This window comes from Hydractinia symbiolongicarpus, chromosome 2, assembly GCF_029227915.1.
Source record: "Hydractinia symbiolongicarpus strain clone_291-10 chromosome 2, HSymV2.1, whole genome shotgun sequence".
In the NCBI taxonomy this organism is placed as follows: domain Eukaryota; kingdom Metazoa; phylum Cnidaria; class Hydrozoa; order Anthoathecata; family Hydractiniidae; genus Hydractinia; species Hydractinia symbiolongicarpus.
The window spans coordinates 10,821,032-10,893,120 of record NC_079876.1 but is presented as its reverse complement, the minus strand read 5'-3'; the positions used below and the strand labels follow the sequence as shown (position 1 = coordinate 10,893,120).

The window sequence follows — 72,089 nt, the reverse complement described above, 5'->3', positions numbered from 1 at the left end:
CAAAGAAGTCCATTAATAAATGTGCCTATGTATGATCAACAAGATGTGGCATGCCAAAATATATTTTTTTCTTTCTAAAACGATTTGTATTTTATAGGATGAGCCACAAACTTGACTTTGAAAGCGAAGAGAAAGCGAAAGATGCAAACATGAAGGGTGACGATTGGTGAGTCGAACTAACATTCCATTTTTGAAATACTAATGTTTCATTATTTGCCTGAAAGAATTTATTTTCTTATAACATGACTGCGCTGACTGAAACTCATCCCCTTTTTTGACGAAATGTATCACACAAAAAAGTATACTGAATATGATGGCGACATCAAAAATTATGACCTTTTTGTGATCCACAAGCCAAAATTAGTAACACTAGTCGTTAGCCCGTGGAAAATCCACGGGTTCGCCCTTGCTTTTTATACCGAATTGCGTGCTTCTCGTTGTTGCGCAGCTAAGCTACCATTTTGCGTGACAGACAGACAGACGTATACGGGTATTATAATATAGATATTTCTCCTTTTCACAACAAATACTATTATTGCTTCAAATTGGGCCAGTGTGTTTATTTTTCCAATTGTCGTTTCCTTATTTGGATATTCGGTAGAAATGTGCGTTGGGTTTCGTCGGTGTAACAAAATTGCGATTTTTCGTCTACCGGTGTATTTACAAATTTTAAATGGGGATTTTAGGCGGCGGTCACACTCGTTCGACTGATCACCAGCATAATCTCTTCTCTTTATCTACTCTTTTATTTTTCTAAAATTGACAAAAAAAATGGCAGACCAAAAAAAAAGAAATTAAAAAAAATATATTTAAAAAAAAGGGAAAAAATGTCAACCACATGGTTTAAACCTTTTTACCTTCTAAGCAAGAAAATAAACTACTCGACCACCAACCACTTCCACCGGAGTGGTAAAGTTGGAACTTTAAAGTGTTGTTTTTCCAATATTTATAACTTTTCATACACATAATTCTTTTTATATTTTAGGTATGACATTCACGATCCCCGCAACCCAATCAACAAAAGAAAGCGAGAAAAATCAAAAAAAGACCACAAGGAGAAGAGATAACATCTAAGAAGGGGCGTAAAAGTGTTAGCAGGTGAATTGACCACTGAAGATGATTAGCGACCTGGATAGAAGAAATAAACTTTCCCGCTGAAATGAAATGTCCCGATGCTTGGTTTCACGTATCACGCAAACTTCGCAGAGTTAATATTGTGACTGGACTGTATGGAGAACGTAATTCATAATCACCTGAGATCATGATATCATATAGATGACGCCTTGCGTGATGCATCTACCGACGGTGACGTTATTTTAAATTTCATGTAAATACGGTGACGATTTATACATATATGTCCTCTATTATCTTTGAAAAATATGCTGACGTAGCACAACGCAAGTAATATGTCTTTATCTATGATGAACAAAATCTTCAACTTTAACAAACAAACGATGAAACGCTACTTATTTCCATGTTTGCTTTTTAATAGCGCCCTGCTTTAATAAACGGCCTCCTTTAATAAACGCCCTATTTAGAAGAGATTTGAAACAAAAGGGGTTTTTCATAAAGATTATTCAATATGTCCGATGAAGATATTGTCAATGCTGCAGCAGCTTCTCTTAAATAAATAGTCGGAATCTACTCCATCTTTTTTTGAGATAAATTGCTCCTAAAAAATTAGACAAGCTACTATTTTGAAGTACGCCTGTGAAAATCATTTAGCCGAAACACGTGCACTCCTTCACAGTGCATGTGTTTGATTTGCGTGCTTGATTCGGCTCTGTTTTTGTTATTACTGGACTGGAAGTTTCAAAGAATACGTAAATGAATTCTGGTTATGTCATTTTTTGATGGGGTAGCATTACCTGGAGAAAAAAACGTCGCACGGATGCACGCAAAGCTCTTTTCCAGGATATACTGTAGCGGTTATAGTGTCACGAAGAAGAAGAAAATAGAGTTTTTAGTTTCGAAAAGTTTTTAACAATTTTTAACAATGTTTTTATTTTTTTGCCTCCTTCATCTTTCAGCATTCGTTTGCTTGCCTTAAACTACGTACTAACGATCATAATGTATCAATTGACAAGTGCACGAAAATCTCGTTCCAACACGTGTGATTTTCTCACCTTCGAGCAAGTTCTATACTTATCCAATTGATTTATCCAATCTCTATTCCCTCGTCCAAAAAGTCAATTAATAAAATAAAAACAATACAAGAGTTTCGGGACATACTTCATGTATAACCGATAAAAACATCCCTATACACAGTATATTCTCCATTGATACTATGTGAGAGAAATCCCTGAGATCAGCACCACCTTTGTGTTTTTAAATGTTTTCTCTATTCATTGCTGTTTTGACAGGTTATCAACAAATTACTTTTAGATTATGTGTCTGCATTTGCAATACTTTACCGTCGCGTATATATATATATATAAAAAACAATGCTAAGAAATAAATTAAAATTACCAAACGCAAAATTACGCCTAGGTAATTTTTCGTAAACAAAGAATAGTACAGATAGCGATTAAAAATGATATGGTTAATGTGAATAGGAGATAAATATTTAAAAGCAAAATTTGGCTGCGTTTAAACGCTTTTTTCTTTACTTGTTTACCAAGAAGTTATCAAATTTTATATCTTTTATATAATTTTATTTTTTCATGCAGTTTTAAATGTCCTATATCTTCGTGTCGCAATGATAAAGTTTGTTTGATGAATAAAAAACATCTTTTAAGAGTAGACTTAACCCTTAAAATGAGGCGCAATTTTTGGTACGACTAAAGAGCAAAAGAGCATTCCCTGGTCAGAATAACTCAATCTTATTAAAAAATTATTAGACGCAGTACCATAGATATGAGAGTAACTGGTTGGCGCTTTTACAGCTTTTGTTACAGCATACGTAAAGGAGATGCCAGAAGGGCATAGAACACGGATTTGTTATATTGTTTTCCTAAAGCGTTCAACCCGGTATCTCTCGTGAATAATCTATATTAAAATACCCGTATACGTCTGTGTGTCTGTCTGTCACGGAAAATGGTAGCTTGGCTGCGCAAGAAGCAAGACGCAAGCAATGCGGTATAAAAAGGACGGGCAAACCCGTGGATTTTTCCACGGGCTAACGACTAGTTTTTAAATATTTACGTTACTCTTTAGAACAAGAAAATGCTGTCCGAGTGTTTCTGCTTTGACTGTGCTTTTTATTTTAACTGAAGATGCGGAAAAGTTTTTTTAAATAAATTTGTTCCACCCGAAATGCTGTATCGCTGTGAGCGCTTCTTTGGATCTGCCACGTACTGTATACCCGCACTACAGCGTTCGACCTGGATGTGCGGTATGATTAACCTGTTTAAGCGCTCAACCTTGGGTTCAACGCCGGGTCACTCGGATATTTCTTAACAAGTAACCGTATATTATATTTTCAAAATGGCTACGATAGCTTTATTCCCCGGGTCTCCCGCAGAAAAGATAATTTGTGGGCGACCCCGTGAGTTTTTTCACGAGTGTAAATATGTACAGAATAGAATACATTTTTGTGTTAATAATATTGCATTGTTTAAGCACCAGGGAGTTGCCAAAGAAACGGTACTATTTAATGGTTGATAAGTTACTTCCGTATTATTTGCATGTTTACTCTTACTAACAAACCCAAAAAATATTGAATGTTGTGACGGTTTTTTCTTCAGTCATTTGCATTTGACATCTGTCGCCTCCTCATTTTCAAGCGAGTGAGCTTTCTGCGTTATAGCGAAAAATGCTGTCAAATGGAAACGAACTTTAGTGTGTCCACATACTTTGGGTAAAAAAGAAGGACACGAAATGACGTCCAATTACACAAATGCGTGTTGCTTTATATATGTGATGCAATATACCGGGAAACGTTTCTGACAAGCCCGTTTGTTGAAAAGGTATCAAAACGGAAAAAGTTTCAGCTCATGTTTTTTTTATTAATATCATGACACGATTTTTTATAGATTATTATTTTCGCAATTTCGAAAATCATTATGATATATGTACATTTTACAGATCACATCCCCTGGACAGCACACCATTAACTGTGTAAGCCCAGGTGGTTTTTTACAAAAACTCTTTTATTTTAAAAAATGCTAGCTATGCTATAATAAATATATACAAAGAAAAATAGAACTAGAAAAATAATTTATTTAGTCCTAAGATCTCTTTTTTTTGTTAGATTCAAACGAAAATATAAGCCGGTGTGGTTGATATGAAACAAACTGGTATCCAATTTAACAGAGACGTTTGCCTTGCTTGTATGTTTCTGCAAGTACTGAATAATCGGGGCAAAGTATCCTATGATGTAAAAAATGCTAGTCAAAAAATTAAATACTAAAAATATGCGAATAAGGATATAACAAACAAACGAACAATTCGTCACCAGGATCTCTTTTAAGGCCTGCAAACGAGACAGGGGTTAAATCTGCGCGTGCGCGTATAGACCTCTGTGATGCAAAATAGTGTAAAATAAATATGTTTATGAAAAAAATATATATGTGTGCAAGTAAACCGAACGACACACATGATTGGTTGTCAATCAGCCTTAGCAACCAATCAAATCTTACAAGAACAGCATATGAGAAAATGTAGTAAGTGAAAAGTATTCAACAGTTTGCCAAATGTCGTTTTGTGTGTAAAGATAAATGATCAGATCTTGAGAATGTTCTATGACAACGTAAACAACGAAAAGGTCTTTGACCAGTGTGTTTTCTGAAATGTCGAGTCAGCTCGTCTGAACGTGCAAATCTCCAGGAACAGCCAGTCCAAGAACATGCGTATGGTTTTTCACCTGCAGAGAAGGGGAAAAAGTTAGAAGAAAAATAGGGTTTAATGTGTTTGTCAGATATTAGGTTCGTTTGAAATACTCCCCAGCTCTGATTTCGAATTCCTCTTTTGGCAGGCATTTTGCATTGTTAAAAAGCTGGGGCTGGGGACTAAGGTGCTAATTAACATTTTCTTTTTTTCATGAAGTAAGTTTATCGTCAAAGAGAACTAAACATTTGTATTACAATAAATTTGAATTTGAATAAATGCTTTTGTTGAAATTTATTAAACGCGCAGAAATTTTAGCAGTAGTTAAAAATCTAAAAAACTGTATTCTCTTGTCCTCAACTTAAATGACGTCAGATTTTAGACCGAAATAATACTTTTAAAAGGATTGTGAAATAGATTGTACAGTTGTACCGCAAGTCATTTGTTGAGAAAGATGATCTTAATGTTTGGCGCAAACTCAAAAGCATTGACGATAAAACATATTTGCAGGGGAAGAAAACAAGTCAAGATACGCAGTCAGTGTAGATAAAAAAAATAATTGCGTAACAATTTCAACTCTATCTTCAATAATGTTTAACCGGATTACCTTATTGATAAACAGTTCACATTGTTTTGGCTTAATCACAATCGCTACCATTATTAAATTACAAATTTTTATCCGATTTGATAACGCTATACCTAGAGATTATTGGTTCAATTTGATCCAATCAGCAGGCGACAATGTTGAAATATTAAGAACGGACGTACATAGACAAAGTTAATCGCTGTTTGTAAACAAAACACAGACGTAAAAAAAACAACAACACAATACCATATAAGGAAATGTGTGTTATGATGTCATTATTAAAAACTTTACTTAAATTTTGTCTAAAACAGTCTTGGATGTAAAATCTGTATTCAATTTTTAAAATTCTACCCTCCAAAGTTTCGCTAATTATGAGGACAGCCTAATACGAACTTTTGCCTTGTTAGTAAATTTGATAGCAGCCGCGCCGTAATAACGGTTCAGGGGCCACATGACCCAGGAAGGCGAGGTTGCGCCTCATATTATCGAGCTTTTACCTATCTTGAAACGGTATTGCTTAGTAGAGTAAGAGGAAACCAATGAAACTACTCTTATGACATACCTGTATGAGTTCTTTGATGAGCTTTTAAGTGTGACGACTTCGTGTAACTTTTCGTACAGCCTTGATGCGTACATTTGTGAGTTCTCGCTGCTGCACGGCGCACTTGATTGTTCGTATTAGCCTGGGCAGTTGTACTTATTGTTCTAGGTTTGGTTGTGTATAAAGCGCTCAGTCTAGTTTGCTGAGGTGATCGTATTTGAGTTAAATGTCTGTCAATAAGATGCGGGTCAATATCAGTGGGGGAGATAATTAACGGTCTCGCATGATTTTCCTGAGTGACCTGCGTGACATGAGTAAACTCCGACAAGTTTAACGCCACGGGCCCACGGTTGGTCATGATACAATAATTCTTGGGTGGATAACTATCAAGGCGTACAGTACTTTGTGGCGTCACTATCTGATAGCACTCAGAGGGACCAACGCCAGGAGTAACGGTGGTTAATATCAGTTGGGGCGGCACGGCTGCTAATGAATTCGTGCACGTTGGATTTATGTTCAACAAAGTTTGTGAATCTTGAATCACTGTTGTTACGACTGGTCCTTCGTAGTTCATCGAAGAGGTGTTCACGTTAGTCCAATGATTAATACTGTCTAAAGCAGATGCAGTTTCTAACTTTGGTTCAACGTAATACGGTGTGGGTGAGGGTGGTAACCCGTCTACATTACTCTCCATCGTATTGCATCGATCGAAATCTTCGTCCAAGTTTTCCGTTTTTATCCGAAACGGTTTCATTTCATAGTCGTCAATAATATGAACCGTGGGCGGAGGGTCATCGATGACTTCTTGTTTGATTTTTGCATTCGGGAGAAACGTATCCTTCGAAAAAATTTCATCAATGTTGGCTGTAAAGTTATCTTCAACGCTATCTGGAAGAGATTCTTCACTAGAAGAACCGTCGAACTCATCCCAAAGCTGAAACAAAAATTAAAATTTATTTACATACACGTAATCTCTTTTCACGGTTGTATGGAAGTGGTTGTTTTGAGTAATAAATTATAGCGCTCTGAAAGCATGTCTGGTATTAGCGTATAGGTTGTTTAAAGAGCGTGTACCGAACATCATGTGCAAACCTCGTACTTATACTCCTTTTTCATTCGATCACCAAGTCAAGTCAACTATAACGAGGTGTGACTTAGTCAAAATTTATTTTCCGTATTAACAGCCCTCACAATTTTTTAAAACCAACATTAAGTTGATTTTTGAGACTGTATGTATTAAAAGTTATACAGTGCTGTATAAAGCCCGTAGTAACCAACGCAGCGAATTTTCCGTATAAACCGGTCAAACATAGCTATTAGTGTATAAAGCCTAATTTAGACTGTATAGCCTAATTGCCTAGTCATTTTTAACTGATTCTGTCAAAAATGCGACATAGGTTTATCACCATAGATTTTTCACTGGTTAACGATTTCAAATCACCAAGAAAACGTACATATGTTTTTCTACGCACACAAAAAACAACGTGCTAAACGAAACGTTTCCAACCGTACAACAAATGTATGACTTGCTTGGCGTGTAAAGAAACCGGAATAAAATATGGCAGTTGCATGTCTTGTGGCAACCGCAAATCGGAAATACGGATATTTATTACGGATACTTGAGAAGAAGATATTGCGTTTTGTAATCCCTTACTTAGCTGCATAGAGGAAATCGCCATTAACCGCATGCCCGAGGAATCACCAATACTTTGTAAACAAACTACAGTCAAGGCTACAGTATAAGTCATTTCTAAGGCTGTATATACACGGTGTTTTTTTAGAAACCTGACAAGGAGAGTTTAATCGCAGTTTTCTAATTTTTGAATGAAAAAATTTGGCTTGTGTTTTTTTAGTTCTGTTCAAAACTGTGTTATACCACACGTATATTCTATCCTTCTATTTTTTTAGCTGTTTTACACAAGTTATAAAATTTACTAAAGAGGTCATAAAATAGAGCTCGTTTCACATTGTCTAAACATCATTAAGTTCGAGGTGCACACTACGTCAATTTTTTTATAAAAGTCGAAACTTTGTGAAGTGTTTCTTTGCTCACATATTAGACAAGATAACACTTGGAAACATCTCCACGACAAATTGTATCCTTTTAATGCTGACGCGACTTAATGAATTTTTGTCAGTTGTTTCAAGCCTGCTAAATTAAAATTGCACTCCTCTCGGAAAACATTTTAAGAGCTTGCGATAACTTATTGGATATAGAATTTATATAGAGTTCAGAATCTTGTTTTTGTTTTAACGAGGGATGAACTACGATAAAGAGGATTTTTTTCTAATCAAGTTTAAGGTGTTCTATTGTGCTCTCCAAAATTACCATGTGACCACGTGCTTCTTAACTTCTTGACTTAATATCCAGAAATTCGAACAGGATATGTTCGCAAATAAATGGTCATGTGAACCTGGAAAGTGTCGAATATGTTCAAAATGTCTGTCCTGTTGAAGCCATCGTCTCTAATTATTTGTTTGTTTTAGAATAATAAAATGTGGTAAGTGCAACCAGGTATAGGTTAAGTCTTCGCTTTAACTCCAATAGATTATTATAAAAATTAACCATTTATTGTCATTAGCATCAACCAAAAGATTTCCTATCGGATGATATAATTTGGTCGTGTAGCAACCACTTAACATCGATAATTAAAACAAACATATCCTTAGCCATTTTGCAAAAATATTACCATATATGGGCATATTTGATCGTTGATAAGACAATCTGATTACAATTAATTGTTTTATTTATTTATCAGATATAAAGAAGGCTGCAGGATTACATTTACATGACCTGGTTTCCATATCAGCTGATCTCTCATAGCCTGGTTTCCACAATTACTAAGGCTTATGGAGTTTTCGTAGGAGCATGACCTTACCCTTTTCTAAGTAAATTTTCCCTTTCTACAACGAAAGTTAAAAACACACTTAACAACAAAATTGTGTCTTTTATTATTAATTGCTCTCTGTACGGAAATACAAATATATGAGCACGCTTAGGGCAATAATTACAGGTATATATCTCAAACTCAACACTTCCTCGCTTAGGTTAAAAATTTTGTTTTAATTACTGACAAATGAGCGTACATAAAGAGAGCATGTCATCTGAATAATCCAACATTCTGAATGCGCAACCTGTAAGCACCGATTCTATTAGATATAGTACAGCCCTAATTTTTTATTTCTACTTATTTCTTGTTAATTCTTTGTTAAGCAAGTAAGATAGAGCTTAACTGACATTTTTAATCTCCATCTCTTAATTTTTATGTAAACAAAACTCCCACCATTTGCATTTAGAAGAACATTATAACATTCTGAAAACAAAATTAAGTTTTAAGTTCTCTTTTAAAAACTATTAACAACTGAACGACTCTTAAAGCCAACCTCGTGCCCAGGTTAGGCTTGCTGTTACGTAACTGTGAAGATACTGCATGCAAAGGAGACAACCTGCTTTTTCACCTGTAAATATTTTTGAACAGCATTCTCCCGTTTTTTAAACAATATTCATATGTTTGCTGTGACGACTATGTGAAGGACTAACTACAAATTTCACAACGAAAATATTTTGTAGCATCATTGTGTTAAAAGGGTGTATCTTTATGATAAATAAACACTTTTTAGTAAAGCCGCCTTTCTTTTCTAACATATACATTTAATGTACATAATTTATCAATCGTATGTTTGACCACAGAAATTCCGAATTTCAATTTTTATACAAAAAGTCGGTTCTTAATGTAATGCTTTCTCCAGCGGGTGTCACCGGCATGGAGAAATGTCCACTTTCTAATCCATAGGCAAACAGGTTATTGAAAACGCCATGAACACCGGTTTATAAGGCACCAATCAAAAAAGCCAATTGTAGCTTGCTTGTGTTTTATGTTCAATTTTAAAATTGAAGTATTTATATTATAAATCGATGTAAACAAACAAAATGATTTTAAAATTTAAAATGCCACTAAACTTGAAAGACACCGCAACAAAGTTGTTCTAAGTTCTGTTCTAAAAAGAATATTTTTTTTCTCAGAGATATTCTTTTCACGAGTGCAATGTCTTCACAGGTGTGTCAAGATGAATGCGTGGAAAGATAAACACACTTAATGTTTTAACTTGTCGAAAATATTGTTGTGATACAGAAGCCATAACAAAAGGGAGTGATAAAGCTTGCTATCATCTGTTGTCAATATGTTGAAAATCTCCAAATGAAAACGAGGACACAAACCCTGACCGTTGGGAGATAATAAAAAAATCACTCACTCAAAAATCTCTCAAACTCATAGGTCACAAATAAAATAAACAAACAACCAAATTAAGATTCACTGATCTTGTTTATAAAATGATTTAAATCTTTCTTTCAAACGTCGAAATGGTTTCTTCTTTACTCCTCACTCTCCCCTTCAGTTATCTCTTCAAAATATTTATTCCAAGTCGATAGCAGAGAGGTAAACACAGGAGGGGATAGAAAAAAAACAAGATTCAAATCTGAACGTAGTGAATCGTACTGTATATAAACTTGCCGCTGTGAGTTTCTTAAGACAACTTAACAAAACACTAAAAAACAGATAGATACTTGTTTTAACAGCTTTGAAAGCTGCATATAACATTACATGGATTAGTGAGGGTTAAACAATGTTTTTATATCAAGGTTAGACATAAATTCCATTTCAAAACACGTGACTATATTGTGAATTAACAAAATATATAATCACATATTGAGAGAAAGGCTTTAAGAAAATTCCAAGAAATTTGAATTTTCTTGGAAATTAGTTTTTTGCGAAATTTATCTATCATATGATAATAAAAAAATACTTTAGCATTAATCTATGGCTTCATTTGCTAATCAAAACCAACAAAATATAAAGGGAGAAAACACAAGAGATGCGCGCAACCAAGGTTCGTATGTACAATTATTGTGACGTCACAACCCATTATAAATGTGGTCACGTAACAAGATCACTAAAATAGCACGTAGTTATAATAGGTGAGTTTTTTATTGCTTTGCTCATTTCACTAAACAATGTGACATAAGGCGGAAATGACTAGATAGGAGTATGTGCCTGAATACAAAAGTTATGTGCCCATACAAGTCGTTCACGGTAAAATTGCCATATCAAGCGTGAAATCTAACCTCTGCTGCTCGGGGGAGAATGCGAGAAATTATTAATAACACTAGACTGGTGGTTGTGTAATAAGGTTTTCCTGAAAGGCTAATTTTAGCATTAAATTGATCCGTACGAAGTTCAAAATTAGGTAAATTAAAAGTTGATGAGCAAATAAAAATTAGTTTCCGTTGTTATGGTGTAATTATTTTACACAAGAAAAGCGTTTGTTCACTGTTACACATTCTCGTGTGTGTTTTAATGTTTGTTATGATAAAACGTTGGCCTTAGTGACAGCGCGACAGGATAGCGCGACGGGATAACGCAACGTGACGCTACATTTTTCGTTTGCTCGGAGTTAAAAACTTTGTTGTAAACAAGAGAAAAGCAAAAACATAAACACCAAAGTAACACGTTGTTGAAATATTTTACAGAATGGTATTCAAACTCGACATAACTCTTTGTTTGTCGATTTCTATATTCATCATCGGAGCCTTGTGAAGTTTTTTTTCTTTATTTTTTCATATATAACTTCTAAGTTTTTCTTCACACACTTCTTAACAAACAAGACTTTTCAATTCTTGGGCTTTTGTTAAAAAAAATATTAAAGGAAAAAATAAAGTGAATATTCTAGCACCTGGAAAATTAAATGAAAACTTACAGCTTAAAATAAAAACACATTTTCTAGTAATGAATTTTTAAAGAGAAACTACACACTAACCTCCATCCCAGGAAAAAAGGTTAAACTTTGGATAACCTCTTGGGTTCATAACCGAGTCACCCATGTATTACAATGACACGAAGAATCCGAACGGATTAGATTGAAGTTTGATGGTGGATGTATTATCATATTTAACTTATTCGTACCCAGACTCTTTCGCACAGACGTGGAGTATGGAGAAAGAAACTTTATTTCAGATTTTTGATTTTGTGATTTACCGGCTGAGTATGGGAGCCAAGTTGGTTCAAAGATGTTTGTGTTTTTATTTGTTTTAATTTTTTAGCAAAAAAACAAAAAAAAAAACGGCGAAAAAGTCAGACATTAAAAAGTCAGACACGCTACTATGTAAACCGAGTCAAGAAGTTTACAAAGTTTAATTGAAGTTGATTTTAAATGTTGATTTTTTAGTCGCAATCTGCTAAAATAATCAATTTCGAAAACAACAATCCCTTTAAAAATGGAACAATAAAAACTGATATTTATAATTATTAAACAATTTTAATTAATAATAACATGTTTAATTGCTTATTATCCATTTTTTTATCGAATTATATATTTGATTCATAAAAAAAAGTTTAGCCAAAAACTATCGAAATTTTATTTGTTTTGATAATGTTGTAAAACTGCTAAAAAAATATTAGTTCATAGCTTTACTTTGCGTCATAGGGGGAGTGGTGTACAGAAAAGTTTGAAGCTATGTTTTCTGTTAAATTATCTTTCGCAAAAAATCAATCTTTCGAGTTTTGTTTAAAAGGTAACATGACTAATTAGTCAATTACCCCAATTTGGAAATGGGATCAAAAAAAATAAAAGTAAGAAAACAACAATAAACAAATCAAGAAAAAATATATACCGGAAATACAAAGAAACAATCAAACAACAAACAAACAAACAAACAAACATATAATCCAAAAAATATAAAAAATGTAAAAGAAATTCACGTTTAGTACATAGTAAACAAAAAAATTAAAACATAGATTTGACTCTTTCGGGAATACAATATAATTGATAGCTAAACTTAAAAAAAAAATTGATATAAGAACTGTACATACCGCTTGAAAATCATAACCCCATTCCGAATCTTCTACTGAATGTTTTCGTTTTGTAAAAACATTAGCTGTTGAAGCTAGAACTGGATCAGCTACGCTGTTCATTGTTCTCAATACTTTTCCAAAACAAGAAATTTCTTTAATCGATGATTACTTTGTTTACAAAAATATCTGTTGCAAAGATTATCCAATTTTTGTAAAATTATCTTGTTCTTGTTGATGTAAAATCTGTAACTTGCAATTATTCTTCCTCTGTTGAAATAAAGTTGAAGAAAGTTGTACAGAGATCTGTCTGTCCGACTAAGTTATGATGTAAAGTTAGATGAAAGAAAAGTCAAAGATAAAGAGAAGATTCGAAAAGGAAAATGTATAAGAATATATTATTAATGTTGAAAGAAATCTCCAAAAGCAGCTCTAACACAAAACGATGCCAAGTCCGACCATTAACAAGGCCTTGAGAAAGAGGAATGTCAAGAAAGATAGAATGTAGAAATTTTCTATACTATAGCGATTAACTGTGAATTGTTTTTAATGGGGGAATCACCATATCAAAACAATGAAACCCAAGCGTCTGAACTTCACCGCAGTGCTTTTTTACACTTAGCGTTTTATTTGTTATTTATTGTAGCAATTAATGAGAAGGAGGAGAGTTTAATGTTTTTCCGATAGCACAATAAAAAAGATAGAGAAATGAATGTTTTGTTGTGTGGCTGTCTGAGAAGTATTTTTTAAATTTTTTGTGTTGGATAAACACCCGAAATTCTACTTGTAACCATAAGAAAATAAATAAAAATGGCTACCCGAGAAGTAACATGCATATTTTGTAAACAAACTGTTGAATAATTAAAAAATATTTTAAAAAATCATTTATCTTAAAATTAGACAAATCCCCAGCATGAAAAGAACTTTAATTTAGATTGTGTTCTTCAAAATAGATTCTTTGTAAGATGTAATTGCTTTGCATGGAGATAGGACCTTGCATTGATGCACATGTATTTTTGTGCGTTGTTCTGATGCGTTTAACCATCAATAAATATCTGGTATCATGTTTGAAGTAACGTTTTTATGAATATGGACAAAAAGATAAAATAGAATAAATCTGACAAAACTAAAAAAAAGGTTCAAGCGTAAATACTTTTAAAACTTTTAATATATTATTTTTCTCTATTATTCTTTCACTACTCATTATTCTTTTTCTTTCTTTTCAGAATTTTTAATTCAAATTTGTTTTTATACGTTTTGTATACAAAACATCTTCAAAACACCTTCTTTGGGAAAATATCTAAAGTGTTCTGAATAATCGAGCAAACTGGTGTTACAAAGGTAATATATTTTACTCTCAGAAGAACTGTGAATTGCTTGACAATTATAAGATAATTATGACATTAAGTTAAAAACTTACACGAAATGACGTATGCCTTATATTGAAAATTTGAACAGTCTCTCCATGACCTCTGAAAATGGATTTTAGAACAGAAATAATTTCGCTTTTTGCGAAAGTGAAAACTTAGGAGCATGTTAATAGACGTATTGAGTGCCTACAAAAAAAGATGACAACATACAAGCAAACTAGGGTCCCTAGGGTTTTTTTTAGATAAAGCTGATGTTTATTTCAAAAAGAGGCTTAGGGTCGAGAATGGAAAAAATACAAAACTTAATCAAAATTGTTCCAACATTGTTCCAACATTGAAAAAATGAAACAACTATTGATACTATCATGGGCACACTTGTGTTGAATGTTATGGGTATTAACATAAATCGATAAAGAAACCGATGTGTAACCAAGCCTAGTCAAAAAATACGTCAAAAAAATGCATGGCACAATTTATTTGTTGTGGTGTACCAGCATTGAGACAGGGCAACCTCACCCGCTGTTTTGTTTGATTCTAATAATTGTCTTGGGGACGGGGTTGAACATACTGGAGAAGAATCACCTAAGGTAAGGTTTAAAAAGGAAATATGATATATTCAAGATACAAAAAAACTTTTTTTTAACGGTTTCTTTACTAAACTGAAACGTCTTGTGAGGTTAAGTTTCACAGGTCAAAGTTTGACATTTCGAAATTCGTCCACTATGTTTTTTATGGTCAATAAATTTGTCGTTATATTTTGTCGCTTAAATTTGTCGAGTATTCTATTTTCACTCATTAGTCAAATTGTGAGAAAGGTAAAAGTGATTTTGTGTATTACTTGTTGTACTAGTAGATTTAGCAGATAAAAAGTAGGCAGGCGCTTCGTACAGCGTTACCAGGTGTGCACGAATAAAACGTATTTTTTGTCAATATAGTATTTGCTTGATGCTAACTAATAGTCACTCCTGGAAACACTTTTAAAGGATAAACATTTAAAGAGGAAGATTATTTTAATAATATCTAAAAAGTAAACAAAAAATAAAGATTACGGAATTAGATGAACATAAAGCATGTATTTTGATATGCAGTCACTTCACATAAACAATAAATATAAATATTTGTTTGATCAATATAAACATGTAGACCTTTTATGTACAGTGTATTCGAGAAATCCAACACAGATTTAATATTTTTGCCAACCTTTGTCATTTGTCTGCCCTGTGTTAGTAAAAAACAGGTTTAGTAAATTTTAGACAGACAGCTAGGTAGATAGCTTAGCAAAATAAAAAATATGTTGTTTTAACTTTGTTCCCAAAACATTAGGTGTGATGTATGACTGACTGAATTACTTACTTCAGTAAAAGTTAATTTAGTCAGTATTATCGTCGTTTTCTATTGACACATTTTAACTTTCCTGGACACACTCACAATACCTGAAACAATCTAAATATTTAAAACTTAGAAACCATTAATAAGGTCTCAGACGAATACGGCTGATGCAAGCTAAACCAAAAAGAGAAGTAACACAACCTCACATAAATGAGCTAGCAGAGCTGAACGCTAAAATAAGTTGTAAGCAACAAGGTCAAAGAGATATCTTGTTCTTAGAGTTATGTAAAAGGTATGAATAAAATAAGATGCATTAGCTTTACTAAAAGTAGATAACCACGTGATTTTATTTTACAACAAAAGTTCCAACTGCAAAAGTTTTTTCCATTCCAAACAAGTTCCAGTAACTTTTAAAAAGTCGGTGGGAAGGGTAGCATAAGATCTGTAGCTAGCGTCTACCATTTTTTTGTTCTGTTTGCTGCACAGTGACAACAAAAGTTCTTAATAAAAACTGAAGAGCAGAAGTTAAAAATCCTGATAAGGAAGGATTGAAAGTTATGTTAAATCAAAAGAAAATATTTTGATGAAAATATCAAACATGTCTTTTTATAGTAAATTTTACCACAGGAAATCGTATCGCCATTTCTCTCCAGTACATCCTGGATGGTTTCGACACAATAAAAAATTAGAAAAATCTGCCTTCTGCACCGTACAAAAAGGACACAAAAATTTAGAAAACAATTTTCAAAATTCCATTGCAACTTGAGTGTGTGCATCCAATAACAACACAGAAAAAATTGAACATTCTAAAAAATGCGCTGTGTGAACCTGACAAGAATAAAAAGGTACTTGGTTATCATGTTATCTAGTGATAAAAGTACACACATATGGACGATATAAAAAAGATTGCATTCTGCCTGAGATGCGGATTTTTGTTCTTTCTTATTTTTCAGATACAAAACTTGGCGAATAACCACTGATGTAATTTAAAGTAAGTTATTGTTAACAATACAGTTATGTTTCAATGACACCACCTCATCCATAAATGAAGACAAATTCATCAAAATAAGTGTTGTTTCTGTATCACTCCCGGTCATTCCCTTGACACAACACTACGAAATGACATCATTTGACGCTAAGAAACTGTCAACACGAAAACGAGGTGGACCCGAATAAAGCCTGGCTGAAGACTTTACTTAATTTCTAAACTATACAATGAAAAATTTAAATTCTTGAAATATTATTTTTGCACCACAAGACTAGAATTTTACCATAGATTGTACCGCCTAAAAAAAGAGGTCATATCTTTGACAACTAAAGGTTAGCGCTGTTATTTTCTATCAGTTACATCACAACCTTCTACGTACGAAGAAAGAAAAAGCACGTAATCCTCTAAGTACACGCAATATTAATTATGCGATCATGCGATGACGTCATTCTAAATGACATTTCCTAATATGGTATCAAGAAGTAATATGTCGTGTCCGTTATTCATGGCAAATATCACTTCATCGAAGATGGTTTTGAAAATATCCCTCCACCGTGCATTCAGCTAGATGCGTTTAACAAGAACGATAGAAAATGAATGTTTTGTTATCAAGTGTCTTATGATATGCAGACGAAAAGGTTACGGTGGCCTACATTTTATTATATGCGATGGAGAGCAAGGTGTGGACAGGTGTATTACGCACTTCTTATGTTTATATCTAGATATTCTTGGACAGTTTTGAATACGAACTATAAAAGCATTGGAATTTAAGTTATTTAAGAAATTCCAAATATCTTAACTCAAGTGTTTTTCTTTAATCGGACATGCAATGTTTTAAACGAAAAAAAATATATGCATATCGGTTGGAGGTTATTATCTTAGGTCGTCAATGTTCTGTTTGACAAATACTGCAGACTTTGTGTCTTTTGCTAACTTTTATCGAAGCTTGTAATGTATGCTTTGCGAAGTATTACATTCTTCAGACAGGGGTAACTTTTGTAAATTTTTGAATGTGCTATCTGCTTGTATGAGTGATGTAATTATTTATTGCATATATTTCCGTTACCAGGTGGTTACTAAGGTGTACTAAGCTAATGAGATAGATGGCTCACAGGGCTAACAGACATTTAAAGGAAAGATCGTTCCATTCCAATAACGTCATAACAGTGTATCCATTACTTGGAAATCTACAAATGCCATATTCCAACTTTGTAGCTACCAGGTTTAATGACATGAACATAAATATTCAAGAACATCAGATGTTTTCACCTTTATCATTCAAAAATAACAAACTTTATTACAAATATGATATCATTTTTAATCCCAATAACAACATCAATTTATTGTTTTACTTTAAATATGTTTGTAGTTAGACTTTTTACAAATATGCCAAACTTTATCATCTAGGCATAAGTATTTCCGGATTTATGAACCGCGGGCACTTTATGCCCCCCTCTCCCCTGGGTACAAGTTACTACAAGAGCAGAATTTAGATACCAATAAGCACGTTTAACTCTGCACATAAGCGCTATTGGGCACTCTCTGGTATTTAAATATCAGAAACTGAATAATTTTTTCGCATTTTAATTAAAATATTTTAAAATACTTTTACATCATGTAGACATTACCGATGATCTTTACTTAAATATTCAGTATTTTAAGAGTTTGATTCAAAAAAGTAAATCTTACATGTAGATATTATTTCAGTGCAGACTGTTTTATCCCAGTACGCTCTTGAATTTAAATGCCAGATTTATCTCTGAGATAATTTAAATCAGAAAATATTCAAGTAAACTCAGAATTTTTCTTCGAGAATCAATGAACCTTTAAACCAGTCTGTTTTTTGCTTACATAATTGGATTTTCTCATTCCTGTTTTGCTCTTTGTTACAAGACTTACATTTTCCATATTTGTAGCTGGTTATCGCTTTTTCTAAAGATATTTTACAAGTTGTATGACTGAGCATGACTGTGCTTATTGTAAAGTCAAAGTCCAGTAAGTGTATACTTTGATGCCCTTAAGCTTACATAATGCAAACAAGCAGTAAACCAAGAGAGATGAATAACGTGACTGTTTATCAGAGCAGGTATATTAAAAGAGGATGGCCTGATGGCCTATAATAAAATATCTACAACTCTACACTTATCTTACGTTCATAATCTGCAAATGTTTGTTATATCATCATAAGTCATATTTTGACATAATTCTTCATTTGATGCTTCAAATTAATTTCTCTAATCATTCTTATCAAACTAATAGTTATTATGGTCTAATACAAGTCGAAAATTCATTTTAAAAAGGAGTAAACCAAATAATCAACCTAGAAATATTTTGAGCTTTGACCCAAACTTCTGCAGGAATCTTTCATCCTGACGTACTCCTAGAATTGAATTTCGGAAATTAAAGTATTCAAGGTTATCATTAGTACACAAACTTGTCCAAAACAAACATCTGAGGATTTGCAAGGACAAATGCACAAAAACAGCCATTTTAGAATACTGCTTCCTTAAGAGCTCCTAACATTGTAGTCATTGTAGTTTTTTAATTTACTTCCTTGTACAATGTAACATTGTACAAGGAAGTAAATTAAAAAAATATAAACACCTTTTTTTTTGCGTAGCGAACACGCGAAGTATACCAAGAGAATTATTGAGATTCTCAAAATTTCGATAGCAAAAAAATCATATAAAATCAGCGTAAAAAAATAGGACTGATATTTTTGCACATAAAGCTAGGGTATTTTTTTTTCTAATAAAACAAATAAGTTTGGACCGAGGGGTTAAAGTATAAGTCTAGTAAAAAGTGCAATAGGTACGGCTCGTACCCCCCCTCCCACCTCCGGATTTTGCCCCCCCCCCGTCTTTTGGTCCAGATTATACATCCGCCGAACTTGAACACACAAAGAGGAATATGCTGTGAACAAGAAACGGTAGTCAGCATTTTAGACACGTATATTTTACAGACCTAAAATATGTCTTTTTTCTTTGTATTATAGCTAATTATTAATTATTGTATAAATAATTAATTCATTATTTTGCAATTTTGCTTCTAATACTATTATAGTTGTATTTTAATGAAAAATAATAGTATTAAAACGGTTTTCTTCTTTTGAAAAAAGTTATTGCTAGGCCTGTTTCTAATCGACTTTACTTTTGTATTTTAACCTTTTTTGTTGCTGTGCTTTTTCTGGAGATTTGAGTTGGATTGGAAAGCTCCTGTGTAAGCTACCCTTTTCTAAAGAAATATTGAAGTAATTTGTACAATTATAACGCGCCGAGCTGTGTTTTATTTTATTGTTTCTAAGAAGATGTAAGAATACAATATTATCAATTTTAATTGGATTTATCCAAATCAAGGTAAGGCTTAATCACACGAAAGGTAGCTAGCTAGAGCTCTGTTTTTTATAAAAGAATTAAAAGTAATTTGTGGTAGTAAAGTTCTTAAAAGAACTGTTTTTAATAAAATTTACTTGATAAATAACTTATAAACTTTATTAACTCCTTTCTTTTAAAGCATCTTTTTCCAACTATCGTCCACAAGGTATGTTACAAGGAATTGAATTTTGGAAATGCTCCAGGCAAGTTCGGGAAAGTGCGGGCGGTTTTGGAAGACAACCGCTAATTTAATTCGAAAAGTTGCCTGAACTCGCCCTTATATATGTGGGCGTTTGTAGCTTATTGACACCCTCTTATTTTAGAATATTCTCAGGAATAATAGACCAAGAGAAATTACATCACAGTTTCTTGTCCACCGCCCACGTGTGTTTGAGAACAACCCACATAAAAAAGTTCGTTATTTTTTAAATTATTTGTGTAAAAATTACTACTTTATTCACGATAAACCATTTGTCAGTCATTTTATTCATCCAACAAAGAATCCTATCCAAGGTATTTTTCTATTAGTGCTGAATTTAATAATTGACATAATTCAGCATAGTTTTTAAAAGGGTCTGATTGCAAAATATGATTGCCAAAGTTCAGCACTTGTAGTATTTATAATAAAATAAATAAATAAATAAATTTAAAATAATTTTGTCAGATTTGCATATAAAATTCGTAAAGTTGCCGGATTGTTTAGTTTTTTCTTTTATACTTTTCCGAATTAGCCTTAATTATTTATGAGATGAAAAGCAGCGCTTTCAATTTCATTGACTTGCCCATCTCTTAAAGGCATTGGAAGCTTCACTATATGAAAATGTTTTCTTTTTCTTTTAGATTGTGTACAATGGGAGTGAGTGATGTAATCCTCCAATGCGTGTGGTGAAAAGAAGACGAAACCGTTATTGTTTTTCTGCCCAAAATTGAAGCTATTTAATAAATCTTGATAAATTTGTTTTGTTGTAAGGTCATTTACGAAATCGTTAACGTTAGGACCAACTTCTGCGGGTTGTACAACTCGATGTATTTTTCGGAATACTTTTAAAAGTGTAATTTTGTATTGCGCTCTTTACTTTTATCATTCTGTGGGAAAAGGCGGTACAAAATTTTAACACGCGCTATTCGTTTTTGTTAGTTTCGTGTAATCTAATTTTTTCGCACATTTTAAAAAAAATATCCCACACACATCAAATAATCGCGCAGTCTATTCGCAAAAAAAAAAACAAATTGTTTTTGCGCAATGAATTTTTCTGCAGAGCGTTCATTTTCCTACCTCGTCCCCAGGGTTCTTCTACGCTATGATATTCAATTTTTATGTATTTCGGAAGATGTTAGCGCCAAAGAAACAAGAAGCGCTAGGGACAAAGTATTGGATAGTTTAATTTTGCTTGCAACTTGCGAAATGCTTCGCAACCTTTTTTTTAATTTTCATTAGTTATCATTCATGCATAATCCTACATAATATAAAATAAAATAAAATAAAATAATATTTCGGTAAATTATTACTAGCAAGTAAAAATAAACAGTTTTCACATTTTTCTTCCGGTATACGGATTGTTAATCGTCGCAAAGCTTTAAATCGCAGTACTGCCATACAGTACCAGTTAATGTCGTAAAACACCACGGCCGTTCTTTCTGACCAAAAGGGTTGCGACAATAGTTGTGTCTTCCAAGCCCTTCTCTTTTCTCTTTGCAAGTATAATTATGGGAGTGTGGATATTGATGGTTCCAAGATTGGCACATAACTCCATGTTCTGTGTAGTCTAACTTACCTCTGTAATCACGACCTTTAGTTTTCTTGCTAACACACACTTTTTTGCTTTCCAGACTTGGAATCTTGTTACATTTGTACATGCCTCTCATTTGAGCATGGTCTAGTAAGCTCAGATAAGATCTTTGTCCCATTTTTTTCGCGAACTTACGATATTTCCTTCTTGCCTTTAATGTTTTCTTCCCATTTTTCGAAAAAAAATACTTGCCATAATGTGTAATTGACTGAAAGTCATAAGCGTAACCCATGCTGTCAACGGCTTCGTCAGATGATTTATCTAATCAGAAAAAGATCTATTTATTTTGCGACTGCTGATATTCCTTCCCTTTTTTTACATTTATTTTAGAGTAAAAAACTCACTTAAATATATTTTTAGCAATATTACAGATAAATTTCAAGTGGCGATTTTTTAAAATTTTTTGTCGAATAAGTAGTAATCACTGGTGCGCTCAAGGTGATAAATTGGAAAAAGCGATACGTAGAAAAAAATTGATGTTGTTTTCTTATATTTATCTTTAATTTTATTTCGCGACAGGCTTTTCTTAGTTTCCAAAATAGTTTTTACGTTAAAGTTTATGTCCTTAATCTTGAACCTTTTTCCTCATAAATTTTTTTACCGCTAGTAAAATTTAGGCACTTGTTGAGAAATTTAATAAACAAAAAAATATATATCATAAGCTATTACTGAATTGTCCTTTGTATTCATCCATGATGTTTCCTACCATGACTCTCACATATTTGTCGCGATCTGGTCTGCTCTGTTCATGCCAAAATCCAACAGCATGAGCTATCTCATGTAACATACTATCTTCGCAACCGTTGCCAGCATGTAGAATTTGTTGACCGGGAACTTTATCGGCAATCTCAACTCTTCCAGCGTAAGACCAACACCCGCTACATCAAAGCAGGAATAGTAGGTTTAAGATTATCTTTGTATAAACACATCATACAAAAATTGTTTTGAAACGAGATATAAACTTTCTTCTTTTGTTGGCAAAGGTATATAGCACGTGCGTTTGTTTGCTAATTATGCGTTTGTAATAACAACATAATTATATATCACGATAAAATTGCAATCTGTTTACAACTAAACATAAAAGTTACGCAAAAGTAATCACAAATGTAAAATAGGTATTTCTAGAGTATTTAAAGCCGAATTTCCACCACGCGTTTCTGAACGCGCTGAGCGTAGCGGCTATTGTTCTTTAAGTTCCAAACCCGCTAAAAGCGGTCCGCTCAGCGAGGTTTCAAAAGTCGACTCTAACTTTTACGCGCGTTTTCAAAGTGGTATCCAATTAAAATGCTCCAAGCCACGTCATATAAACAACTTTTTGCAAGAGCCATCCAAACTATCATTTTTAATTTAAGATGGATGGTGAAAACACAAATATGATCTAGGTGACATACGAAAATACTGAACAAAAGTTGACTGTCATACAGTTTTATATCTTAAACGAGAAAATTGAATTATTTTTTCAGTTTTCCTTCTTGATACAGTCGTTTTACTTTTTGCATATTTCTTTGGTTTGTTTTCTTTTTCTTCTTTCAGCAACTTTAATAGTTTGAGAAGACTTATTTTCTTAAACAGAAATAATTTTTTACGTCCAACGTTCATGCTTACATGCTTTTGGCCTTTAAAAGTTTACGCGCTCCTTTTGCTGCTTTTGACAATTGGAAATCGAAAAATAACATTTACAAGTAGATTTATAAGCGGCTATTGTTTTAAAACGTGATAACTTACGTGTCATTTATATGATTTCTCGTGAAGAAGATGTGAGGGACTGGTCCACCATGATACTTTTCCTTACTAATTTTCTCTTCCAATGTTTTATTATTTCTCAAGTTAATAAATTCTACACAGTCTTTCAATGCCTGTTGGAATTTGTTTATTGCCCTTTTTATGGATCTTCTCATGTCTTTAGCTAAAATAATTTATTTTGAATAGTTAACATAACCTTTATTTATTTTTTAGAATTTTTTTAGAATGTCGCACTTACGCAATTTCTTTTGGTCAATTTTGTAGCAGATAGTGTTTTGTGTCCATAAGCCTGTTTTTCTTGCGGCCCTCTTCTGATTGCGATTCATGATCCTTTTTTTCTGTTCTGAAGTTAACCGAATATCACCATTAAACAAGCCTTTATCTAAAATGATACAAAGTTTATTTTACAAACCGGGGATTATTAAAAAATATTAAAAATAGTATAGGACCGAGTATCGATCCTTGCGGCACTCCATTTACGACATTAAAACTTGCTGATGTTCGATTGCAAACTTTAACAACTTGTAATTGGTTAAAAAGATAATCTGTAAACCACAACAATTCTACATTGTCAACACCATAAGATGAAAGTTTTCTTAAGACTACATCGTGACTGATCGTATCGAACGCTTTAGTTAAATCCAGGAACAGCGCTCCAACTAACTTTCCATTCTCGGCAGCTTGTCTTACTTCGTCAACAAGTAGGGTTGTTGCAAGATATGTTGAACGTTTAGCTCTATAGCCAAATTGGAAGTCATTTAGTAATTTCTCATTTTCTAAAAATTCCATTAATTGTGTGTGTGTGTACTGCTTTTTCAATAATTTAGAGAGTATTGGCAACACTGAAATTGGACGATAATTTTCAGGTTTGTTTGTGTCTCCTGATTAAAAAAGGGACAATTTTTGCTTGTTTCCACGCGTACTGGAGCGTAAAGACTGGTTAATAATGTGATGTAACGAAACAATTAAATGTTGCGCACAATCTTACCGTAGAGTAACTTAGACCATTTATTAATATATTTTAACCTGTCAAGTAGATTAATCAACTTAAAACTCTGGTATGGATAAAACTGTGGAGTAGATAAACACTTCTTGTATAAAGTTCTTCGATATTTTTGACCTTTTTTCTTCAAATTTTTGAATTATAAGCAAGAACTTATCATGGTTATTTAATCATGCTCAATAGGATCAGCATTTCCTAAAAAAATGTTTTTGCGAATGTTTTATCAACAATTTTTTATCAATTTTGTTAGAAAATTGTTGAATCGCTCATTTGAGGTCATAACTGAGTATAGCTTTAAAAAATGTGTATATATTTAAAAAATAGAATCCGACAAATTTTCCCGGTAAAAAATAGTATAGTCGCGTGAATTATTAAATCAACCCTATTTTAAATACTAAGCCTTCTAAAATACGCTACTAACATATTTTCCCTCTTCTTTGGTCATGAAACTGACATCAGCATTTTGTATATGTATATGTATTTAGCTCTCTATAAGCCTACAATGAGATGAGGGTACTTACCATGACCAAGATTCATTTCTGGAGATGGTACATAATTGCTTTCAACTTCGTCGTCTTCGTTTTCATCTTCGTCATCATCCTCTTCAGCGTCATCATCCTCTTCAGCGTCATCATCCTCTTCAGCGTCATCATCCTCTTTAGCGTCATCATCCTCTTCGGCGTTATGATCAGCGCCATGATCAGCGCCATGTTCAGCGCTATTTTCAGCGACATCTTCAGCTGCATCATCAGCAACAACCATTCTATCACCGTTTTGAGCAGAATCTGGCGAACCGTTCGAACTTAAATATTCATCTGGTTTTGTATCCACAATTGGTACACGTAGCCACATAACCAGGAAAATAAGTAAAAAGGCGAGAGTACCAACATTTGATTTCATCTTTAAATTAAATATATATCAAATTATTTTATGTAAAAAAATATTATTTGTAATAATAGGGAAAGAGATTATTAAAAGATTAAATTACGTTTTGCGCCAAAACAAAGCCAGCTGATGAACTACTTCTTCTGTGTTTCAATTACAAATACAAAACAACTTGCATATCTTTCTCAAAAGTAGTTTATTGTTCTTCTATTTGCTTCAATAGCATTACATCCAACCTGTTGCACTTTCGGTTCCGCTTTACGACATTTTTTAAAATTTCACTACTTTCTCTGTGTTTTAGTTACAAATACAATACAATTTGCATATCTCTAAAGGCAGAGATACATTTGAAATTTTTATTTCGAAACTGTCTGAAATTTTTATTTCAGAAATATTTCGAAATACGTTTTCCATTGTTTCGAAATTAATATAAAGTCTTTTAGCATTAATTTAAACATGAATCAAAAGGATCAAAAAAAGGATCAAGCAGGATCAAACTCCATCGTGTCTGCTTCGTATTCACTCATTTTTATGTTTTCTTCTGTTTATCGCCAAAAAAGAAAATGCGCAAAAGCTTCTCATAAACGTCAGAAAATTGCGCACCTGTTGTCGGCAGTTTCGAACTTATTTCGAAGTATAGAAAATTATTCAAATCGATTTGCAGAATTTTCTTGCTCTGAAATACCTGTGAAAGTTTTGCAGCATGTCTTGAAATTAATTTCTGAGCAATTTAAAGCACTTTCGAAAGCTTTCGAAAGGTTTCAAAATATTTCGAAATATTTCTGAAATAAAAATTTCAGACAGTTTTGAAATAGAAATTTCAAATGTATCTCGACCTTAACACTCTCGAACGTCTTTTATTGATCTTCTATTCGCTTCATTAGCTTTATATCCAACTTGTTGCGCTTTTGATTCCGCTTACAACATTTTGTCAGAGTTTCTTTACTTCATATCACATTTGCTGCACAATTTCTTCCACCAACCTAGTGATACGGCGTCTCTTTCAGTGCAGAAGGTTCAAACTTTGGTTTGTTTCAAACTCCGACCAAGTCAGGCTGGAAAAGTGAGAATCGATTATCTCTGCATAGCTTCCAGTATAAAAACAGGTGAGCGATTATGGCTACAACCGATATAATTTCAAAAAGTAGAAAATTCGACGATGGTTTAATCCAACATTGTATAAAAGATTTGACAGGTAGATTTGGTTACCGTTTTATTAAAACTCATTCAAATCGACACGATTATATAAAAAAAGACAAATATAAAAAAATGAGATAATGAAATTAACAAGAGCGTTATGGCGCGAACACGATTGCAATTTCCCAAACAAAGATGGCGGATCGGGTGTCCTTGAATTCTCTGTAGTGTAATGATACCACACGTCAAAAAAAAAAAAAAAAAAAAAAGAGAGAAAAACTTTAAGAAAGTTAGAAAAAATGTTTCATTGAGGGGCTGTTTACATGGAGAATTTCAGCCCGGGTAGAAATTTCTACGCGGGGCAGGGCTGAAAAATGTTTTGCTACTACATAGAGATCAAGTACATGCGAATAGTTGTTTTCAACTCCGTTTTAAAATGATTTTGCGATTATATGACATTTCCGCCCCGGGGCGAAAATCCTAGCCTGGTTAAGTTAGATCTACGCAAGTTGAAATTTCAGGGCTTAAATTCTCCATGTGATCAGCCCCTTAGTTAGGAATTTGACTTACGGCAGACTTACTCCCGCTGATTTTCTTACCAAAAAACCTAGCCCTAACCCACTAACATGCGGGGAGTGACCCGGCGTTGAACATTCTGTGGAGCGCTTAACAAGAGCCGTAAACTGTGCCACACGGTCAGGTGGAGAGCTTTATTACAGGTATACAGTATGTCGTAAATCAAGTGAAGCGCATGCACCATTATAGTGTTGCGAATGTAGCATATTTTTCAAAAAATAAATTTTCCGCAACAATAGGTGAAATAAAAGTAGAGTTTACAAACCGTTGTTACCCTGTCATAGCAAAAACAATCGGTCAATTTTATTTTTTGTGCGGAATGAGTTTTTGTGAATGTTAGGAAATTAGTTGTGACACCGGGCTGAGCCCAGCGTTGCACAGCGTATATGGATAAAACCTTTTCAAAAAAAACTTTCTCGCAGACTCAGGGCTGAGCGGTTAGTCCAGGGAAACAGTGTTGCACATCCGTACAGGCGTGATTCCCGAGAAATTTTAAAAATAAATTGTCACAGTGGGCTGACCTTAGCACAGGTAAACCGTGTTGCACAAGGTCATAGGCGTAACAGTCTTTACCAATAAAGCAGACTGGGCTGAGAACTTAGTACAGTTAAACAGAGCTGAACAGGCGGATAGAGGCGTAATACCTTTTTCCAAAAAAACTTCATTGCAACTTCGGTTTAAATAAAAACAAAGGGAACATCCTGTCGTTACCTATCCAGCTAAAACAATTACTCAACCATTTTATTTGCAGAAAAAGTTTTCAGGAAAATAAAGAAAGACGTAGCTAGCCACCTAGCTACATCTGTATTTAGCATAAGAATTATTGCTTAAGAATATTACAGTAGCCAAACTGCTTTTTTTAATCTCACTTTTAGCCAAAGATAGGAGCTAGCTAAATGGCTACAGTATCAACATAAAAATAAATTTTGGGTAGGATAAAAAGCTCTTTATACCATACAGAATAGTAATAAGTAAAGCTCTAACTAGCTAGCCTTCAATAACTTCGTCCCTAGCCAAAAATCCTAAAACTGGCGCGTTTAAGATCTGTACGTAGCTAAAATACGTGACAATATATTTATGTTAAGATTTAGAACATACAAAAAACAAATATTACAAAAATATAAAGGTTATAGAAGACAAAAAGGTGAAAGACGTTTTTTGTGTGTTTTTTTGTGTGTTTATTTTGTGATCTGACTCACGTACTTTAAATTCCATAATACACATAGAAAACGTAAATGCCTAAGTTCGATCAATGATTCAGCATGTAGCCTCGACCCCGTTAAAGGCTAACACACAGGCTACATTCCCATTTCGCGCGTCGTAGTTGTAGGAGTTTCCCGATGATTTTAAACTCAATTCCACTGCGTTGCAACCGGGAATTAGTGAACCAAAAATGACGAAGACAGTCGCAGTTACGACATTTCAACTATCGCATCATTTTGCATAAAAACTTCATTACAAGTACAATTAAGGTAGAAACATTATCTCGTACTTTATATTAAAGTTCAGAAATACAATAGTAAAAAAATATAATTAACATTTAAGTGAAATTTTTACGGTTTTTGTTTTAATATTTAAAAAGATATGTACAAAATATATATAAAAGCTGGGGGAATTCAGCCTTACTTTATAAATTAGCCTTTATAGATCAGAAATATAACCATTTAAAATCAGCGTTGTCATAACAATGCCTACATCAACATATCCACATTACTCTATATGTATGTGATTTAAAAATGTACGCAAAAGAACGGTTATAGTGGACACTTTTAATCTTAACTCTCTCACATGGCTTCTGTCTATCTCGAACAAAATTATCAGTCCCTCTTTCCTCTCTTCATCTCGAACTTTTCCATCTCGAAAATTTCTCTAATTTTGAGATTTTGCTATCTCGTATCCGGGTCTCTTACGACTTTTTCTCCCTCTATCTCAAACTTTTTTTGCCTAACTAAGGTTTCGTCTGCATAGATAAACAAATAGATAAACAAAGTTCAAAATTGGAAATGTGGATACAAACAAAGAAAACAATATATTTGTTTTGTTCGAGATAAAACCAAAAGATTGTTTAAAAGTGCGACATGATTCAGAAAATTGAAAATGGCATGTCCAACAAGTAGGCATAGAAAGAATAATCAATAAATGTTTTAATCTTTGGGAAAAAATCTCTTTTGGTTTGTCAATAAATTTCTTTTATGAGAATTTTTGGCCATTCCCCATCCGGAACAATTTTTTGGACCGTTGCGAGTTGAGATAGAAAGAGACAACTTTGGTATACATTAAGAACTAAAATTTTCGGCGGAAAATATTTCGGCGAAAAATCTTTGGCGGAAATACTTTTTAATTTTTTATTTCAGCGGAAAAAATTTCGGACCAGATTTATAAAGTCTAAAAATGTATGGGTAAGTCTTTTAAACGAATTTTTTTAAACCAAGTTAATAATTACGGGAAATGTCACATAAAGAAAGCTACGAATATTTATAGTGTACATATATTTAATCAAGATCTAAGAAAGGGTCTTCAGGATCCAGCTTTATAGATAGAGTCAAATGTAAAAATAACGAAAATAATAAGTTCAAAAACTGCAATTTTTATTGATTTTCTGATTACATCATAATATATATTACACTACATTAATAACACTACTTATTACACTATAATAACTGGCCCTTTCTTAAAACATTTATGAAACCAAAATTTTCGGACAAAAAAACTTTCAGCAGACACAAAGTTCGGACGGAAAAAATTTCGGACAAAAAAACATCCAAAGTTTTTTCTGTCCGAAAATTTTCGTTCCCAATGAAAGTTTTCTGGCTAGCGCAGAGAGAAATTCTGAACTTATTTTTGCCTATTTTGACTTTAATATGCCAAGAAAAAGAATATAAGAAGAGATGCTTCTTAAATGAAAATATGTTTTTCGTCTCCAAAATGTTTTCAATCAACTTCTAAAAACATTTAAAGGAATCGTACTTTTAGTGACGTGAATAAAACCTTTCACATCTGTTCATAACGTGTTATTATGAGTTTTTATTTTTAGTGAAAGGGGTAGTAAAATCACCCTCACGTCGTATAAAAAATATCGTTTTTGATACATGATTTGAGTTTTCGATTTTCAAATTTTAAATTCGATAACTCGGGTTTTGTGTCATACGGAAATCGTTGTTATGTCTCCCACACTTTAAAAAACTTAAAACGGTTTAACTCTGTTTACTGACTCTAAAGATTTTAACCAATCAAAACGTTTTTTTGTTAGTCGAGTGTGTGCGCAGTGAAATGCTCATCAAAAATAAACAAAATGCAGGACGGTAAAAAAACATGATATATACAATTAGAATCTCACAAATCATTTCTTGATTAAGTGATTTAGAGAGAATTATACAGCAATAATATATAAAAAAAAAGGCAAGTTTAATAAGCAGAAGACATTCAAATAAAGCGAAAATAATCTTCTTTCTGTTCTAGCCGTAATTTATTTAACAAAGTACTTCTTTCGTGCCGACATTTTTGTTCCACATACGACGTTTTCCACGTTTCCTTTTTGTTGATGTTAGAGCAGTTGCTATTATAACCACAATAGAAGCGAGTTCATAACCTCTCTTACTACATTTTGTCAAAAGAAAAATTATTAAAATCTATTCGGATACATCACTTGTCAAGCTTTTATTTCATTTTAACCATGTCGAGCTTTTTAGGGAATCTTTAGGTCTCTAAGACGGAAGGGACTCCCCCTATTTATCTCCTAAACAAAAAGTGCTATAGGCATAATAATATTTGCATCCTTATGGCCCTGAAAATTTTAATAAAATTTAAAAGAAAAGATTTGACGACATTATTAAATCTTTCAAGACATTTTGCAGGTCACTTAAAGGGAAAAGTTCAGAGAAAACAATACAATATCATACAGGAATTATACAAAAACCACCACCACCTTTCCATCCTGAATAGCGTTAATTTTCAATATGATTTCGACAAATCAAATTCAATCAATGAAATCGTGTATCAAGTCTCAATTTAACTTGTGAACAGCTATGGCATCAAAGGTATGTCGAAGTGCCCCTAATGTTATTTCGACGGAAATAAGCCAATTCAACTACGAAAGTTTAATAAAATAATACAAGGAGATATATAAAATACAATATTATTTTGTCCCTTAACAATTGTCCCTTAACAACAAAAGTTGATTAACTAGCCCAAAGTCTCAATGTGTCACAAGGTCTTACTGCTTATCTTTCAAAGCTACAATCCGTGTTTTTGCAACGTAATTCACAATTACTACGTACATCTACGCCGAGTATTGGAAATATAATCTTCACTTGTTTACAATGCAATCCAACAAGATCTTTTTCTAACTTCGAGTTTTGCTGTTTATCACACACATATTCCCAATGTACAATTCGATGTCTTACTTGCTTGCACGCACATGGCGCAGATGTGTCGTTAAAACAAGGTGCTACTTCCAGGTCTATCATCCACTTTGCCTCATTCGTTGCAATGATTTATTGCCTTGAATTATTGTGGTTTTCTTCGAATAAACTAATGGTATTTGTGGAATTGAATAGGGAAACAAAAATAATTTTACTGGCGTGATAACCATATTGTAAACAAGAAATACACCAATTCCTCACAGCTAAATTACCAATTAAGCAAAATATTAAATACAGCTTTCATCAAAATCTTAGACATTTTTTTATCTCGTAAAACGTTATTACACTTTTTAACGTCTTAAAATGTTGTGAATGTTATGCATAGAGAAGAAGAAGTAATACACCTCATATTTGCATGCCGAACTGAAACTTTGAACGTTTGATTTTAGCATAAGAATATTGTGAAACAGAGTTTTAAAGGGTTTTAAATGATACATTTCTTATACACCTACCGTCGTCGATTTTTTTTATAATATTATACTCTAGAACAGCCTTAAGAACGTCGAGATTTTAGCTAGAATTAATAAAGGCCTTTAATAAACTTCAAATATTTCTTATTAAAAAACCGTGAAATGCTTTTAGTACGTATGTTCTTGCTGTTATTTATTTACTGTTATTTTTTTGCAGGTTATATGATCAAAATCTTCTTTGTTTTGTGTGTTTGCAGTTATAAGTATCAGATGTAATATGTTTTCTGTTCGATATATTTTGTACACACTCGAAGTCTGTTTTCTGTGCGCTATTCTCCACTTGAATAGATAGGAGTGGTACAGCATATGTATTTGGTTTATGGCATTTCATTAAGCATGCGCAAAGAATATAAATTACCGTTTACTCCCAGCAAACCTCGCGCTTCATTGCGCTATAGCTATTTGAAAAAACTTTAACAAACTCTACTTTTTAATGCCACATTTGTGTGATCTAGCTTTTAAAAAAATGAGTATTGAGAAATGTAATTATTCGTACAGAATATGATTAAAATATTACATAATATGAGCAAAAGGAAAGAGAGAGAGAGAGAGAGTGAAGAGATTTTTTTGTAAACATGCTAGGTAACAAACTACCTGATGTATTCAAACATGTTTAGCTGCTCTTGCCTTTATTTTGCGTTAAATAACCATATTGTTACCATTCTGGTCTTTTTATTTGTCAATACCAAATTCTTCTTCGTTTAAGAAATACTTGAGTTTACACAACAACCTTAATTTTGACGAGATTTTTGTACACGCTATAAAAATGTGAACCAACATTCAGAGTGTGATCAATTACTGTACCAAGATATTTATGTAGTCACATTTAACAAAAGCAATGCAAAGTCAGCTTTTGACATTCTTAATCTTTTTTCTGGTTTCAAATTAATCAAAAGTTTTATTTTTATTTAGTTTGCGCCACTTAATTTTGTGAAAATATAATCAATGTATTTCTATTTAATGCCAGGTAAGTCAGATTACTAAACCAAACATTTATCACAGTTTCTTTAACCGTAATGTAAGAATAAAATATTAAGGTGCAGCCGCAGGTATCCATCTAAACAGTGGGATCAGGATTAATCAAGAGAAATTACAATGCCGATAAAGATGTAACAAATTTTATATTTATTTTATGAAACCTCTGAAAATTATGTTAACTGAATTTTCTGTTACTTAGAAGCGATGTTTCCCGATTTCGAAGATTTCGAGAAACAAAGTTTCTCTTCAGATTCTGCACTGCCATGAGTGCGTAAATTGCGCCCATGTGCTGTTTGAAGCGCGTTTAATATCTATTCAGCAGTTTAATACTGGCACTTTTCCCAACCAACAGCAGCCCATAGCAACCATTTTCGCATGTTTAGACGGTTTTCTTGCCCCTCCGTCGATGTTTAATTCTTTGTAATAGCTGGATGATACTTTATGGCCTCCTAAGGCAATATATGACAGTTCTGAATGTTAAATGTGGTGTTCCACACGCAGTCAGAAAGCTGTCTTAACGATGCACCCCCTCGAAGTAAACATGTCATCAATTAGACCTAAGTAGATCTTAGGTATTTGGTGCTTTTCAGGTCGAAATAGTGCTGCCGTACATCTTTTGTCCATCCACCAGTCAAAAATGTCCATGATGATGCAGTCATTAGTACCACTTATTGTTAAAATAAAGTTTTGTCTTTCAGTTACTTTGTCCAGATATTGCTTGTTTCGCGCTGTTTTAGCTTTTTTTTGTCCAAAACATACATTAATTCTCTGGAAGACAATTCATCCTTGCGAAAATGCGTTTCACTCAATCCATACACGTGACCCGTGAGGAACATACGCGGCCAAATATTCGCTTGAAAAAAGCATGTTATTCAGTTATTTGGTTAGGTCTGCCTATAATTCTCCTAGCAACGGGTACCCATGGCAATCAATCAAAGAAACTTTTGTCTTAATTATATACGAATCAAGTAGACAATCTTCTGCGATATAATTTTTTCTAGGGGAACCACCTTAACTTTAGCACTTAACTATTGTTTTCTTTTATAGACTACATCGAACTCGACGAAACAAGACACCACCCAATCAATTTAAAAGCAAGAGGCATCTCGCAAAACAAATCTTTGAGATGAAGGATGACGCAACAAACAACGATAGTTCAATATTTATTGTTCTGTCTACACATTGCTAAATATGAAATTATGTTAGTAATTCCTTACGTCCTCATTGAGTAGCAATTTCAAAGGTTTTCCTAACCGAAAAAAGCATAATAACCTCTACTTCGGCTATTACAGAGTACGGTGGTTTTTATCCTGGAGTAGGAGGCGATTACAATAAAAGTGATCGTTTTTGGTCAATGATCTCACATCGACGTTTTGTTGTAAACTTTACTTGTATTATTTTTACTTGTACATTATTCACGACGACGGATCTCGACGAATTCAACCAGCGCGAAATACCAATGTTCACCAAAAAGTAGTTTTTTGTGTTTGCCAGGAAGATGTGAAAAGAAAATAATAAAAAGTTATACATATTCATTGTACCGGTTGTTCACATATAAACTCTTTTACTAAGACGAGGTGAAGGTGATTTTGGAACTAATATATTCCTACTCAAGTACAGAATACCTCCATAAAATCTGACCATACATATGAATTTTACTTCCGCCATTTGAGTATTTGTGACGTCCGTTGGTTGACCTTTTGCCCCTAAGACTAAGTTATAAGCCTTTTTATTTGATGATTTTTAAGAGATGCTTACAATAAAGAGATTGTGCATTAGATGTTGATAGTGAAATCAAATTTTTCGTTTTAAAAAGCGAAGCTTTTTTTTTTGTCAAACAAGTGCTCATCATTATTTTCCAAAACTTTGTTTTGATGATTTGTATGTTGAGAACAACGCCAAAAATCGTAATTTCTTTTAGAAATAAAAGCCTGAAACCATTTTTTTTTGGTCCTGTCACGAGTTATTCGAATTAATGTATATTATAAAGAGATGCCAAATTTCAAAGTTTATCACGAAAAGTAGTTGCATAGGTTAATCCTATATCTGATTTACGCATTTTGACAATTGTCATTATTCTGGGTGTTCGCTAGCTGGACAGAATGATAATTAGTTGTTTTTACACAGCCTAAAAACTTTATTTTTTTGATAAATATCTAAAAACGAATTAAGAGGCGCTCTTTTCCTACAATTATCCACAAATTAAGAAAGATTTCCATCATATCTAAAGCTTTGTAATAGTTGTTTTGAAAATAATTTACCAGTTTTAACGTTGTTTTTTAACGATGTTCATGAGTAAGTTAACTAGCTTTGCTTTAACCATTTAACTTAATCACGTTAACAAGTAATTGCAATAAAAAGCTGTTTTTGCATGTTGGAAAAATTGCGAAATATTGAGGCATTTTTTATAATAGCCACAAATTGTTCATTTTTATGCAACATCTTTTCCTGAACTGTGTGAAATTTAACAAGGTGTTGCTTAAACGACGCAATTAGAAATGTGATATGCTATATACTATTTCATTTCATTTTTATTTTATTTCAGTTTCGATTTTATTTAGTTCGTGACCCTTAATTTTGCAAAAATATACTAAAACCATTTTTTATTTTAATGAACGATAAGTTAAGTTTCTAAAACGAGCATTCATCACAGTTTCTGTACTCGTATTTTAAAAATTTAAAAAGGTATCATTTAAAGGTATCATTTAAAAAGTATAAGTAAGTTTTTTCGTAATATATTACTCCCTCACAACATATAACTTTGGCGATAAATGTAGGATTTGTAGGAGGTGGCCGAGTGGTTAAGGCGATAGATTGCTAATCTATTGGGCTCTGCCCGCGTGGGTTCGAATCCCATCCTCGTCGCACACTATGTTTTACATTGTTATTGTATTCTTTTGCAAATTGTTAGTGAACTGCTGACCATATATCGTTTAAGAAAGAGTATATTTTGTATGAAAATTTACTTGAAGAACTGAGAGATAAGCTCCGATGACCATTTATATTTTTAGTTTTTTGGAAAGCGTATAGTTATCTTTTGTTTTGTGTTCTTCGCGTTATAGTAAATATCAAAGCGGTGATAAAAAGTTGCGAAATTAAACGGTAAAGCTTGGCTTTTGAAAAAACTTTTAAACAATCATCAAATAACGCGGCTCATAACTTCGCCTTTGGGGCAAAAGGTCAAACAACAGACGTCACAATAACTCAAATAGCGGAAGTCAGATTCATATGCATTGTCAGATTTTATGAAGGTATTTTGTACTTGACCAGGAAATCATTAGTTCCAAAAGTAACATCAACAAAAACTATATTTGATGGTTTTACCCTTTTTTTTAAAAAAAACTCAGAAAAACCATCGATCAAGCCTAAAACAAATAATTTGTCAGGCAAGTGTTCATCGTTATTTTCTAATAACTTAATTCATTGTACATAAAAAAGCTGAAAGCAATTCCTTTTTATCTTATCACTAGTTTTTCAAATTTCGACAATAATTTATATGATATAAGAGATGCCAAATTTCAAAGTTTACAACTAAAAGTAATCACATAGGTTAATTCTATTATTTTCACATCTTGACAAACACCTAAAGCAACTACCTTTTTGGTGAACATTGGTATTTCCCGTTGGCTGAATTCGTCGAGATCCGTCATGAATAATGTACAAGTACAAATAATACAAGTAAAGTTTACAAAGAGAACGTCGACGTGAGATCATTGCACGAAGACGATTGCTTTTATTGCAATCGCCTCCTACTCCAGGATAAAAAGCACCGTACTTTGTAATAGCCGAACTAGAGGTTCTTATGCTTTTTTCGGTTAGGAAAGCCTTTGAAATTGCTACTCAATGACTTTGTAAGCAATTTCGAACATAATTTCGTATTTAACAATTTTTAGACAGAATAAAAACATTGAACTATCGTTGTTTGTTGCGTCATCATTTATCTCTTGCCTTTGCACTGATTAGGTGGTGTCTTGTTTTGTCGAGTTCGACATAGTATATAAAAGAAAGGAAACAATTTTTAAATACTAAAGTTAACGATAACAGCTTGTTGCGAGAGAGAAAAAACAGTATTTAACTGCTAAATATATATTACACGCGCTTCAAACAGTGCATGCGCGTAATTTACGCAATAATCGCAGTGCAGAATTCGAAAAGAAACTTTGTTTCCAGAAATCTTCGAAATCGGGAAACCTCACTATCTGATTCACGCATTTTGAAAGTTTTCAAACCTGAGTTGACAATGTTCAGAATGGTCTTAGTAGTTACGCTATTTTGGTTACATCCAAAATATAGAAATGTGCTTAATGTAGGTAAGATCAACATGTGCATATTGTACAAATATTGGGGTCTTCGTGATCTCCGACGTAAAAGAAAAATTGTGTTTCTTGCATGATCTAAGAAAGTAAAAAATTGTTTTTGAAAAATGAAAACAAAGAAAATAAGAGGTGCTCTCGGGCTACAATTATTCACAAATTAAGCAAGACTTCCATCATATCTAAGGTTGTGTAATAATTATTTGTAAAATAATTTACAAGTTTTAACGTTGATTGTAAACGATGCTCATGCGTAGAATAAGTAGAATAAGTACTTGCAAAAAGAAGGTGTCTTCGTGCCTACATGTTTAAAAAATTTCGAAATAACAGGTGCATTTTTTATTATAGCCACAAATTGTCGATTTTCAGGCAAAATCTTTTTCTAAACATCGTGGAAATTTAGCAAGTTATTGTGATTAAAAATCAGGAATTCGACATCTTGCTTCATATGAAAACGATTTTAGTGACTTTATTGAACTACGCAACTGACAACATGGTCATGCCAGGCCATTTTGTTGTTTATAATTTTTTTTCGCTTTTTTTTCACAGCAGAATAATATGGTAATCTATCGTCTATTCATTTTAATTTTAATTTTGATTTTGTTTCATTTTTTTAACCTGTGCTATCCGAATTTTCCAAAATGTACTCAATACATGTTTATTTTAATGCATGTTTCAGGTATGCCAGGTCGCTAACCGAACATTTTCATAGTTTGAGGAACTGCAATGTAAGAATTAGGTATAAAGGTGCAATCGCAGGTACCTAAATGTGGGAGCAAAAACATTTCGAATTATGTCACTCCCACGTAGGTACAACTATGACGATAAACATAGGACTAGTACTTTTCAATCAATGAACCGTTTAAAAATAAGAAATCTTACGACGCTGATACGAATGTAACGTGTTTGTATTTAACTTAGCGAACGTCTACACATTGTGGTAACTCTTTAAACTGCTGTTACTTAGAAAGTAATAATAAGTCATACCTATTCATTGTACCTGTAATGCACATATTACTAAATATATGCTATTTTAAAAAGACGAGGTGGCCGAGTGGTTAAGGCGATAGATTGCTAATCTATTGGGCTCTGCCCGCATGGGTTCGAATCCCATCCTCGTCGCACACTATTTTTTACATTGTTATTGTTTCTTTATGTCAAATGTTGATGAATGTTGACGATACAATGTTTCAGAAAGCGTATATTTTGTAAGCAAGTTTCCATAAAGAACTGAGAGATAAGCTCAAATGATCATGTGGGTTTATAGTTTTTTTGGAAACGCATAGTTAACGCATATTTTTTGTTTTGCGTTCCTCACATTATAGTAAGAAACAAATCGGTGATAAAAAGTTATAAACTTCAGCGGTAACGCTCGGATTATTGAAACTCAAAATTCGATATCACTAGCAACATCATACAAACATTCTCTTTGTTGTCAGCTACTTTCGAACAATCATTAATTAACACGAGTCATAGCTTCGTCTAAGGGGCAAAATGTCAAACAATGGACGTCACCATTACTCAAATGGCGGAAGTCAGATTTATATATCTTGTCAGATTTTATGGAGGTATTTCTTGTTTGATCAGAAATACATTAGTTCCAAAATCACTTTATAAAATATTTGCAAAATATTCAGTTGTTCTTGTTTAAATCCAGGAAATCGACATAAGCATGGTCATGTCAGGCCTTTTCATTCATTTTTTTCGGTTTCCTTCATAGTAGAATAATATGGCTAAACTATCTTCTAGAAATGTGATATGCTGTAAACTATCCATTGCCATCTTCACTTTTACTTAGTTTGCGCCACCGGGTTTTGCAAGAATATACTCAAACCATTTTTGTTTTAATGCCCAGTAACGTAAGTTGATAAGCCGAACATTTATCACAGTTTTTATACAGGTAATGTATAAAATGGAATACAAAGGTGCAATCACAGGTATCCATTTAAAATGTAGAAACATGATTTTTTAGGACTCTGTTAAATTATTTAAGAAATTGCTTAAGTCGTCATTGAGTAGCAATTTTAAATGTTTTCCTAACCGAAAAAAAGCATAAGGACCTCAACTGCGGTTATTACAGAGTACGGTGGTTTTTATCTTGGAGTAGGAGGCGATTACATTAAAAGTAATCGTGTTCGTGCAATGATCTCACGTCGACGTTTTCGTTGTTACTTGTATTATTTGTACTTGTACATTATTGACGACGGATCTCAACGAATTCAGCCAATGGGAAATACCAATGTTCACCAAAAAAGTAGTTGCTTTTGTGTTTGTCAGGAAGATGTGGAAATAATAGAATTAACCTATGTGATTACTTTTAGTAGTAAACTTTGAAATTTGGCATCTCTTTTATCATATAAATTATTGACGAAATTTGAAAAACTATTGAAAAATGAAAAGGAAGTGCTTTTATTGAGTTATTGGAAGATAATGATGAACACTTGCCTGATAAATTACTTGTTTTAGACTTGATCGATGATTTTTCTGAGTTTCTTTTTGGAAAGTGTAAAAGCATCAAATATATTTTTGTTGGTGTTGATTTGGGAACTAATGTTTTCCTGATCAAGTACAAAATAACGCAAAGAAATCTGACAATGCATGTGAATCTGACTTCCGCCATTTAAGTAATTCTGACGTCTGTTGTTTGACCTTTTTGCCCCTAAGGCGAAGTAATGAGCTGCGTTATTTGATGATTGTTTAAAAGTTTTTGTTTTAAAAAGCCAAGCTCTACCGTGTAATTTCGTAACTTTTTATCACCGCTTTGATATTTTCTATAACGCAAAGAACCCAAAACAAAAGATAACTATACACTTTCCAAAAAACTAAACATAAAAATAGTCATAGGAGCTTATCTCTCAGTTCTTCAAGTAAAATTTCATACAAAATATACTCTTTCTTAAACGTTATATGGTCAGCAGTTCACTAACAATTTGCAAAAGAAAACAATAACAATGTAAAACATAGTGTGCGACGAGTGTGCGAGCCCAATGAATTAGCAATCTATCGCCTTAACCACCCGGCCACCTCGTCTTAGTGAAAGAATATATACTTGGTAATTAGTGGATAACAATATGTATAACTTATTCTGACTTTCTAAGTAACAGGGCGTTTAAAGAGTTAGCACATTATGTATAGGTTCCACCAATTAAATACAAAATTTGCTACTTTCACATCGGCATCGCAAGTATTTTTCCTTTTAAACGAATCATTGATTGTGAAGTAAAAAATCCTACATTTGTCGCCAAAGTTATATGTTGTGAGGGAGTAATATATTACGAAAAAACTTGCTTATACTTTTTAAATGATACCTTTGACTGCATTTTTGTATTTAATTTTTAAAATACGGATATAGAAACTGTGATGAATGCTCGTTTTAGAAACTTAAATTATCGTTTATTAAAATAAAAAATGGTGTTAGTATATTTTTGCAAAATTAATGAACTAAATAAAATCGAAACCGAAATAAAATAAAAATGAAATGAAATAGTATATAGCATATCACATTTCTAGTTGCGTCGTTTAAGCAACACCTTGTTAAATTTCACACAGTTCAGGATGAGATGTTGCATAAAAATTTATTTATCTCTATGAAACCTGTATAACTGCGAAAATATAATAACTCTTGTTAGCGTTATCCTTAGAACTTGAAACTTACAACACAGCTTTGTTTCATCAAGAAGAATCATTTTCCTATGTTTTACACATGTGACTATTCCGATTTCCCGATTTTGTTGGATTTTACTCGAAAATCGGAAAAAGGCGGATACTTGAGCAATTTTTGGCAACCTTTCATGCGATCTATGTACCGGAAAGTATGTTTAATAACTTTTATTTAGCTTTCAGAAACTTTACACAGAATGCAAAAATTCGCTCTAAAACTAAATTAAATTGAATATGTATAACGGAATATGTATAACTGCATAAATACAAAAACGGTACATCCGTATCAGCATCGTAAGTTTTTATCTATGACGGATTATAGATCGTGATCTATTTGAGTAACAATGTTTGACCTTTTGCCCCTTAGACAAAACTATGAGTCGTGTTAATTGATGCTTGTTCGAAAGTAGTTGACAGCAAAGAAAATGTGGGTGAGATGTTGCTAGTGAAATTTTTAGTATCAAAAAGCCGAACTTTACCGTTTAATTTTTAAATTTTTTATCACCGCTTTGTTATTTACTATAATGTCAAGGACGCAAAACGAAACATAACTATGCGTTCACTATGCGCTCCCAAAAGAACAAAAAATCTAAATGATCCGTTGTGTTGATCTCTTAGTTCTTTAAGGAAATTTGCATACAAAATGTGCTCTTTCTTAAACGTTATATGGTCAGCAGTTCACTAACAATTTGCAAAATGAAACAATAACAATGTAAAAAACAGTGTGCGACGAGGATGGGATTCGAACCCACGCGGGCAGAGCCCAATAGATTAGCAATCTATCGCCTTAACCACTCGGCCACCCCGTCTTATAGAGAGAGCATATATTTACTAATATGTTGGTAACAGGTACAATGTATTTGTATAACATATTATTACTTTCTAAGCAACAGCAACTGTAAAGAGTTAACACAACATGAAGAAGTTCCAAAAAGTAAATACAATTTTTTTTTACATTCGTATTATCATCGAGTCTTTTTCCTTTCAAATGAATCATTAATTCTGAAGTACAAATCCTACATTTATCGCCAAAGTTATATGTTGTAAGGAAGTAATACATTACGAAAAAACTTGCTTCTACTTTTTAAATGATACCTTTGACTGCATTTTTGTATTTAATTTTTAAAATACGGGTACAGAAACTGTGATGAATGCTCGTTTTAGAAACTTAACTTATCGTTCATTAAAATAAAAAATGGTTTTAGTATATTTTTTGCAAAATAAAGGGTCACGAACTAAATAAAATCGAAACCGAATTAAAATAAAACTGAAATGAAATAGTATATAGCATATCACATTTCTAGTTGCGTCGTTTAAGCAACACCTTGTTAAATTTCACACAGTTCAGGATAAGATGTTGCATAAAAATGAACAATTTGTGGCTATTATAAAAAATGCCTCAATATTTCGCAATTTTTCCAACATGCAAAAACAGCTTTTTATTGCAATTACTTGTTAACGTGATTAAATTAAATGGTTAAAGCAAAGCTAGTTAACTTCCTCATGAGCATGGTTAAAAAAAACGTTAAAACTGGTAAATTATTTTGAAAACAACTATTACAAAACTTTAAACATGGTCGAAATCTTTCTGAATTTGTAAATAATTGTATAGCGAGGGCGCGTCGTAATTTTGTTTCCTTTGTTTATTAAAAAAGAAAGATTACAGTCATCGGTCATGTAAGTAACAGTAATTCTTTTTAAATAGGAAATGACGACGACGTCGAAATCTGTAGAACATATGCATGACTTCTGGTGGTAAAATTTTAAATTATGTTATAAATTACTAACTAAATTGAAATAACTAGTGATCAGATGAAAAAGTAATGCTTTAGTTTCTTATTTTTGGAAATAATTGGATTGTTTGCGTGGTTTTTAACATACAAATCATAAAAAAGACGTGTACAATATATTAAGTAGATGGAAAATAATTATGAACACTCGTCCGACAAATATGGCTTCTGTTGATGTCGATTTTGGGACTGATGTATTTCTGATCAAGTAGGAAATACCTTCATAAAACCTGACAATACATGACTTCCGCTGTTTGAGTAATAATATTTGACCTTTTGCTCTTAGACAAAATTATGAGTCGTGTGAATTGATTCTCTTTCGAAAGTAGTTGAAAGCAAAAAAATGTGCGTAAGATGTTGCTAGTGAAATTTTTAGTATCAAAAAACCGAACTTTACCGTTTAATTTTTAAATTTTTTATCACCGCTTTGTTATTTGCTATAATGTCAAAGACGCAAAACGAAACATAACTATGCGTTCACTATGCGCTCCCAAAAAAACAAAAAATCTAAATGATCCGTTGTGCTGATCTCTTAGTTCTTTAAGGAAATTTGCATACAAAATATGCTCTTTCTTAAACGTTATATCGTCGACACTTTCCAATATTTGAAAAAAGAAAACAATAGCAATGTAAAAGAAAGTGTGCGACGAAGATGGGATTCGAAACCACGCGGGCAGAGCCCAATAGATTAGCAATCTATCGCCTTAACCACTCGGCCACCTCGTCTTAGTGAAAGAGTATATATTTGGTAATTAATGGATAACAATATGTATAACTTATTCTGACTTTCTAAGTAACAGGACGTTTAAAGAGTTAATACAATATGTAGAGGTACCACCAATTAAATACAAAATTTGTTACTTTCCCATCGGCATCCTTAATTTTTTTCCTTTTAAACGAATCATTAATTGTAAAGCACAAATCATATTTTTATTGCCAAAGTTGTATCTTTTACGGGGAGTAACAGAGTCCTAACAAGTCATGTTTCTATATTTTAAATGGATACCTGTGATTGCACCTTTGTATTCAATTTTATACGTTACGGTTATAAAAACTGTGATAAATGTTTGGCTCATCAACTTAAGTTACTCTGCATTAAAACAAAAATGGTTTGAGTATATTCTTGCAAAACCCGGTGGCGCGAACTAAGTAAAAGTGAAAATGACAATGGACAGTTTACAGCATATCACATTTCTAGAAGATAGTTTAGCCATATTATTCTACTATGAGAGAAACCAAAAAAAATGTAAACAATGAAAAGGCTTGACATGACCATGCTTATGTCGATTTTTTGGATTTAAACAACAACAACTGAATATTTTGCGAATATTTTATAAAGTAATTTTGGAACTAATGTATTTCTGATCAAACAAGAAATACCTCCATAAAATCTGACAAGATATATAAATCTGACTTCCGCCATTTTAGTAATGGTGACGTCCATTGTTTGACATTTGGCCCCTTAGACGAAGTTATGAGTCGTGTTAATTAATGATTGTTCGAAAGTAGCTGACAACAAAGAGAATGTTTGTATGATGTTGCTAGTGATATCGAATTTTGAGTTTCAATAATCCGAGCTTTACCGTTGAAGTTTATAACTTTTTATCACCGATTTGTTTCTTACTATAATGTGAGGAACGCAAAAAAAAAATTATGCGTTAACTATGCGTTTCCAAAAAAACTATAAACCCACATGATCATTTGAGCTTATCTTTCAGTTCTTAAGGAAAATTGCATACAAAATATACGCTTTCTGAAACATTGTATCGTCAGCATTCACCAACATTTGACAAAAAGAAACAATAACAATGGAAAAAGTAATGTGCGACGAGGATGGGATTCGAACCCACGCGGGCAGAGCCCAATAGATTAGCAATCTATCGCCTTAACCACTCGGCCACCTCGTCTTTTTAAAATAGCATATATTTAGTAATATGTGCATTACAGGTACAATGAATAGGTATGACTTATTATTACTTTCTAAGTAACAGCAGTTTAAAGAGTTACCACAATGTGTAGGCGTTCGCTAAGTTATATACAAACACGTTACATTCGTATTAGCGTCGTAAGATTTCTTATTTTTAAACGGTTCATCGATTGAAAATTACTAGTCCTATGTTTATCGTCATAGTTGTACCTACGTGGGAGTGACATAATTCGAAGTGTTTTTGCTCCTACATTTAATTACCTGCGATTGAACCTTTGTACCTAATTCTTACATTGCAGTTCCTCAAACTATGAAAATGTTCGGTTTAGCGACCTGGCATACCTGAAACATGCATTAAAATAAACATGTATTGAGTACATTTTGAAAAATTCGGATAGCACAGGCTAAAAAAAATGAAACAAAATCAAAATTAAAATTAAAATGAATAGACGATAGATTACCATATTATTCTGCTGTGAAAAAAAACCCAAAAAAAATTATAAACAACAAAAAGGCCTGTCATGACCATGTTGTCAGTTGCGTAGTTCAATAAAGTCACTAAAATCGTTTTCATATGAAGCAAGATGTGGAATTCCTTGATTTTTAACCACAATAACTTGCTAAATTTCCACGATGTTTAAGTAAAGATTTTGCATGAGAATCGACAATTTGTGGCTATAATAAAAATTGCACCTGTTATTTCGAAATTTTTTAAACATGTAGGCACGAAGACACCTTCTTTTTGCAAGTACTTATTCTACTTATTCTACTTATTCTACGCATGAGCATCGTTTACAATCAACGTTAAAACTTGTAAATTATTTTACAAATAATTATTACACAACTTTAGATATGATGGAAGTCTAGCTTAATTTGTGAATAATTGTAGCACAAGAGCACCTCTTATTTGCTTTGTTTTCATTTTTTGAAAATAATTTTTTACTTTCTTAGATCATGCAAGAAACACAATTTTTCCTTTACGTCGGAGATCACGAAGACCCCAATATTTGCACAATATGCACATGTTGATCTTACCTACATTAAGCACATTTCTATATTTTGGATGTAACCAAAATAGCGTAACTACTAAGACCATTCTGAACATTGTCAACTCAGGTTTGAAAACTTTCAAAATGCCTGAATCAGATAGTGAGGTTTCCCCATTTCGAAGATTTCTGGAAACAAAGATTCTTTTTGGATTCTGCACTGCGATTATTGCGTAAATTACGCGCATGCATTGTTTTAAGCACGTGTAATATATATTTAGCAGTTAAATACTGTTCTTTCTCTCGCAACAAGCTGTTATTGTTAACTTTAGTATTTAACAATTGTTTCTTTTTTTATATATACTATGTCGAACTCGACAAAACAAGACACCGCCTAATCAATGCAAAGGCAAGAGATAAATGATGACGCAACAAACAACGATAGTTCAATGTTTTTATTCTGTCTAAAAATTAGTATATTTGCTATAATGTCAAAGACACAAAACGAAACATAACTATGCGTTCACTATGCGCTCCCAAAAAAACAAAAAATCTAAATGATCCGTTGTGCTGATCTCTTAGTTCTTTAAGGAAATTTGCATACAAAATATGCTCTTTCTTAAACGTTATATCGTCGACACTTTCCAATATTTGAAAAAAGAAAACAATAGCAATGTAAAAGAAAGTGTGCGACGAAGATGGGATTCGAACCCACGCGTGGAAAGCCCAAAAGATTAGCAATCTATCGCCTTAACCACTCGGCCACCTCGTCTTAGTGAAAGAGTACATATTTGGTAATTAATGGATAACAATATGTATAACTTATTCTGACTTTCTAAGTAACAGGACGTTTAAAGAGTTAATACAATATGTAGAGGTTCCACCAATTAAATACAAAATTTGTTACTTTCCCATCGGCATCGTAAGTTTTTTTCCTTTTAAACGAATCATTGATTGTAAAGCACAAATCATATTTTTATTGCCAAAGTTGTATCTTTTACGGGGAGTAACAGAGTCCTAACAAGTCATGTTTCTATATTTTAAAAGGATACCTGTGATTGCACCTTTGTATTCAATTTTATACGTTACGGTTATAAAAACTGTGATAAATGTTTGGCTCATCAACTTAAGTTACTCTGCATTAAAACAAAAATGGTTTGAGTATATTCTTGCAAAACCCGGTGGCGCAAACTAAGTAAAAGTGAAAATGACAATGGACAGTTTACAGCATATCACATTTCTAGAAGATAGTTTAGCCATATTATTCTACTATGAGAGAAACCAAAAAAATGTAAACAATGAAAAGGCTTGACATGACCATGCTTATGTCGATTTTTTGGATTTAAACAACAACAACTGAATATTTTGCGAATATTTTATAAAGTAATTTTGGAACTAATGTATTTCTGATCAAACAAGAAATACCTCCATAAAATCTGACAAGATATATAAATCTGACTTCCGCCATTTTAGTAATGGTGACGTCCATTGTTTGACATTTGGCCCCTTAGACGAAGTTATGAGTCGTCTTAATTAATGATTGTTCGAAAGTAGCTGACAACAAAGAGAATGTTTGTATGATGTTGCTAGTGATATCGAATTTTGAGTTTCAATAATCCGAGCTTTACCGTTGAAGTTTATAACTTTTTATCACCGATTTGTTTCTTACTATAATGTGAGGAACGCAAAAAAAAAATTATGCGTTAACTATGCGTTTCCAAAAAAACTATAAACCCACATGATTATTTGAGCTTATCTTTCAGTTCTTAAGGAAAATTGCATAAAAAATATACGCTTTCTGAAACATTGTATCGTCAGCATTCACCAACATTTGACAAAAAGAAACAATAACAATGGAAAAAATAATGTGCGACGAGGATGGGATTCGAACCCACGCGGGCAGAGCCCAATAGATTAGCAATCTATCGCCTTAACCACTCGGCCACCTCGTCTTTTTAAAATAGCATATATTTAGTAATATGTGCATTACAGGTACAATGAATAGGTATGACTTATTATTACTTTCTAAGTAACAGCAGTTTAAAGAGTTACCACAATGTGTAGGCGTTCGCTAAGTTATATACAAACACGTTACATTCGTATCAGCGTCGTAAGATTTCTTATTTTTAAACGGTTCATCGATTGAAAATTACTAGTCCTATGTTTATCGTCATAGTTGTACCTACGTGGGAGTGACATAATTCAAAGTGTTTTTGCTCCTACATTTAATTACCTGCGATTGAACCTTTGTACCTAATTCTTACATTGCAGTTCCTCAAACTATGAAAATGTTCGGTTTAGCGACCTGGCATACCTGAAACATGCATTAAAATAAACATACATTGAGTACATTTTGAAAAATTCGGATAGCACAGGCTAAAAAAAATGAAACAAAATCAAAATTAAAATTAAAATGAATAGACGATAGATTACCATATTATTCTGCTGTGAAAAAAAACCGAAAAAAAATTATAAACAACAAAAAGGCCTGTCATGACCATGTTGTCAGTTGCGTAGTTCAATAAAGTCACTAAAATCGTTTTCATATGAAGCAAGATGTGGAATTCCTTGATTTTTAACCACAATAACTTGCTAAATTTCCGCGATGTTTAGGTAAAGATTTTGCATGAGAATCGACAATTTGTGGCTATAATAAAAATTGCACCTGTTATTTCGAAATTTTTTAAACATGTAGGCACGAAGACACCTTCTTTTTGCAAGTACTTATTCTACTTATTCTACTTATTCTACGCATGAGCATCGTTTACAATCAACGTTAAAACTTGTAAATTATTTTACAAATAATTATTACACAACTTTAGATATGATGGAAGTCTAGCTTAATTTGTGAATAATTGTAGCACAAGAGCACCTCTTATTTGCTTTGTTTTCATTTTTTGAAAATAATTTTTTACTTTCTTAGATCATGCAAGAAACACAATTTTTCCTTTACGTCGGAGATCACGAAGACCACAATATTTGCACAATATGCACATGTTGATCTTACCTAAATTAAGCACATTTCTATATTTTGGATGTAACCAAAATAGCGTAACTACTAAGACCATTCTGAACATTGTCAACTCAGGTTTGAAAACTTTCAAAATGCCTGAATCAGATAGTGAGGTTTCCCGATTTCGAAGATTTCTGGAAACAAAGTTTCTTTTTGGATTCTGCACTGCGATTATTGCGTAAATTACGCGCATGCACTGTTTGAAGCGCGTGTAATATATATTTAGCAGTTAAATACTGTTCTTTCTCTCGCAACAAGCTGTTATCGTTAACTTTAGTATTTAACAATTGTTTCTTTTTTTATATATACTATGTCGAACTCGACAAAACAAGACACCGCCTAATCAATGCAAAGGCAAGAGATAAATGATGACGCAACAAACAACGATAGTTCAATGTTTTTATTCTGTCTAAAAATTAGTATATGTGAAATTATGTTAGAAATTGCTTATGTCGTCATTGAGTAGCAATTTCAAAGTTTTTTCCTAATCTAAAAAAGCATAAGAACTTCTAGTTCGGCTACTACAGAGTACGGTGGTTTTTATCCTGGAGTAGGAGGCGATTACAATAAAAGTAATCGTCTTCGTGCAATGATCTCACGTCGACGTTATCGTTGTAAACTTTACGTGTATTACTTGTACTTCTACATTATTCACGACGGATCTCGACGAATTCAGCCAACGGGAAATACCAATGTTCACGAAAAAAGTAGTTGCTTTTTGCGTTTGTCAAGATGTGAAAATAATAGAATTAACCTATGTGATTACTTTTAGTAGTAAACTTTGAAATTTGGCATCTCTTTTATCATATAAATTATTGACGAAATTTAAAAAACTAGTGATAAGATAAAAAGGAAGTGCTTTCAGGTTTTTTATGTACAATGAATTGAGTTATTAGAAAATAACGATGAACACTTGCCTGACAAATTATTTGTTTTAGACTTGATCGATGGTTTTTCTGAGTTTTTTTTTAAAAAAGGGTAAAACCATCAATAGTTTTTGTTGATGTTAATTTTGGAACTAATGTTTTCCTGGTCAAGTACAAAATACCTTCAAAAAATCTGACAATGCATATGAATCTGACTTCCGCTATTTGAGTTATTGTGACGTCTGTTGTTTGACCTTTTGCCCCTAAGGCGAAGTTATGAGCCGCGTTTTTTGATGATTGTTTAAAAGTTTTTGTTTCGAAAAGCCAAGCTTTACTGTTTAATTTCGCAACTTTTTATCACCGCTTTGATATTTACTATAACGCGAAGAACACAAAACAAAAGATACGCTTTCCAAAAAACTAAAAATATAAATGGTCATCGGAGCTTATCTCTCAGTTCTTCAAGTAATATTTCATACAGAATATACTCTTTCTTAAACGTTATATGGTCTGCAGTTCACTAACAATTTGCAAAAGAAAACAATAACAATGTAAAAAATAGTGTGCGACGAAGATGGGATTCGAACGCACGAGGGCAGAGCCCAATAGATTAGCAATCTATCGCCTTAACCACTCGGCCACCTCGTCTTAGTAAAGGAGTATATATTTAGTAATGTGTGGATAACAGGTACAATGAAAATGTAAAACTTTTCTTTACTTTCTAAGTAACAGGTTATTTAAAGAGTTAACACAATATGTAGAGGCTCCACCAATTAAATACAAAATTTGTTACTTTCCCAACGGAATCGTAAGTATTTTTCCTTATAAACGAATCATTGATTGTAAAGTACAAATCATATTTTTATTGCCAAAGTTGTATCTTTTACGGGGAGTAACAGAGTCCTAAAAAATCATGTTTCTACATTTTAAATGGATACCTGTGATTGCATCTCTGTATTTAATTTTGTACATCACGGGTAAAAAAACTGTGATAAATATTCAGCTTTTGGCAAACGGTTGCAGAGATATTGGGGTTTGTAGGTTTTGTGATGACGTCATCAACCCGTCCATTCCGAAACCGATTCGGGGACCCAGGTTTGGGAAACTTACCCAAATTGGTCCCAGGTAGTCCCTAGTTACCCGCGCAGGAGATAACGTCAATTATTTCCTACTGTTTCCAAGTTATTTAGCCTTAAATTTAAAAGTGCAGTGCAATGGGTTCACTAATCTTAGTATACTTTCTTTTGACGTCAATATTGCTCTAACGTCAAAGTTTGCTAATTGACAGAAGAAATTTATAGGCGATGTTTTATAGACTTTATCAAAGAATTTTTATCCACTTTGCAGAAGTCACAGACAGAACTGCCGTATTATTATATAGACTAGTCGATAAGGCCCGTGGAGAAATCCACTTAGGCAGATGGGCAATGCAAAAATAGGTTGTTTTAGATGTTTTGCTGAAGTCAGCAGTGAAGATCCCAAAAGAATTAGAGAGATTTATTTTATTCCTTTATTGTAATGTGTAGAGGTTGAAACACTGATTAAAAAATTGTATAGGATGATATGTTTTCGAGGACTGCAAAAGCAGATACAAGGGTTACAATATGTGCTGACGTCAGCAAAGACACGTGAAAACACAAAACATTTTTTTTAGAAATTTATATACCTGTTGCCTTCCTCGTATAGATCTTGAAGCGCTGATCAAAAAAATGTATAGGATCATGTACTTTTGCCAAACGTTTTTGGATGACGTCAATACCGAAACGGATTTGGAGACCTAATTTTGGGAAATTTACCCAAAAGTGGTCCCAGGTGGTCCCTAGTTACCCAAGCGGGGTAAAATCATTGACGTCACCAACTCGTTTCCAAGTTATTTGGCCTCAAAAGTTTTAGGTGCACTGTAATGGCGTCATTAATTTAATATAAGAAATTGACTTTAAAGTAGTGTTATTTACATCGGACCGTAACGTCAGAAAATTTAACTTGTTAGACATGCAGTTTTCGGTTACTTCAAAGAAAATTTCGGAAAGATCAAAGGAAAATGAGCACATCCACTTTGCCAGTCACAGAGACGCAGAACTGGCGTATTATTATATAGATTGTTGTTTGTTGCGTCATCTTTTATCTCTTGCCTTTGCATTGATTAGGCGGTGTCTTGTTTCGTCGAGTTCGACATAGTATATAAAAGAAAGGAAACAATTGCTAAATACTAAAGTTACCGACAACAGCTTGTTGCGAGAGAAAAAGAACAGTATTTAACTGTTAAATAAATATTAGACGCGCTTCAAACAGTGCATGCGCGTAATTTACGCAATAATTGCAGTGCAGAATCCAAAAAGAAACTTTGTTTCCCGAAATCTTAGAAGTTACGCTATTTTGGTTACATCCAAAATTTAGAAATGTGCTTAATGTAGGTAAGGTCAACCTGTGCATATTGTACAAATATTGGATCTTCGTGATCTCCGACGTAAAAGAAAAATTGTGTTTCTTGCATGATCTAAGAAAGTAAAAAATTGTTTTTGAAAAATGAAAACAAAGAAAATAAGAGGTGCTCTCGGGCTACAATTATTCACAAATTAAGCAAAACTTCCATCATATCTAGAGTTTTGTAATAGTTATTCGTAAAATAATTTAGCACTTTTAACGTTGTTTGTAAACGATGCTCATTAGTAAAATAACCAGTGTTGCTCTAACCATCTAACTCAATCGCGTTAACAAGTATTTGCAAAAAGAAGGTGTCTAAAATGTTTAAAAAATTTTGAAATTACGGGTGAATTTTTTATTATAGCCACAAATTGTCGATTTTAATGCAAAATCTTTTTCTAAACAGCGTTGAAATTTATTTAGCAAGTTATTGTGGTTAAAAATCAAGGAATTCGACATCTTGCTGCATATGAAAACGATTTTAGTGACTTTTGAACTACCCAACTGATAGCATGGTCATGCCAGGCCTTTTTGTTGTTTATAATTTCTTTTCGTGTTTTTCACAGCAGAATAATATGGTAATCTATCGTCTATTCATTTTAATTTTAATTTTAGTTTTGTTTCATTTTTTTTAGCCGTGCTATCTGACTTTGCCAAAATGCCAGTTTGAGGAACCGCAATGTAAGAATTAGGTACAAAGGTGCGATCACAGGTATTTAAATGTAGGAATGAAAGCACTTCGAATTCTGTTACTCCCACGTAGGCACAACTGTGACGATAAACATAGGACTAGTACTTTTCAATCGATGAACCGTTTAAAAATAAGAAATCTTACGACGCTGATACGAATGTAACGTGTTTGTATATAACTTAGCGAACGTCTACACATTGTGGTAACTCTTTAAACTGCTGTTACTTAGAAAGTAATAATAAGTCATACCTATTCATTGTACCTGTTATGCACATATTACTAAATATATGCTATTTTAAAAAGACGAGGTGGCCGAGTGGTTAAGGCGATAGATTGCTAATCTATGGGGCTCTGCCCGCGTGGGTTTGAATCCCATCCTCGTCGCACACTATTTTTTACATTGTTATTGTTTCTTTTTGTCAAATGCTGGTGAATGTTGACATTACAATGTTTCAGAAAGCGTATATTTTGTATGCAAATTTCCATAAAGAACTGGGAGATAAGCTCAAATGATCATGTGGGTTTATAGTTTTTTTGGAAACGCATAGTTAACGCATATTTTTTGTTTTGCGTTCCTCACATTATAGTAAGAAACAAATCGGAGATAAAAAATTTAAAAATTAAACGGTAAAGTTCGCCTTTTTGATACTAAAAATTTCACTAGCAACATCTTACGCACATTTTTTTGCTGTCAACTACTTTCGAAAGAGCATCAATTCACACGACTCATAACTTTGTCTAAGGGGCAAAAGGTCAAATATTATTACTCAAACAGCGGAAGTCATGTATTGTCAGGTTTTATGAAGGTACTTCCTACTTGATCAGAAATACATCAGTCCCAAACTCGACATCAACAGAAACCATATTTTTCGGACGAGTGTTCATCATTATTTTCAAATTACTTACTATATTGTACACGTTTTTTTATGATTTGTATGTTAAAAACCACGCAAACAATCCAATTATTTCCAAAAATAAGGAACTAAAAGCATACCTTTTTCATCTTATCACTAGTTATTTAAATTTAGTTAGTAATTTATAATATAATTTCAAATTTTATCACCAAAAGTCATGCATATGTTCTACAGATTTCGACGCCGTCGTCATTTCCAATTTAAAAAGAATCGGAGTTTCTTGCATGACCGATGATCTTTTTTTGTCAATGAACAAAGGAAACAGAATTACACGCTGTCATTGTACAATTATTTACAAATTAAGAAAGATTTTGACCATATTTAAAGTTTTGTAATAGTTGTTCGCCAAATGATTTACCAGTCCTAATGTTGTTTGAAAACGGTGTTCATGAGTAGGATAACTAGTGTTGCTCTAAACCATCTTACATTAACTAGTACTTGCAATAAAAACTGTTTTTTGTTGCTTGTATCCTGGAAACATTTTGAAATAGTAGGTGTGTTTTAAATATCAAAAATTGTTAATTTTCTTCCTCAAACCTTAACCATCGCAATATAAAGGTTTAATAAATTGTTGTTGTTGAAATCAAGAAAATTGACTTAAGGTGACTTTAATGAAACAGGCAACTGACAGACAGGTCGAACGACGCCATTTTTCTGTCAATATTTATTCTCCGTTTTTGTCATAATAGAATGATATGACCATTCTATAGTCTCGATGTGTGATATGCTATATCTTCCTTTACTTGCATTTAGTTTCATTTTTTAAGATCGTGCCATCCGTTTTTTTGTTAAGATGTACTCAATACATGCGTATTTTAATGCATATGTTATGTGAATCAGGTCGCTTAACCGAACATTCTCATAATTTTGGGATCCTCAATGTAAGAATTAAATACAACGGCACAATCACAGGTATTCGAGTAAAATGTAGGAGCGGTAACTCTTTCGAACCCTGTTACTTCTACAACGTTTCTTTCATAATAGAATAATATGACCATTCTATAGCCTCGAAGTGCAATATTCTACATCTTTGGCAATAAAAATAGTACTTGTACTTCACGGTCTATAATCCATCATAGAAAAAACTTACGATGCTGATACGGATGTAACGATTTTTGTATTTAACTTGTGGAACCTCCACATATTTTGTTAACCCTTTAAATTGCCTGTCACTTAGAAAGTAATAATAAGTTATACGTATTTATTGTACTAGTTATTCACATATTACTAAATATACACTAGTCTAGTTAGACCAGGTGGCCGAGTGATTAAGGCAATGAACTGCTGCTCTATTGGGCTCTGCCTGTGTTGGGTGAAATCCAACCCTCCTCGCATGTTTTTTTGTTACAAATGTTGTTGAGTCAAGTATTGGCAAATGTCCGGAATCACAAATGTGCGTGGTATCATCTTTAAAATGTAAGCTATTTACATGAAATGCTCAATGCTTTAGGTAGAGTAGTGTTAAATAGAATAAACACGACACAGTTTCCTTATCACTATTCGCTCCGGGGGGTTTCTAACATAATATGACCGCCCCCATCCCTTTTCGATAATTTTTCATAGGCCTGTTCATATTGAATCAAACTTGGGACACTTATAGTACATTACAAAAGAAACAAAATGAAGGCAATAAATTTTTGCTTGCGTCAGCATATTTTCTGCCACCGTCTGCTTAAAATTCAATTATTGTATTTCTAGAGCGGATTTTTGCATCAGTTTGAAGTTTCTGAAAGCGAAATAAAAGTTATTTAACATATTTTCTGGTTTCTACATAGATCGTATGAAAAGTTGCCAAAAATTGCCCGAAAATCCGTTTTTTTGCGATTTTCGGGTAAAATCCGAAAAAATCCTGAAATCGGATTAGTCACGTGTTTAAATAATGAAAAATGATTCTTCTTGATAAAAAAAGCTGTGTTGTAAGTTTCAAGTTCTAAGGATAATGCTAACAAGAGTTATTATATTTTCCCAGTTATAAAGTTTTCATAGCGATTTTTAGAGGTAGTTTCGATAATAGCCAATATCAAAGCCTCTGAGAGGCATGGGACCTAAAAATTTGGCATACAGGTGTGTAATGGATGAATACTGAAACTCAATACGTATGATAGCCATTTCAACGTAGCGTTAGAGCAATATTCATTAATATTCATTAAAATAAAGCATTTTTTTGTTTCTGCCTCCTAAAGTTAGATTCTAACAAATACGTTACAGTTGCTATAATGATACAATGATCGGTGAAGTTTTGCCTTGTTGCTAGAAAGCTAGTTGGTCAATCTGATGATGTCACGAGTAAAACAAAACTATGATGATAAAATAATGTGTTATTCCACCCATTGCTTTGCAAATTTCATCCTTTTTATAGCTTTTTTCAACTTTTTTAGCTTCCTTTAGTAATCATTGTACATATGTAGATCATTTTGTCATTCACCGTCAATGTCGTTGCATAATTTAGATTTTCCTTTTAATATGGGCTATTTTGACCCTAGTGGGTATGGGGGGACATTAAGTCCCCGCGGCCTGTAACTTTTGTTCTGTTTGATTACAAGTAATGAGACTTAGTACAAAGAAGCATCAATATGTTGTGACGTAATACTGAGACAATGGTCAAAGAAAATATGTCTTTTTTGGAAATTATCTGTTTTTATCTTTTTTAGAACTATTTACAGTACAAGTCATTAAAAAAATATATAAATGTAAGACATTATTAGGAATGTTTACAGGTGAAGGCAAATGATTTTTCTAGGAAGAAAACGGAAATCGATCAGAATTCAAATCTTGAATCAATAATTTTTTTAAATAATCGATGTTTGAGAACCTTGGTGTTAATAGCTGTCATAGAATAAAACTCGGTATATCTATGCACATTTATGTCAGTAACTACTTAATCAAGACAAATTGGATTGGCATGTGACAAAACGACATATGACGTCATCATATAATAATAGAAAATAATAATATTGCCAGATGTAAATTACCAATGTTCCGGTCTGCAAATTAGACAGTATGCATGTCAATATTGTATGTTAACTTATTGTCATTATCACATACATAATCACATACTCATACCACTTGTTAGTTTAGAGTACATTCATTTTTAGCACTACACCAAAAGTGGATATGATCACAAGACAATAAAGGACAAAGTGACATTGACAGGATAATTTTTTAAATAAAAGTTAGGAAAAGTCACAAAATTCCTATTAATTTCATCCAATAATTAAAAAGTTATGAGACTTTATGCGCCCATACTAAATCCGCTAAAGAGGATTATTAATTGGTCAGATATCCCAAAGTTTATTCTCACGAAACAAAATATGTATTTCTCCAGCGATAATTCCTAAGAATAAATATAAATTGTTTCGTTTGGCTGACTTCTGACCTTCATTTGATGCTTTCTGATTTTACTTGTTTTTGTAGCAAAAGGTACTTATTATTGATGATTGAAATGATTTATTGAAATTATTTACCTAGCATATCTTCTTCAGTTCCTGTTTGTACTGCTTTCCAAGAGGACCAGCAAACTGGGTCCATTAATGCTGCTACTCGAATATTCTTCGGACAACTTGAAATGGTACCTATGACTGATATAAAATAGAGTTTTCCTAGGGATGTTTGTTACTTTCAACGATCTCAGGATTATTTCATTTACTTCAGCAATTGCACACCAAAAAAATTCTGGACCATGTCACCACATCTGGTTAATGCTACGTCAGCATGATTTTTGTCAGAATTGACATAACGTTTTTTATGTAAACGAGACTTAATTTCTGTGAAACTTGAAACTACTTCACTACCGGGCCAGTAGATTTCAGATTGTATTGGAATGTTAATCTCCTTTCTCAGCAAAAACACTTCGAATTATGTCACTCCCACGTAGGTACAACTATGACGATAAACATAGGACTAGTACTTTTCAATCAATGAACCGTTTAAAAATAAGAAATCTTACGACGCTGATACGATTGTAACGTGTTTGTATATAACTTAGCGAACGTCTACACATTGTGGTAACTCTTTAAACTGCTGTTACTTAGAAAGTAATAATAAGTCATACCTATTTATTGTACCTGTTATGCACATATTACTAAATATATGCTATTTTAATAAGTCGAGGTGGCCGAGTGGTTAAGGCGATAGATTGCTAATCTATTGGGCTCTGCCCGCGTGGGTTCGAATCCCATCCTCGACGCACACTATTTTTTACATTGTTATTGTTTCTTTTTGTCAAATGTTGGTGAATGTTGACGATACAATGTTTCAGAAAGCGTATATTTTGTATGCAAATTTCCATAAAGAACTGAGAGATAAGCTCAAATGATCATGTGGCTTTATAGTTTTTTTGGAAACGCTTACTTAACGCATAATTTTTGTCTTGCGTTCCTCATATTATAGTAAGAAACAAATCAGTGATAAAAATTTAAAAATTAAACGGTAAAGTTCGCCTTTTTGATACTAAAAATTTAACTAGCAACATCTTACGCATATTTTTTTGCTGTCAACTACTTTCGAAAGAGCATCAATTCACACGACTCATAACTTTGTCTAAGGGGCAAAAGGTCAAATATTATTACTCAAACAGCGGAAGTCATGTATTGTCAGCTTTTATGAAGGTATTTCCTACTTGATCAGAAATACATCAGTCCCAAACTCGACATCAACAGAAACTATATTTGTCGGACGAGTGTTCATCATTATTTTCAAATTACTTACTATATTGTACACGTTTTTTTTATGATTTGTATGTTAAAAACCACGCAAACAATCCAATTATTTCCAAAAATAAGGAACTAAAAGCATACCTTTTTCATCTTATCACTAGTTATTTAAATTTAGTTAGTAATTTATAATGTAATTTCAAATTTTATCACCAAAAGTCATGCATATGTTCTACAGATTTCGACGCCGTCGTCATTTCCAATTTAAAAAGAATCGGAGTTTCTTGCATGACCGATGATCTTTTTTTGTCAATGAACAAAGGAAACAGAATTACACGCTGTCATTGTACAATTATTTACAAATTAAGAAAGATTTTGACCATATTTAAAGTTTTGTAATGGTTGTTCGCAAAATGATTTACCAGTACTAATGTTGTTTGAAAACGGTGTTCATGAGTTTGATAACTAGTGTTGCTCTAAACCATCTTACATTAACTAGTACTTGCAATAAAAACTGTTTTTTGCTGCTTGCATCCTGGAAACATTTTGAAATAGTAGGTGTGTTTTAAATATCAAAAATTGTTAATTTTCTTCCTCAAACCTTAACCATCGCAATATAAATGTTTAATAAATTGTTGTTGTTGAAATCAAGAAAATTGACTTAAGGTGACTTTAATGAAACAGGCAACTGACAGACGGGTCGAACGACGCCATTTTTCTGTCAATATTTTTTCCTCGTTTTTGTCATAATAGAATGATATGACCATTCTATAGTCTCGATGTGTAATATGCTATATCTTAGTTTACTTGCATTTAGTTTCATTTTTTAAGATCGTGCCATCCGTTTTTTTGTTAAGTTGTACTCAATACATGCGTATTTTAATGCATATGTCATGTGAATCAGGTCGCTAAACCGAACATTCTCATAATTTCGGGATCCGCAATGTAAGAATTAAATACAACGGCACAATCACAGGTATTCGAGTAAAATGTAGGAGCGGTAACTCTTTCGAATCCTGTTACTTCTACAACGTTTCTTTCATAATAGAATAATATGACCATTCTATAGCCTCGAAGTGCAATATTCTACATCTTTGGCAATAAACATAGTACTTGTACTTCACGGTCTATAATCCATCATAGAAAAAACTTACGATGCTGATACGGATGTAACGATTTTTGTATTTAACTTGTGGAACCTCCACATATTTTGTTAACCCTTTAAATTGCCTGTCACTTAGAAAGTAATAATAAGTTATACATATTTATTGTACTAGTTATTCACATATTACTAAATATAAACTAGTCTAGTTAGACCAGGTGGCCGAGTGGTTAAGGCAATGAACTGCTGCTCTATTGGGCTCTGCCTGTGTTGGGTCAAATCCAACCCTCGTCGCATGTTTTTTTGTTACAAATGTTGTTGAGTCAAGTATTGGCAAATGTCCGGAATCACAAATGTGCGTGGTATCATCTTTAAAATGTAAGTTATTTACTTGAAATGCTCAATGCTTTAGGTAGAGTAGTGTTAAATAGAATAAACACGACACAGTTTCCTTAACCCTATTCGCTCCGGGGGGTTTCTAACATAATATGACCGCCCCCATCCCTTTTCGATAACTTTTCATAGGCCTGTTCATATTGAATCAAACTTGGGACACTTATAGTACAATACAAAAGAAACAAAATGAAGGCAATAAATTTTTGCTTGCGTCAGCATATTTTCTGCCACCGTCTGCTTAAAATTCAATTATTGTAGTTCTAGAGCGGATTTTTGCATCAGTCTGAAGTTTCTGAAAGCGAAATAAAAGTTATTTAACATATTTTCTGGTTTCTACATAGATCGTATGAAAAGTTGCCAAAAATTGCCCGAAAATCCATTTTTTTGCGATTTTCGAGTAAAATCCGAAAAAATCCTGAAATCGGATTAGTCACGTGTTTAAATAATGAAAAATGATTCTTCTTGATAAAAAAAGCTGTGTTGTAAGTTTCAAGTTCTAAGGATAATGCTAACAAGAGTTATTATATTTTCCCAGTTATAAAGTTTTCATAGCGATTTTTAGAGGTAGTTTCGATAATAGCCAATATCAAAGCCTCTGAGAGGCATGGGACCTAAAAATTTGGCATACAGGTGTGTAATGGATGAATACTGAAACTCAATAAGTATGATAGCCATTTCAACGTAGCGTTAGAGCGTTATAAAGACAAAACCGTCAGGGGGGGGGGGGGGCAGTTGAATCCGCCCCTCCCCCCACCACCCCCGGACCGAACAAGGTTAAAACTTTTTGCAATCAACAGTAGAATTAATACTCACTAATTTAATATAATTTAAATTAATATTCATTAAAATAAAGCATTTTTTCTAACAAATACGTTACAGTTGCTATAATGATACAATGATCGGTGAAGTTTTGCCTTGTTGCTAGAAAGCTAGTTGGTCAATCTGATGATGTCACGAGTAAAACAAAACTATTATTTCAGATAACATCTTGAAAAAAAATATAATTTAAAAATCAATAAGCGTATAACAATATTCTTTTTATTTCTTTTCGGTAAAAAGCTTTACATCCTTGCGTTATTCGGAATTGTCTTACAAAATTACTTTTGATACTGCATATTTGCATGCGTTAGTAAAAAAAATAATCCCAGTTAATTTTAAAGTTATTATTTAGTTACTTTGAATGAAATTGAATAAATTGTTCAAGTACCAAACTAACTCTATTGCGCCTTTATTCTTGGTAGCCTTCTGGCTAGGTCTACAACTTATGTTTATATATTGTCCAAGTGATAAATCAACTTGAACATCTTCCCACTAAACAAGCTCTGTTGCGCCTTTATTCTTGGTAACCTTCTGGCTAAGTCTACAAGTTCCCTCTTAACATTTTTCACATTCGGCCATCAATTTCTGGATGATAAAATAATGTGTTATTCCACCCATTGCTTTGCAAATTTCATCCTTTTTACAGCTTTTTTCAACTTTTTTAGCTTTCTTTAGTAATCATTGTACATATGTAGATCATCATTTTGTCATTCACCGTCAATGTCGTTGCATAATTTAGATTTTCCTTTTAATATGGGCTATTTTGACCCTAGTGGGTATGGGGGGACATTAAGTCCCCGCGGCCTGTAACTTTTGTTCTGTTTGATTACAAGTAACGAGACTTAGTACAAAGAAGCATCAATATGTTGTGACGTAATACTGAGACAATGGTCAAAGAAAATATGTCTTTTTTGGAAATTATCTGTTTTTATCTTTTTTAAAACTATTTACAGTACAAGTCATTAAAAAAATATAAGAATGTAAGACATTATTAGGAATGTTTGCAGGTGAAGGCAAATGATTTCTCTAGGAAGAAAACGGAAATCGATCAGAATTCAAATCTTGAATCAATAAATTTTTTAAATAATCGATGTTTGAAAACCTTGGTGTTAATAGCTGTCATAGAATAAAACTCGGTATATCTATGCACATTCATGTCAGTAACTACTTAATCAAGACAAATTGGATTGGCATGTGACAAAACGACCTATGACGTCATCATATAATAATAGAAAATAATAATATTGCCAGATGTAAATTACCAATGTTCCGGTCTGGAAATTACACAGTATGCATGTCAATATTGCATGTTGACTTTTTGCCATTATCACATACATAATCACATATTCATACCTCTTGTTAGTTTAGAGTACATTCATTTTTAGCACTACACCAAAAGTGGATATGATCACAAGACAATAAAGGACAAAGTGACATTGACAGGATAATTTTTGGATTTTACTTGTTTTTTGTAGCAAAAGGTACTTATTATTGATGATTGAAATGATTTATTGAAATTATTTACCTAGCATATCTTTTTCAGTTCCTATTGGTACTGCTTTCCAAGAGGACCAGCAAACTGGGTCCATTAATGCTGCTACTCGAATATTCTTCGGACAACTTGAAATGGTACCTATGACTGATATAAAATAGAGTTTTCCTAGGGATGTTTGTTACTTTCAACGATCTCAGGATTATTGCATTTACTTCAGCAATTGCACACCACATCTGGTTAATGCTACGTCAGCATGATTTTTGTCAGAATTGACATAACGTTTTTTATGTAAACGAGACTTAATTTCTTTGAAACTTAAAACTACTTCACTACCGGGCCAGTAGATTTCAGATTGTATTGGAATGTTAATCTCCTTTCTCAGTTGGCTGAGGGCTTCATGGCATTGATATTGTTTATTTGACTGGATTGATTTGTGATCTTTGCTAACGAAAACTCAATTGATCTGACCGGTTGAATCTTCAAAGCAAATATAGCAAAGGTAACTATGACCAACGTCTGATGCGAACTTGATATAAACTTGCTTTGGTGACATTAAAGCCAACGGGATAAAAACAACGAGGCATGGTAATCATTGTATTATATATGCAGCTTCTTCCATTATATTATGAACTAAATAAATGCATACAAAATTTATCACTTATAGTACGTCATGAAAGACACTAAATAACCGCATGGAGGTAGAAATAATTTTACTTGATATTCTAACTCCATGATAATAGCAACACATTTTATCTGATATTATTCATTTTTCCATTACGTCACGACAAGCCTAAAATTTATCCAAAATACCAATATCTGCTGAAATTCAATTTCTTCAGTTCTAATTGGAAGTACAGCTGAATAAAAGTTATCTAACATATTTTGCTGTTTTTGCATATTTCACATGAAAAAACTACGCTAAAAATTGGAGAACGTAGACATTTTAAATTGGCAAAAATTACCCATTAGGCGTTAAACTCAGTATACTGGCCTTCTACATGTCATTTAGATGTTAAATTGCACATAAGAACAATGCGGAACTCTGATAAACGTATTAAACCATCGGTTATATCATGAAATTTCCAAGTTTTTGCTAGTAAGTTGTTCAATGAGGTTCCACCAAAACTAAAAAACGAAAACGTTCATTCCACTTTCTGCAAGAACGTTAAAGGCTACTTGATAGATGTTGCAATAGCAAGATCCCTTGTGAGAGACCGATATTTTATTTATTTATTTTTTCTTTGCATGTTTGCTCCATTCTTGTGTGTTAGTTTCTCGTCTGTCTCATTTTATGCTGATGATCTCGCATGATGTTCTTCTGTTTATCATACTTAATTCTTTCAATAATATTTTTATCATTTATTTGTATTTTATCTGTAATATACTTCTTGTTAAATTTTATTGGGATGAAGAGCCATTTTATTGAAAATGGATAAGCCCTGAAAATATATTTTACTTACTTACTTTACTTACTTGCCCTTCATTTTCGGTTTAAATCGGAAAAATTCGGAAAATTGGATTAATCATGTGTTCAAAATAATTACCTTTAATTAAGTAGCTTTAAACTCTTAGGATAATCGTAACGAAAGTTATTGTACTTTCCCAATTATAAGATTTTTGTAAAAATATTTAGCGGTAGTTCAAGTAAAACCAGAATCTAGACTTTAAAAGGTATAGGAGTTAAAAATTTGGCATGCAGGTGCCTAATAGGTAAATATAAAAAACTCAGTAAGCTACACAACCAAGCACCATAGCATAAAGTAGTTCTTAAAAAAACCCAAATAGGTTTCCATTATTTCCAAACTAAAATTGCTTATTTAACATTCAATAACAGTAGCGGCCGTTATGAAGTTTGCCTCAGTGTCAATATTCTCAACGTGGTGTGATTTAAAAGCACGGGCACTTCCTTATATGTTAAATTGTGGATTTTCAACAATATAAAAATTTCCAATATGATATTTAAGCTTATTTATTGTACTCAATCCTCGTAAAAAATTTTACTCCTCAAAGCTTAAACTCCTTATCACAGTTAAAGACTGAAAGCTGATTTGTAGCTCTAACAAATCGTTTATGAAATATTGGTGAAACATGCCGAAAGTGATATTGACAATCTCACTGAAACAAATAAAACCATGCTCAATGATCCAAAAAGAGGAAAAGTGTTTTTCTGAAAATAATTTTCATGTTCCTTCAAGCGAGCTGATCTTTTTTATAAATGAAATTGTTCGATGGAATATTTCTAAAAGAATGGCAAAACGAATGTGTAATACGAATATTAAATGACGTCACAAAAGTTATATGGCTTGATGTAGTAAATGTCAACATATGTGTAACAATGCAAAGTAGCTATGACAATTAAACACTTAATACGAGATGCTAACACACGATATTTCTACACAATCACTAAGTTTTATATTAGTTTTATTTCATATATATTCATATATATATATTCTTGTCACATAACCTTTTAATTTTGTCAAAAATAAAAGAGCTACATATACCATGCATACTTTTAGTTGTTTTATATCTGTGTTAGTGAAGTTTTAGTTAAATTGTTTTATCGGTGGTTTCTGTCAAGTCAATGACAGTGCCAGATCATACATCCATCTTTAGTAAAAAGTTAACAAAGTGTGATCAACAGAAATAATCAACAGAAACCTTTATCTTTAGATAAACATGTCACGACATATGCTATCAATATTCATTCTACTGTTTGCTAAAAGTTGTTTATTTCATAAAAACCATCAAAAGAAATCGTTTCACACTCCGAAAACAACACTTTCTCCCCCTCTCCCACCCGTGGTACACCCAACGCGAGTGGGAACAGGTGACACATTGCAAAAAGACGAAGGGAAGATTAAAGTAATGAGCAAACTTTCTTTACCAAATCCAGCGTGTTATTACGATAGAGCTGCACCATGTAAATGCAAGCAAGTGAAACACTGGATCGTTCAAACAGAGTATGTTTGTGATTATGATGCAAGTTCGAAGCTAGCTTTAAGTTATGAAGGAATGGAATGCACACAGATTAAAACTGTGATACCTGTTCAACCAAAAGTCGAAGTTCGAAGTAATTGTGAATTAAGGTGTACCGAACAGCAATGTAAACTTAGAATTAGAGTAAAACAAAGTGAATAATAATCTTAATCGTCTTCTTTTTTCTGCAGACACTTCTTGCAAAGATATATCATCACAGATCGGTTTATGCAGAATCTCATTAGACATATTAGTTTCAGTTTCAGCATTAGTTTCAGTTTCAGCATTTTGCACAAACCTCTCTCAATTTTAGTAGACAAAAGACGCCACAGTTAAGCAAGCTATAGGGACATAATTGTGGTCAGATAGTTAATAGTGTTTCAGTGTTACGACAATCTAATAGCGAATACAATTTGTTAGCAAAGTGCAATCTATCTGCAAGCAAATTTCGATGGTGCGATTTTTTGCGCTATATGTCATGAAGCGCAGGGGGCTGTTAAATTTGATTTCCATAACGCGGGTAAAATTGATACAAATTGGAAATACATGCTGTAAACAGAAAAAACGTGTTGGTTCAAGGTAATTTGTATTCTCGGCGAATGCTTAATGAGATGCCACCTGCGCTTTTTCACAGCATGGAAATTTCGCTCTTATGAAAAACACATAAGCGTAAACAGCTGTATAAACCATGTAACAAAACATATATGCTCTACAACTTCTATTTAGTCAAGCGTAAAATAGCATACAGAAAACAGACTTCGATTGTGCAGCAAGTATATCAGACATAATACATCCGAACAAAAAACATACTACCTCTAATACTATAGCTACAAACATACAAAGGCAAAGAAGGAAAGATACATCTAAAAGCAGTAGAAAAACAATAGGAAGAACAAACGTACTAAAAGCATTTGGCGGTTTTTTAATAAGAAACGTTTGAAGTTTATTAAACGCTTTTATTAATTTTGGCTCAAATCTCGACGTTTTTAAGGCTGTTCTAAAAAACGATACATGAACGATGGTAAGTGTATAAAAAATGTATCATTTCAAACCCTGTTTTAGAATATTCTCCTGCAAAAATTAAACCGTCAAGGGTTTCAGTTCGGCATGCGATTGTGAGTTCCATTACTTCCTCTTTTCTATGCATAACATTCACAACATTTTAAGAAGTTAAAAATGTAATATAGTTATACGAGATAAAAAATGTCTAAGATTTTGATGAAAGCGGCATTTAATATTTTGCTTAATTAGTAATTTCGCTGTGACGAATTGGTGTATTTCTTGTTTACAATATGTTTATCACGCCAGCAAAATTATTTTTGCTTCTCTATTTCATTACACAAATACCATTAGTTTATTTGAAGAAAACCACAATAATTCAAGGCAACAAATCATTGCAACGAAATGACGCAAAGTGGATGATAGATCTTGAAGTAGCACCTTGTTTTAACGACACAACTGCGCCATGTGCGTGCAAGCAAGTACGACATCGAATTGTACATTGGGAGTATGTGTGTGATAAACAGCAAAACTCGAAGTTAGAAAAAAATCTTGTTGGATTACATTGTAAACAAGTGAAGATTATATATCCAATACTCGGCGTAGATGTGCGTAGTAATTGTGAATTACGTTGTAAAAACACGGATTGTAGCTCTGAAAGATAACCAGTAAGACATTGCTATACATTGAGACCTTGGACTAGTTGAACAACTTTTGTTGTTAAGGGACAGAATTGTATTGCATTTTATATATCGCCTTATATTATTTTAATAAAATTTCGTGGTTGGTTTTGCTTATTCCCGTTAGGAATAGTATTAGGGGCACTTAGACATACCTTTGATGCCATAGTTATTCGCCAGTTAAAGTGAGACTTGATACACGATTACATTAATTGAATTTGATTTGTCAAAATTGTATTGAAAATTAATTCCTATTCAGGACGGAGAGGTGGTGGTGGTTTTTGTATAATTCTTATATAATATTGTATTGTTTTCTCTGAGCCGCCACAACACGGTTAAAATGAAATATACACTTGACAAATGATACATGCGAATAGAATTTTTTAATTTTACTTACGACAAATTGTAATAAGAAATTACAGAAGGTTATGAACTCGCTTCTATTGCAGTTAAAATAGCAATAGCTCTAACAACAACAAAAAGAAAACGTGGAAAACGTTGTGTGTGGAACAAAAATGTCTGCACGAAAGAAGTACTTTGTTGAATAAATTACAGCTAGAACAGAAAGAAGATTATTTTATTTTTCTTTGAATGTCTTTTGCTTATTGAACTTGTCTCTTTTCTCACTCCTGTGTCTTTATATTTTATTTCAGAGAACCTTTCTAGATCACTTATGTTTTGAACGTCCTAATTTTTCTAATTTTCGATGAACATTTAACTGCACACACACACACACTGGACTACCAAAAAAAACGTTTGATTGGTTAAATCTTAAGACTCACTAAACAGAGTTAAACCGGTTTAAATTTTTTTATAATCGAATTTCTGAGAACGATATAACCATACGATTTCTATACAATAGTAATAATAAAATTATATGTGACCAACTTTATTTTTTATGCAGTGTGGGGGTGATTTTGCTATCCCTTTTAGTTCATTTTCACTAACTTTTTACTAACTTTTTATAAACGTCAAAACACGTTAGAAGTCTTACGAATAGATGTGAAAGGTTTTATTCCCAATATTTCAAGTACGGATGTTTTTAAAAGCTGATTGGAAACATTTTGGAGACTCTTTTAAGAACAAAAAATTATCTATTTAAGAAGAATCTCATTAGATCTAAATATTCTTTTCTTGACATATTAAAGTCATAATTCGCAAAAATAAATTGTAAAACCCGATCTTTGGAGAAAAAATAATCAAACACCAATCTAATTAAATTAAGGTTTAGAATTTCTCTCTGCGCTAGTCAGAAGATTTACACCCAAAAATATCGACACCTTATCAGCTGGAGCTAGGTTCTCTGACAAAAAACGCTAAAAATACAGTGACCTAACCTTATCTCGAATGCGCAACGGACCAAAATTTTTTTTCACGATAGAGAAAGATCGATATAGAGAAAATTCTCACAAAAAAGCAGAAGGTTTTTTTCCTAAAAGTTAAAACAATTATTGATTTTTCTTTCTATGCCTACTTGTTGGACATGCCGTTTTCAATTTTCCGAATCATGTCGCACTTCTAAACCACCATGTCGCACTTCTAAAACCAAAATCTTCAATATAAAGAAATCTTCGAGATACAGAAATCTTGAAGATAGAGAAGCTCGATTTAAAGGGAGGAAAATAACTTAGAGCGTACACAATGCCTAAGAGAAAGAGTCTTTTGTTTGAGATAGATAGAAGTCGAGACAGAGAGTAGACAAGATAAAAAAAGTCCGCTATAAACGTTTCAATGCGTAAAATTGTGCTGCCTAAGTTGCTTTTTATTAAATCATACATATAAATTGATGTGGATATGTTAGTTCAGACATTATGATGACAACGTCTTTATAATGATTATATTTTTGATCTAAAGGTTGATTGATAAGACTTTTATCAATCAAGCTGAATTCGCCAAGCTTTTATCTACAATTTTGTGCTTATCCTTATATATATTATAAGAAAACCCGTAAATTTTCGCTTAAATGTTGACTATATATTTTTTGTATTGTATTTCAAAACTTTTTTTATTAAATATGTTTTAAAAATTTTATCGACTATTCGTGTAGCCATATCCCTCACATATTTTCATTTTGAAAGCTAAGCAGAGATGGTCGATTCACACTTTTCTGCCTGACTCGGTCGGACTTTGTACCAAAAATTTTTCTGCAATGGACGGGACGGCCTATCACTAGGTCAGTAGAAGAAATTTATGTAGAAATATAATGAAGTAACGAAATTTTACGAGAATGTCGTAAAGCGGAAAACCAAGGTCAACGAGTTGGGTATAAAGCTATTGAAGCAAATATAAAAGTTTACACAAGAATGTTGCTGCTTCACGGATCAAAGGTCACAAAAGTTAGATCATGTTCAATGAATTTTGAGAGTTTTAAAGGTATGCAAATTGTATTGTATTTGTAATTAAAACACAGAAGAAGTAGTTCATCAGCTGGCTTTGTTTTGACGCAAAACGTATGTTAGTCTTTTAATAATCTCTTTCCCTATTATTACAAATAATATTATTTTACATAAAATAATTTGATATATATTTAATTTAAAGATGAAATCAAATGTTGGTGCTCTCGCCTGTTTACTTATTTTCCTGGTTATGTGGCTACGTGTACCAATTGTGGATGCAAAACCAGACAGATATTTAAGTTCGAACGGTTTTCCAGATTCCGCTCAAAACGGTGATGGAACCGTTGTTGGAGATAATGGCGCTGAAGATGGCACTGAAGATGGCACTGAAAATGGCGCTGATGCTGGAACTGATGATGGCGCTGACGAGGATGATGACGAAGATGATGATGAAGATGAAAACGAAGACGACGAAGTTGAAAGCAATTATGTTCCATCTCCAGAAATGAATCTTGGTCATGGTAAGTACCCTCATCTCATTGTAGGCTTATAGAGAGCTAAAGAAGGCATATGCCTAGCGTACTTTCGTTAATAACTTTAGAACCATAATACCTTGTTATTATATTAATTTGCGATAAAAATATTATGAATAACAAAACAAATAAAAACAATTGGAAAACTCTTAGCCAGCAGTACGTCACGCGTGTTTAAAATTTCCTAGTAGCGTATTTTAGGTGGCTTAGTATTCAAAATAGGGTTGATTAAATGATTTACGCGACTATACTATTTTTTACTGTGAAAAAAAAGATATATACATATTTTTAAAGCAAAACCTCAAATGAGCAATTCAACAATTTTCTAACAAAACGGATAATAATTTGTTGATAAAACATTCGCAAAAAGATATTTTTATGGAAAATGCTGATCCTATTAAGCATGATTAAGTAACCATGCGTGTAAATTTGACATTCTGGCTTGTTGACTTCGAAAGATGCGTCTAAGTTTGAGCAAGAGGTATGATGTAATAAAGTGAACACTTGTACCAGCACATCTATAAGCTTTTGCTTATAATTCAAAAAGTTATGCAAGTGTCTATCTATTCGGCAGGTTCTATCCATACCAGTATTTTAAATTGAACTTTCTACTAATAGAGTAGTATACTAATATATTTAGACAGGTTCTAACTATATTAAAATTTCTTTCAAATAAATGGTTTAAGTTACTTCAAAACATTGTTAAAGGTGAGATACTTCTTTCTGTTGCTGTAGAAATAAAATAACACAAGTTTGACTTGAATAACACAAAGAGTTTATTAATATTACATATGGGAGATACGATGTTAATGGGCGTGGTCTTTCCTATCTAGACTAGCACGCATAACAATTACTAGAAATTTTAATGTTATTCGAAAATTTCAAAGTCGAATTGTCGTACAAATTTTCCTCATTATTATTTGAAAATTCTTTGTAACATTTTAGATGAAGGTTAACCTCAGAACAGAAAAAAAAGGGATCATGGATATCAATCAGAAGAGGGCCGCAAGAAAAACAGGCTTATGGACACAAAACACTATCTGCTACAAAATTGACCAAAAAAAATTGCGTAAGTACGACATTTTAAAAATGTAAACAATGAAAAAAAAGTTATGTTAAACTATTCAATAAAATTTTATTTCAGCCAAACACATGAGGAGAATCATAAAACAAGCAATAAAACATATTAAAACGGCATTGGAAAACTGTCTAGAATTTATTAACTTGAGAAATAATAAAACATTGGAAGAAAGAATTAGTAAGGAAAAGTATCATGGTGGACCAGTCCCTCATATCTTCTTCACAAGAGGAGAAAAGAGAGGGTAAGTTGTCACATTTTTATTGTCAAAAAAATTTAAAAGAAAAACCTAATTTCTCTGTCTTTGTTGGAAGTTTCACAATCTCACAGGAAGTTAGTAAATGCTGAATCCTTCAATGAGTGCTTGTCTATCTGAAACGCCCTATTTTTATATAGGGAACTTTTTAAAGACTTCCTTATGTACCTACTTTGAATGGTGAAAACAAAATAAACTTTTTAAATGGCGCTGAGGTAATGTTATTATTAAGGACTTCATAATAATATTAGCTCAGCGGCTGTGTATTTATGTATTTATACAATCTGGTCGGAGAATTCCAGCCAGTTCTTAATCATCTTCTGTTTTATTGTCTACTATCCTTTTTTATATCTCTTTGTTTGTAATTCAAACTTTATAAACTAACAAGTGCCTCCCACTTTTAAGCCGTTTTCCCCCATATAATAAGTGCCTTTGACATTTTGTAAAGAATGTACCGTGTTTTACCAGTTTTTATAGATATTTTAGAAGATTGGAGAGGAAAGAATAGGGAAAGAAAAAGAACTCTTTTGATTCTATTAAAATACAGCGCGAGGTTCTAGCAGATGACTGTATAGAAACTTAATTTGAAATTTTGGCAGTTGAGTGATTAAATTATTCGTAAATTGAAATCCGTAGTTATGATTGGTTTTGAGTAAACAATTACAGAATTCTCTGGTTGGTTAACTTCTGAATGAAAAAGTTTGCTGCTAAAGTGTTAAATTAAACTGGTCATTAGCCCGTGGAAAATCCACGGGTTTGCCCGTCCTTTTCATACCGCATTGCGTGCTTCTCGCTATTGCGCAGCTAAGCTACCTTTTGGCGTGACAGACAGACAGATGTATTCGGGTATTATAATATAAATGTTATACAATAAAATAAAGTTGATCGGGCTTTTATTCAGTTTTGCTTTTTTTTCCTCAAAATCATCTTTCTAAAAAGTACACTTTTTGATGAAATGTGTTTGTTACTTTCTCCTAAACTCTTTTAATCTGTGTTGAACGAGTTTAATCTTCTACAGATAAAACACGTCCAACCTGTAACAAAATATCACTTTATTGTGAGCATGTTTCTTTAAAAGTTTAATTAATATCCTCGCATAAAATTTATCTTGAAACACTTAAATACTCTAGAAATACCTGTTTTATATATATCATTACTTTTGCGTAACTTTTATGTTTAGTTGTAAACAGAAGTTGCAATTTTATCGTGATATATAATTATGTTGTTATTACAAACGCATAATTAGCAAACAAGCGCACGTGCTATATACCTTTGTTAACAAAAAGAAGAAAGTTTATATCTCGTTTCAAAACAACTTTCTGGAATTGGAACTTATTTTCAGTATATTTTCCATACAAATTTTAATCGACAGTGATG

At 32.7% G+C, this 72,089-nt stretch overlaps 3 protein-coding genes and 7 non-coding genes across 10 annotated transcripts in view; 4 read left to right on the top strand and 6 right to left on the bottom strand.

Moving 5' to 3' along the window:
- Positions 1–1,401, top strand: part of LOC130629370 (spliceosome-associated protein CWC27 homolog) — a 13,827-nt gene extending 12,426 nt beyond the window's left edge. Inside the window, exons 14-15 of the mRNA XM_057442527.1 lie at positions 98–166; positions 986–1,401. Of these exons, the coding sequence (XP_057298510.1) occupies positions 98–166; positions 986–1,067 (151 nt within the window). The 3' untranslated portion in view covers positions 1,068–1,401. The remainder of the gene's footprint in view (positions 1–97; positions 167–985) is intronic.
- A 2,542-nt stretch (positions 1,402–3,943) lies between these two features.
- Positions 3,944–13,209, bottom strand: LOC130629369 (Krueppel-like factor 12). The gene is made up of 3 exons (XM_057442526.1): positions 12,764–13,209; positions 5,916–6,828; positions 3,944–4,804 (listed from the first exon to the last, which is right to left on the bottom strand). Exons 1-3 carry the CDS (start codon positions 12,863–12,865, stop codon positions 4,620–4,622), a joined length of 1,200 nt encoding a protein of 399 aa, XP_057298509.1. The 5' UTR covers positions 12,866–13,209; the 3' UTR covers positions 3,944–4,619.
- Positions 13,210–21,363: 8,154 nt separating this feature from the next.
- On the bottom strand, positions 21,364–24,959 carry LOC130629758 (blastula protease 10-like). Its single transcript, XM_057443097.1, has 4 exons — positions 24,861–24,959; positions 23,319–23,718; positions 22,263–22,471; positions 21,364–21,854 (listed from the first exon to the last, which is right to left on the bottom strand). Exons 2-4 carry the CDS (start codon positions 23,489–23,491, stop codon positions 21,364–21,366), a joined length of 873 nt encoding a protein of 290 aa, XP_057299080.1. The 5' UTR covers positions 23,492–23,718; positions 24,861–24,959.
- Positions 24,960–38,159: 13,200 nt separating this feature from the next.
- Trnas-gcu (transfer RNA serine (anticodon GCU)) lies at positions 38,160–38,241 on the top strand. The gene has a single exon. It is a non-coding gene; the product is annotated as a tRNA-Ser (tRNA).
- A 3,265-nt stretch (positions 38,242–41,506) lies between these two features.
- On the bottom strand, positions 41,507–41,588 carry Trnas-gcu (transfer RNA serine (anticodon GCU)). The gene has a single exon. It is a non-coding gene; the product is annotated as a tRNA-Ser (tRNA).
- Positions 41,589–43,213: 1,625 nt separating this feature from the next.
- Trnas-gcu (transfer RNA serine (anticodon GCU)) lies at positions 43,214–43,295 on the bottom strand. Its single transcript has one exon. It is a non-coding gene; the product is annotated as a tRNA-Ser (tRNA).
- Positions 43,296–44,394: 1,099 nt separating this feature from the next.
- Trnas-gcu (transfer RNA serine (anticodon GCU)) lies at positions 44,395–44,476 on the bottom strand. Its single transcript has one exon. It is a non-coding gene; the product is annotated as a tRNA-Ser (tRNA).
- A 2,876-nt stretch (positions 44,477–47,352) lies between these two features.
- Trnas-gcu (transfer RNA serine (anticodon GCU)) lies at positions 47,353–47,434 on the bottom strand. Its single transcript has one exon. It is a non-coding gene; the product is annotated as a tRNA-Ser (tRNA).
- Positions 47,435–52,778: 5,344 nt separating this feature from the next.
- Trnas-gcu (transfer RNA serine (anticodon GCU)) lies at positions 52,779–52,860 on the top strand. Its single transcript has one exon. It is a non-coding gene; the product is annotated as a tRNA-Ser (tRNA).
- Positions 52,861–57,494: 4,634 nt separating this feature from the next.
- Trnas-gcu (transfer RNA serine (anticodon GCU)) lies at positions 57,495–57,576 on the top strand. The gene has a single exon. It is a non-coding gene; the product is annotated as a tRNA-Ser (tRNA).
- Positions 57,577–72,089: the final 14,513 nt, after the last annotated feature.

What these genes read in the sequence shown, in the direction of transcription:
- LOC130629369 (XM_057442526.1), bottom strand. Translation starts at nt 12,865, where the DNA reads ATGAACAGCGTAGCTGATCCAGTTCTAGCTTCAACAGCTAATGTTTTT. An exon ending in GGGGTTATGATTTTCAAGCG is followed by an intron (nt 6,829 to 12,763) that starts GTATGTACAGTT and finishes TTTTTGTTTCAG; the next exon opens with CTTTGGGATGAGTTCGACGG. An exon ending in TCATCAAAGAACTCATACAG is followed by an intron (nt 4,805 to 5,915) that starts GTATGTCATAAG and finishes CCTTCTCTGCAG; the next exon opens with GTGAAAAACCATACGCATGT.
- LOC130629758 (XM_057443097.1), bottom strand. Translation starts at nt 23,491, where the DNA reads ATGAGAAGATCCATAAAAAGGGCAATAAACAAATTCCAACAGGCATTG. An exon ending in AGAAATCATATAAATGACAC is followed by an intron (nt 22,472 to 23,318) that starts GTAAGTTATCAC and finishes GCTTTGATGTAG; the next exon opens with CGGGTGTTGGTCTTACGCTG. An exon ending in TGAATACAAAGGACAATTCA is followed by an intron (nt 21,855 to 22,262) that starts GTAATAGCTTAT and finishes TTTTCTGATTAG; the next exon opens with ATAAATCATCTGACGAAGCC.